This window comes from Populus alba, chromosome 8 (assembly GCF_005239225.2).
Source record: "Populus alba chromosome 8, ASM523922v2, whole genome shotgun sequence".
Classification (NCBI taxonomy): Eukaryota; Viridiplantae; Streptophyta; class Magnoliopsida; order Malpighiales; family Salicaceae; genus Populus; species Populus alba.
The window spans coordinates 9,564,945-9,621,029 of record NC_133291.1 but is presented as its reverse complement, the minus strand read 5'-3'; the positions used below and the strand labels follow the sequence as shown (position 1 = coordinate 9,621,029).

The window sequence follows — 56,085 nt, the reverse complement described above, 5'->3', positions numbered from 1 at the left end:
ATAGTTGCAGCTTTTAATAAGATTGTGGTTATACTAGTGTTTGGCGCTGTTAACATCAAGTCTTAAGAATTTTGTTTTACAGCATCTAATTCTTGAATCCTAAATAACTTTTTGGATGGATCTTCAAAGTTTTGCCCAGCAGGTTTTACGGAGAGAGAGAGAAAAAAAAGAAGCCCTGGGTAATTATCAAATAGGCTCCAAGTTTACAGGACATGTATGTATCTGGATTCCGGCAGATAAAAGAATTCTTATAAAATATATGCAAATGAATCTGATTACTCTCTGCAGCGGAAGTTTCCAAATAACCTTCCAGTTGGAGCCCATTGAAGGTGGGCATGGGAGCTTGGTGATCAAACCACTCGTAACCAGACTCGGCGGAGCAGCCTCCCATTAGAATGGTCCTGCAGGAAGGAGAAGATTCAACTCCCTGGATGATAATCAAAAAGTGATTGACCAGAAAAAATAATTGTTTCAAGAAACCAAAAGAAACAACTCCATTGCGTATTGAATCCATAAAAATTAAGATAAAAACACAGTAATATAAATATAAATATACTGCGAGATCTTTCCATTGATTTAGACCTCCAAAATTCTTGTAGATAAGGAGCACAACAACATAGTTGGAACTATAAAAATACACCAAGAAGAAAAAAAATGATAATAAGAAAGAGATAGGGAGCGAAGTTCTAATGAAAATTAGAAAGCTCATAGCCATTGGCATATCTGACTGTACAAAGTGAAAAGTGATATGAGTAGTATGTCTAGGAGAAAAATAAGATTCAAAAAAGTAGAAGGAATTCAGAGCTTCAAAGTAAGATCAGGTGCTGATGAATCTGTCCTTGGTGGCGGTGCTCTTGCTTCAAAATTCATATTCGGACTTTGAGCCATCTCTAAACCTGAGTTACCACCAACTGCCTCACCAACCTGCCTAAAACTCCCAGGCCAGTATGGACCCACATCATCATCTTCCATGAACACGGGCATTCCATAATAGCCTTGCTCAAACCTAGCTCCACCTCTTGTAACAGGAGGGGTTTGTGATTGTATGATACTCTGGTGCATTGCAGCATGAGCTTTGATCCCAAGAGACCGAAATGCGGAGCCATTAAGTGGCAGAGAAGCCAAGTTAGTATACCTATCTGAAAACATTCCCATTCTCATGGCTCGCTTTGCCATCGTTCGCTCCCTCTTATGAGCATTTTGGTGGCCACCAAGTGCCTGTGAACTGTAGAACTTTCGCCGGCAGTAGTTGCAAGAGAAAACTCTTGGGATGGTTGTGGCTGGACTATGGGCAGCTACCTCAACGCTAGTCTCACCTGTTCCTTTCAACTCAATTTCACTGGAGTTGAAGTGGAGTGATAAGTCAAGGGAAACTGGCACAGGATTCTCTTGATGCTTAACGAGATCCGTGAGATGGGAAGAAGGGGTGGTGCTATCCTTGGAGGGATCAGGGGATAGTTCGTGCACAGATATGTTGGATGCTACTTGGCTACTAACTTCTAAATCGTTTTCAAAATCCAATTTGGATTTTGGAGATATCATGACTGGGTGAAACAGTAAAGCACTTTGGTCTATATGTACTACCAATGGAAAACTGCTTAGAACCGGCTAGTGCTTCCCCTGCATTTACAAGAATTCAATTAATAGCCTTGATGTGAGCAAGAAAATAACGGGAAAGTATTGGAAGAAGTATGTATACAGTCAGCTCTATCCAGTATCCACAAACCAAGCATGCAAACATATAGTACCTGTTTGCATTACCTTGAAAGCAAAACAAATCAGTGGAAGCACATCACAAGACAATGATTCTAACTCGTCCAAATTACCTGGCATGTCTAAAGCACACCCCAGATTCCAGAACAATGAGGAACAAACAACAATCATGACAATTTACAATCCACACCAGTTGAGGTGACCCATGAACAAATCAACTGACCAATATATTGTTTCTTCATTCCTAATGATTGTAATAATACCATGGAAAGGCTATTTATTCTCTTTCATCATTTTCTCAAGGCTATCTCATCATCGAAAATGTTCTCGTTCCAAGACAGTAGCATAACTTCGGAACCATTCAAGCCAATATCTCATCACTTCAAAACTTTGGGCAAAGTTTCTCCAACTGGGAGAGGAAACTAAAGGGATTTTGGACACCTGACTTACTCTGAATCAGCAAGTAAATAAGATGCTTTGAAGCATTTAAATATATTCAACTCACTTGATACCAAATCATGCAAGGAATTACATCTTCCTGCTTTCATGGCCGAACTCGTATCTTCCATGAGATGTTTAGCAAGTAATTATATACTTTCTCTCATAACATTGTCACATCCTTTTTCATGACTTAAACCAAATTGACTTTCAGATCGATGACTTCATTCCCTGGCTCTTCTACTTGAATGCTATCACTCTTCCTCACTGACATCCAGTAACCTACAGTACACATGATCAACCATTGTATAAGAGCTTCCCTCAACTTTTCTAAATCAGTGCCTCAATTTCTAAGGGAATTTCCTGAGCTAATCAGGACTTACAATAAAAATGGTGTATTTCTGCGACCTTCATGCTGTGTCCATGTGGACAGCATCTAAACCATTTGTAGTCTCATTTATAGTAAGTTCTCCAGCCAACCTGTTAACGTCTTCACTCCTGCGCTTGAAACTACTTAGCATTTCAATTGTTCAAATCAAGATGCTATTCCATCCAAGTTTTTAGGAACTTATACTAAACAACAAATTGGTCAAATCCCGCCCTGTCTGATGATTAACATCCAACAACTTTTGCTATCGCCTGGCTCGAACTAATTAATCAGTCTAAACCTGTACGAGTCAGACTCGATTAGTAGTACTAACCTCATAATATCAGTTGCAAGCAGAAGTAAGACCTCTACTGTCGAACTCAAGATTAATCTTCAATCTCTTTAACATCTTGAGTAAGAAAATGGATCTAAAAATGCACACCATAAGAAAGTTCATGAAATGCACTGCACCAAGATAAATCAATCTTGATAGAAGAAAATTTTCACAGCCGCACAGTCCACAGGCAGCATAGTTCTCATTTCTCGTTTCTCGTTTTTCTTCAATTGTCTCAGCTTTTAGAGAGGAATAGGAAGTCTGTTTGAGAAGAAATAGCAACTGAAAGTTCTTCCTTCTCTCCACATCTTTCCTCATTTATATACGGAATGGGATGGAATTTATATTTATTTTTTCTCACCTCGCTTCTTTTCTCACACTCCAACTACATGTACAAAGGATAATTAGAAGCATTGAATATGCAAGCTGTAATGTGATAAATATTTCTCTCCTTAAGTAAACATCATAAAGTATCACTATAATAGCAGCACATCAGTTATTTTGAGCGTCTGTTTTCCTCACACGATTCCTATGAATGATTAACCATATCACTGGACCGACCGCTAGATGCTTCCTATTTCACACTTTAATTGGGTTGTTATTCCTAATTCCTAGTGTCTGTGATATGTATATCTCTGTAAACAAGTTCAAATACATGTATGTATATATGCATCTATACTAACTACTTCGTAATACTTTTGCAAAGAATTAGCAGTGTGTTGGAGCTTTTAGATGTTTTTTTCCCCACCCAAATTGCAGCGGTTAAGGTCAAAAAACCATTTCCTCAAATTACTTTTCCATCTAGCCCCTTAAAGTGATGGAAAGTAAAAACCATGCACCTCTGAACCGATGCAGAACATCTCACAACTATTCAAATTTGATCTCACATGGTAAAGCAGCAGATCTCCCAAACTCCAGCACAATTCATGAATTTTCACGGTCTACATGCATAATTCTTTGAAGAACGTAGGCATTATTCATTTAATGTTTTTCCATAACCAGACTAGATCATTTTTGACATAACATCTGCAGTTTTTTAAACTATGCTCTCAAGAAAATTACTTAATGAAATGACATTTGTGATCAAATGGCACTGAATTTGATTGGCAACTTGTGAATAATGATACTCAACTAGATAAAACCGTCTGACTTCGATTATATCAATCCTTGCGATACCTAAAACTAATAGAACTGCAACACCACCCCATATCAAAATGTATAATGACTAGGTTACATTGAAGGACACATCATTCAGGTTAGAAACCAAGCAATCCTACATTTAGGAAAAGCATTTTAAGAAATTAAGAATGCACCTATAACTAATGATTTAAGTGATGCAAAGACAATTATTAGTTGAATGGTTTGATGCATTTTCAATCTGAACAGAAGCTCTATGCTTGTGCAAGCAGCAGAGATTGCCTCAGACTCAGTCATTCAAAACAAAGGGCATTACAGATTAGCCGCTCCGATTCTGTGTGCAAGAACATGGTAAAGACAAGGGAGTAAAAGCAAAAACCCCACATTATCAACAACTATATATATATATAAAAAAAAAAGGCACATAATTGAGCTCAACCTCAGGCCATCAACAGAACCCCACATCAGCAACAACACAATACATATTAAAAACATTTCAAGAACCTGAACAAACACTAGATGATAGGGGGGATTAGAAATTTGTAGATATGTTATACCCTCAAAGAAAGAAAAGATTAATTATAACACAAAAGAAGTTGTCCAAATAAAAAGAACAAGGAACACAAAGAAAGTAACAGAGCTTCAGAAACCAGAAAAAGAAGCGGATAATAAAAGGGTGATGAGATGGGCGGCAGAAGTTCCTTACATGGTATCTTGAGATTTCTGAGTGTGCTTCAGGGACATGGTACTGCTTTGGGAAGAGAGGGGGGAGAGAGAGTCCGTTTGAGTATCAGAAAAAAAGAGAAAAGATTTGAGTGAACAAAGTGGGTATTTTACCACTTATGGAGGGGGTGAAAGTAGAGAAAAAAAAAAAGAATAACTGGGGAGAGATGCGAACAATTATGGGAAAGCAGAAGTTGAAGAAAAGGAGAAGATGGTGCAAAGGTCAGATAAGTCAGAGAATGAAATAAATGAAGAAAAAGAAGGAAAAGAAAAGAAAAGCAGATAATGCAGCAAACCACTCAGAACGTTGAATTTTGGGCTCTTTCCTAGTCTTTCAATCGACAACAGCTACATGAGAGAGAATTGATGTGTGACGGTGAAAAAGCAAACCCAAAGACAGAGAAAGCAAGGAAACAAAGATGGGAAGCCCCACAGAAATACACTCAAATGTTTGCGACTTCTTCATTTCTAAAACTTCTCTCTCATCCAACTTTAACACAGAGAGAGAGAGAGAGAGAGAGAGAGAGTACCCCAGAAGACCGAGTCGAATGGTACGTGGGTCAGATTCTTTACATTGTTTTTTCACCCTCTGTTTCCTTTTCATTTTATTGTAAAGATGGACTCCCATAACACCTCCATCTCTGACGCTTGCTTTGTGCAGTTTACATTCACATGAACCTTGACATAGCCCATGCTTTTTTGTCTTTTTACTATATCACAAGTCACCTTCACCACTCTGCAGGATAATTTGGCCTATTGATGTCACTCGGGATTGAGACAGGGCCATAGACCAGGCTTCTCGCCTGCGATGTGTACCCATTTCTTCTTTCAATTCACAGACCACCTTGGAGCCCAGCCATTTTTGTTGGTTGTTTCTTGAATAGAAAACTCAAAACTCTTTAGCGTTAGTGCGTGTAGCATAGCGTACTCCACACGTTTAAGAAGCAATTCAATCTTGTAATGGTCATAAGAGAATGTTGAGAAATATTATTGGATCTGAAAATCACACAAACGCACATGTATACAAGTTTTACTTTTTGAGAGGATTTTTACAGTATGAAATTATTAGATTCGCGTCAATCATAACCAACCAACGATGTTAAGAAAATAATAATAAATTAACTTTTTAGACTAATATAGTACAGGCATCTTAAATTTCATTTTCGCTCAGTGTGATTACTGATTAGGCAAAGCTAGTGGTGCCTACAGGCTACATCAATCCAGTCAAATGACGAGTGCCGTGATGTAGTCCTACCGTGTTTCAATTTGTGAATATTTAAGAATGGTTTGTTTTTATATTTTAAATTTATTTATTTTTATTTTTTTTAAATTAATATTTTTTATATTTTAAAATTATTTTAATACATTAATTTCAAATATAATTTTTTTAAAATTAAAAAATATTATTTTAATAAATTTCTAAATTAAAAAACACTTTAAAAAATAACTGTAATTATATTTTTAAACAAATCACTACTATACTGTGTTATATTATATTATTCTTTGAGCATTTTGAGGTCTTTTAAAAAAAATTATTTTTTTATTTTTGAATTATTTAATATTAAAAATATTTTTTTATAAAATTATATTATTTTATATTTTAAATAAAAAAAACTTTAACGAATCAATAACTCCAACCCTCTCACCCACTATCTTTCGCCTACAGTGAATTTCATTGTTTCCTTGTACTTCAGGCTGCAAAGTACACTTTCATTATTATTTTTGTTTTTTTTCGTTCATGTGATTTTATGTTTTTTTTTTTTTTTTTTACTTCGGTCTTCAAATTTTAAAAAATGGAAGATAAAGTTACCTGAAAAGTGGTAGATGAAAGAAAGACTTTGGTTATCTATATTTTAACAAAAAAAAATATATATTCTTCATGTTAATGGTTTCATTTTGAAAAATAAATTTCAATGATTATAATTTTATCCTTTAAACAAGTTAGAAAAATAGATTGTAATAGTAAGTTTTTTCATTTGATTTAGTTTTTAGAATGATGAAAAAATATTTTACAATTAAAAATGAAATTATTGAGATCTTTAAAATGTTTTAAAGTGTGTTTTCAAATAAAAATAAATTAAAAATTAAAATTTGAACTCTATGCTATATCGTCCTCCTCCTTATCCATTTTATTTAAGAAAATAGAACACTTACATCAATTTTGATATACGATGTATATATCATCCATCTTACTTAAACAAAATAGCGATAAAAAAAGTACTTGAGGTCTTGGTCCAGCGGTTGAAAAAACTTGTTTTTTTCCTCTGCATCCTGAGTTCAAATCTCACCGTGCATGTCTGTCACCCTCACGGTATCTTATATGCTCATTGGGTTTGCAGGATGTTCAGTGAGCCGTGGAATTAGTCGTGGTGCGTACAAGCTGACCCAAACAACAACGTAAATCAAAAAAATAACGACAGAAGAAGATCTCATGTGATCTGAAATATTTGGATGTCTCGTCACTCGTCATTTGGCCGCCACCGGCAGCCTTCAGGTCATGACCGGTAAGTTCCTTTGACTTCACAGTCTCGGCATTCAAATCCTTGGACTTTTGAAAATTCCCACTCTATATCATTCTTCATCTTCGCTATGCTCTTCTCCTTTGTATGTTCATCTAAATCTTCAGAACTGGAAGCCCCTGACTTTTGAACTTCTGCCTGTAGTGCTTGCATCTTCTCTTTGATCCTTGACCTTTACTCTTGAAGTGAAGAAGGGTGAGTTTCTTATTATATCCAGTTCCAGTTCCTCGTCCTTGCTTTTCTTCTCCAGGGTGCGAAAACTCCTTCAGCATGCATGTCAAGTTTACACTTCAGGCTCGCATGATTAATTAGGAGGCGTTGGCAGATCCTTGTTGAAATCATAGCTAAGTTTTTCAATTTTAGAACTGGATGCTTGAGATGGTCTCGTGAGTTTGCTTTCACGCATTGATGATCTTCCCGTAAATTCAAAATGCTGTCCTTTAACCCTGTCGCTTCAACGTCAATTTTTATAGCTGTCCTTTTTGTTTATGGATATCGCTATTGTTCTGTTGAATCAGTGCCATGACAAAAGTTTGCGGTTTTTAAGTTTCTCCGGCAAGCCACCGTCTTAGTTAATGGCTTTGCATGTTGTATATTAATTTTAGAATTAATATTCTCAATTATCATAAAGATAAAAACAATTGGAATCTAGTTGCCTAGTTGAGGGCAATTCTCTAGTTGAATAGGAAAAACAAAGGGGTAAATTTTGGAGCCGTAATAATGGTATCCTCTTTTAATATTTATTTTTAATTAATTAATATTAATTAGTATTCATCTTTATTAAATATTTATCAGTATTAAAATTGTATTTTACATAATTTAAAAATCATCAAATTTAAATAACGTTAAATATAAAAAAATTATTATAAAAATAGACTATAATCTATAATAACAGTAATCCAATAACAAAAACAACTTAATACTAGTAAAATATATTTTAATTAAAATGAGGATTTATAAACATGCCATTACGTAAAAAAAATTGTGATACATATATGCCATTTAAAAAAAAAATATGCCATTATTAATGTTAATCTTTTATTTTTTAAATTATCTTTATTTAATTAATTTTTATTTGATAAAAGTTGGGTTATTTTTACATTATCAAGTTACATCTCAATATATCATGATACATGTAAAAAAATAAAAATTCAAGGCACATTCTATGATCTAATTGTATGACCGAGTCTGGACTTTTTGATAAAATAAGAAAATAACTAAAACAGAAGAAGAAGTTGAGGATAGTAACATAATTTACTATTTAATTTATAATTTTAAAATGTCAGAAGCTGTTGTCGTGTCCATCACAAGCACCCGCGAGTGGGAAGGTGAAGGACTGTGCGTGAATTAGAGTCTGTTTGGTATTGCGGTGGCCGTTATGGTTGTGTTTGAAAAAAAGTTATTTTATAAAAAGTACTTTTAGTTGAGGTTGGTTTGAAAAAATAGATGTTTGGTTAAAACTGTGGTTGAAATTGAGGTTGAAGAAAAAATAGTTTAATGTGTTTAGTTAATAATGCTTTTGAAATTGAGGTTATAAAATAATTTTAAAAAATATATATTAATATTGATGGTTTTAAATTTAAATATGGTAGAATTAACTACTCCTATTACATTATGAAATAAATAATACTTTATATAAAATATTTTTTATTATTCCATTAAATTATTTATAATTCCAATATATACAAAATTCAGCCAATAAGAACTACAGTTTTTATAATTTTATGAGCATGTAATAAAATTAGATAAAACATTATCAGGTATAAAATTGAATGAATTTAATTTATTTTATACTAGTTTTTCAGGAAAAAAAAATATTGCTCACATCACAATGTAAGTAAATTTAATTCACTCTAAACTAGTTTTTTTTAAAAAAAAAATTATTAAAAAAAATATTAAAAAAATTAAAACACTAAAAAAAAAAAGAAGAAGAAGAAGTCACATGAACAGTGCAATTCACTAGTGAACATTGTTGAAACTTGTAAAAAAGCAGTATCTTGCTGCTTTTAAAAAATCATGTTCCAGCCGCATGTAAATGGTGGGACCCAAGTGTTTTAATTGTTTGATGATTTGTAACGAAATAGTATTGTCATGCGTTTTTGAAGAAACACGAACGCAAATACGTAGCCAAGGCTTAATATTTTCAAAGTTTAGTAAGTCTATGGTTACAAGAAATGATGAGTTGAGTAAAGTGAAAGAATTGGAAAAAGGAAAAATGAAGGAGTTCTTATCTATCTAATTGTCGGATACAAAAACATAAAATGATGAAAGTGAAAATTCATTCAAATTAAAATAGTTGAAAATCATATAAAATTAAAAACATAGAAGCCAATCTCTTTTTAAATTGAAGAGATTAATGGCCTATTTAAAAGTATGATTATGGTTACTTTTTAAAATGTTTTTTATTTGAAAACACATCTAAATATTATTTTTTTATTTTTTAAAAATTATTTTTGACATCAACATATCAAAATAATTTAAAAACATAAAAAAATATTAATTTGAAACAAATAAAAAATTTAATTTTTTTTTAAAAAAAATTAAAACACAAAAACAAATAGAGTCTGAAAAGAAAATTAAAGAAAGGATATTATTTTTGTCAAATGAAATAATACATTCAAATTTTTTTAAACCCTTCCACTCTTGTTCATTTTTTTAAAATCTTCTTGATAATTAGATTGGTGAAAGGTTTAATCATGATAATCAAGAAATATTCTTTTCGTTTTCTTGTCTCAATGTAAGATCATTTTGGCCTTGGGAACGTCATTTTTATACAGGTGCTTGTTTTAATAATCAATTTTCCATTTGATCGGAAATATTTGTGTCGTACAGATATATCGGAATGGGCCAAGCCCATCCTTATCTCTACACAGAGAATGCTGCGGGCTGATTAGTCAGTCGGGTTTTTTTCAATATATAGTTTTCTTTTTATATTATTGTTCGCCTTCAAAAAAAGACATGTCTTTGATTGATTGCAATACATATATATATATATATGATATATATATATATATATAAATCATGTTTCTGTAGATTGGGGGGTGAGGGGGTTTTTAAATGGACAGACTTTGCGATTGCAGTGGAAGATAATATTTTAACCCCGTCCCCGTCCTTTTATTAAAAAAAAAAATGCCCCTTCCCTGAGATGGAGGGAAATAATTTCATGGCTCTCAACCTCAAACTTTAAGTTACATCCTCGCGAACTATTTAGAAAAAATTGCTCCAGTGATGCAGATGTGTTGTATAATAAATACCTCTCATTTTTTATTTTATTTTTATTAATATGAATATCTAAGTTAGATTATATACACCTCAATTAATCATACAAGTTTTGAAATTAACGACCAATGTAAGAGTCCAATAACTCTAAGGTGATTCGAACTCATGATCATTGGGGAACAAATTTAAAACCTGACCAGTTGAGTTACCACTCGAAGTTAAATACCTCTTATTTTCAAACTAAGAGTATTTGGAAGTGTGAGTGTAATAATATTTTTGTATTTCTTATTAAAAATCATTAGATAATATGGTCTTTTTATAAAATTCATTGGTCATTATTAGATTGATAGGAAATAATTTTATATTTTATATTTTTTTAAGTACAATAAAATGATGAAATTACCATTAAAAGCAAAAAAAAAAAATCTTTAAGCCCGATGAATTTTTTGTATTTTTTTTTTTATTATAATTAAATTAGGTAAGAGGCAATTTAATATTTTAATAAATATAGAATATAATTAAAACAAAAAAAAAAAACAAAAAATGGCTGCCTCTTTAGATGACATAAGCATCATTTTTGAAAAACAAAAATATCATTCCATCATTTTATTGGAATCATCGTAGTGTGTTATTTCTTCTGGTTTGACACTTTCTTTCTTCTTTTTTTTTTTTCCTTATTCTCTCTATTCCTTTGAAATTTTATATAGCACATAAAAATTCAGAATCATCCTCTTATTTATTGAGATTTTAACTTGATTTTTATTCTCTTGATTTATAATATTTTGTTTTTTGTTTTTTTAATAAAAAAATCAATATGTTTTAAATTTCACTATTCAATTTGTTTATCATTCTTTTCATTTTTGTTTGTCCTTTTGTTAAATTGCCTTTTGTTTTCAATTTCACCATTCAATCAACAAATTTAGTTGTTCTTTAATTTTATTTTTTTATTTTAACGTTGAGCCTCGTTCTTTTAATTGTAATTTTTTTTTTATTTTAGATCTTTTCTTTGGTTTTTTTATTCTCAATTTCATCTTTTAATAGTTGATTTGTTGAGAATTGAGCCTTGTGGATTTTTTCAAATAGGGTGCTTCTAGTTTAGTGATCCAGGTCACAAGATTGAAAAATTAATACTAGTTGACATTATTTTTCTATTTTATTTTATTTTATTGATTTCATCATTCGAAATTGTTTTTTTTTATAAAAAAAAAATGTTTGTGATTTTTTTGTTTTTTTACGATGAGTTATTCCAATCTCACAATTGAGCCGATGATTTAATAGGTTAACTCGTGTTGACTTTGTGTGACCGTATTTTAAAATAAATTTTAATATTTTTTCAAATATTTTTTTTTTTTAAATCACTCTAGCAATACAGCGCAGGTCTACATCTAGTCTAAATCTAAATAGGAAGAAATTATTTCATTTCCTTTTCCCTGGTAATGTTGCATTAAAAAAATAAAAAAACTACGAATCCCATAAATAGAACTTTAAAATAACAAGACAAAAGGTTGGAATCAATTACAGTCATTCCGCTTTCTCTGTTCATGTCACGTTCGCGGTCTAAATTGGTTACAAAAGGTATTTCGCGGTTCCTCACCCTCAGCTCCTCTCCTTCCACAACTTCCAGTTCCCTCTTCCTTAAAATTCCCACACGAGTAGAAGTATCGGTCCTCTTACGACATGGAGCTATGTTTTCATAGACTTTTAAAGCAAGATTTAAATATGGAGTTCATGGATGACGAATAATGCTGAGAAAATTGGTTAAGCGAGGAGTAATGGAAAAGGAAGGATTAGCATATGAATTTTACACCAAACGGGAAAAAAAAAAAAAAAGCTTTTTTTTTTTAGGTTGCCAGCCTAAAGTATTCGGATTGCCCCGACTAATCTGGTGGTCGCCCCGGGTCGCATACCTAGCAGTGTCAAGTGAGACTATCATTGAGTATTGCTGCGAACATGGGGACTCGAAACCGAGACCTTGCTTAAACAGAACAAGCTACTTACCACTTGAACCAATAACCAGTTAACTACCTCATTTCAGGGTATATTTTCGGATCCTGATCCTTGTAAATGTCTTGTTTTGACTAATTGGATATGTATCAGCATCGCTTCAAAAAGAAACGAAAAGAAAAACGAAATGTACCGGCATATCTTGTATCAACGTTATAGCGCTTTATCGAAAGAATTTTGAAAATATGGTGCTTTTATTTTATTTTGAGCAAATCAAAAGGGTTTGTATGCAACCAATCACATCACAGACAAGGGGACCTCAAGTGGACAGATAGCAAATTATGAGAGAGCCCAGTGCAGGCTTGATAGCCTGTGGCTTTAAAGAATTATGCACGCAATCTTCAATCTATCAACTCGTCAGATTATTTTGGAACTTATTCTAAGTACATTGAAATTCAATTTATAAACATTTTCAACTAAAAAGATAATATTCGGATGAAGGGTTGCGAGGGAGACGTGCTATGATCAGATATATCGCCTCTTTTGCATATATATGTCTTTTATTTTTATTTTAAGCCTGACATATATGTTACGCAGTGAGCAATATTTGTAAATATACTTCACAAGATATGATGTCGTGTCTTTTACAATATTGTTTTGCAAGTGGCCCTTCAGACGATCATTTAATTATGAACGCACAACTCAGTTGACATTTATTCCCTTGTTTCTTTAAAAATTCTTAAATTATCGAGCATTTCTTTTATATATAAAATAAAATAAAATCGTTTGATGCAGTCATAAACCATCAGATTAGAATACGGTTCACATTAGGAATAAGAGAAGTTTTTTTTTTTTTTTTTCTAAAGGAGGGCTGTCTTCTTTGTGTAGCCCAGTGAATTAAAAATGATTTATTTATTGATTGATAAATAATAGTTTAATAATTCATTACCTGTAGAGAGGAGAAAATGTGTGTATTTTGAAAGAATTAAAACCTAAGATTAAGAAGAAACAACAACAAAAGTAAATTCTACTACATCATTTCCATCGACTTGTTAAATTACATTCCCGTGATTAGCTGTGTAATTATAGAATGATAATAAAATAAACAATTACAATTATAATGACTTGTCAAGTTAAAGCATTGCATTGAAAAATTATACGATGAAAAATTATATAATCAAGAGTGATCATATAGAGATCTAATTGCAATTTTTTCTCATCTTATGACTAGACTACAATTTTTGTAAAACAAAGGGACCAGAAAACTCAAAGAAGGATCAATTTATAAATAAATATTTATAGGGACTAAAATGAAAATTTACCAACATCTCCACTTCATTACTGGGCACCCAAAGAAAGGAATGCAATGAATCATTTCATTATATCACATTACAATTTTCATTATATTGTATATTTTACTACATATTATCATACCAAACATGACGTTACAACACTGATTAAAATGGTTAATTTTGAGGCAATATTGCTTGAGTATTTTATCTAGGAATCAGAGTGAGAACATCATAGCACTTGCAGGACTTATTTGTTGTTCTCAAAACAACTGTTCAAGAAAATCGGACAAACAAAGGCTCGTTCACCTTAATTCTACAGAAAGGCTTAGTGGGGTTGGGGAAATTTTGCTTGTGCGGAACACACATTAATAACAATAACAATTAAAAAAAAAAAAAAAAAACCCTACACCATGCATTCCTCTGAAAACAAAATCACCAAAAAAACAAAAATAAAAGTCTTTAACACATAGTTTTAAAACCCGGCCCGGCCCGGCGGGTCGACCCGGGACCCGGCCGACCCGGGCATGGGACCGGTCCGGGTGAAGGCCAAAACCCGTTTGGGAATTGGCCCGGCCAAACCCGGTCGACCCGGGACCCGGTTGACCCGGCAAGACCCGGTCAACATCTAGCCCCAAACCGTTGACTTTTATTTTATTTTATTTTTTTTTTTGCTAAAACGACGTCGTTTTGATTTTTAAAAAAAAAATTAAAATTTTTTTTTGACCTAGCCGACCCGGCCGAGACCCGGTGACCCGGTCAAAACCCGGAACCCGGGCCTTGAACCGGGTCGACCACCGGGCCGGGTCTTAAAACTATGCTTCAACATCACTAGAAATGACACATAGTTTTGAAACCTGGCCCGGTCCGGCTAGTAGGTCAACTCGGGACTGGAACCAGACCAAGTTGAAAAAAAAATTAGGAAAGGAAAAATCCGACATTATGACCCGGTTAAGACCATGCTACAAACCTGTTGATTTTTTATTTTTATTTTTTACTAAAATAACATTATTTTAATTTTAAAAAAATAAATTGATCCGGCTAATTTGATAACTCGATCAAAACCTAGAATCCAGATCAACCACCAAACCGATTCTTAAAATTATGGGTTAAACTACCTTTGACCGAAAACCAAACAAGCAAAAGCCAGTCAAGGTTTCGAGAATTATAACTAGCCTCTATAGTTTTACATGTCTACCTAATTCGAGAACATTTAGGGGCTCGAAGCCGCAATTTTATGGTATTTAGTGGTTATGTTGCCCACTGATGAGTCAAGTAAAGGGTAAATAATAATAATTTGTTGCCGTACTCAAGTAATTAATAAAACCCAAGTAAACATTTAGCCGCATGTGTTTTTGTTGATATTTTTGGAAATGGTTCGGAAAAGCTATAATTAGTTAATGGTCTCTCTCGAATTAACGAAACCCAAGGATTCATTCATTTTGAAGCCCACTTTAGCATCAGTAGGACCAGTGAAGAATAAAACAAGAGTCTTACTATATATAATCGATAATTATGGTCGTACTGTCGTGCTGATTTTAGCTGTTCTGTTGTACATTAATGGAGGGTTTGGCGCAGGGTTGAGCTATTATTTTTTGAATTTTTTTATATTTTTAAATGATTTTAATGTTTTAATATAAAAAATACTACTTTAATATATTTTTAAATAAAAAATAAATTATAACACTTGTGAAAATGAAAGGAAAAGTTCTAAGAATACTTTCCGATAAAGATGTATCGTATTAGTATTTGTGGAAATGATTGGGAAAAGCAATAAAATAAGGGAGAAAGCAGAGCAGCTAGGAAGCAGTACTGTCCTTTAAATGGATAAAAAAGGTGCTGTGTCTCTGCTCCACCGAGCTTGAGAGGGTTTGCCCCCCTGACAGCTAAATGTTTTTTTAACTTCGAACCAGTACTGTCCTTTAACTTAGAGCAGATAGGTACCAGTACTGTCCTTTTAAATTAAAATAATATTTTTATTTATTTAAAAACACTTTTAAAATGAAAAAAAAAACTTGTTCTGAATAAAATAAAAACCACTGGAAGTTCTCAGTTTTAACCTGCTGATTTTCTACTAGGAAGACAAAGTTGGCTTTGGAATGCTATTTACTCATATTTATTGTATAGTATTACAAGTTGTTGCAATTAATAACGATGATTTTCCATACAATATTGTGATTAATTTTAACAATCATTTTAAGGTAACCTTCAAAACTGCCATGAAGTGGTGGGACATGAACCTAAAAAGAAGTGAGTTATGCCAGTGTACAGAAAATTTTGTCAGAAGTAGGGCAAACCATGCCATGATTCCTGGACATAAACAGGACATGCTAATTGGGTTTCACCTGTGACTGTTTTTTTTTAGAGTTTCTGCCTTTTGTTTTTAAAATCAAGAACCTCAGCTCCCCGAAACTCGATCAATCGATGATATTTTCACCAATCGGTTAAAATGAAAATCAAATGGGATTGTTTGCAAAGCATTTAGCGTTGGATGGTACTGCTTTTGCGATTGCCCCTTCTTTTTTCACCTGATACCGTTCCCCTCTCTCATTTTATTTTACTTTAAAACAGAATGCTAATTATAAAAATTTGAAATGCCATAAATGATGAGAAGCGGTACGTTACCGCTAGCTAAATGCTTTTAAAACCCGAACAAAATCAACCTTTTCGCATATATATTACTATGTTTGAAAAAAATGAGGTGAGAATAGGTATTGCAGCATGAAAAGGAAATGAGTAAAAAACCATAAATGTACAAGAAAGTGATGAATACCGTCACAAATAGTGTGATAAATGTAAGAAACCGTTGATGAATAGTGCCTAAAATAGCAAGTTGCTGCGCGCAAGCAATGCCATTTGACAGTCGATTTAACGAAGCTGTCAAAAAAGTTCCTTTGATTGGTCGGATTTTGGAAATAGACAGCAAAAATCATCAATGGAGGTCCTAAATCAACAGCTGTCTCATCTAGCAAACTTAAAACACATTTTGAGCTTTAAGTTTTAAATTATATGATGAGTACTTGGCTTGGTTAAACGGTATCATGATGATCCTCAGCACCTCAAGTCCTATGTTTAATTCCTAATTTACTAATGAATTCCTTCCATGCTTTAGTTCCTCGCTGACTTAAGCAAATCGTTTGCAAATATAAGCTTTTGTTGTGATGGAAAACTTGCGGTTGCCACCCACAAAGAATTATCAGGATTGTCTGTAGTTTGGTTATTTTGAAGAAACGTTAAAGTACAGATGATGTGTTTGTTTTAAGATAAAGCTTGAACCACGTGAATATTTACATTATTTAATATATATATATATATATATATAAACAAACTATAATGAAGTTTTGGTTAGCGTTAATAACACCTTTAGTTCGGCTAATATCTTTAAATATGGTTTACAATACTCACAAAATACTTACAAATTTGTGTTAGTCAGATCACTAGTATTTTTTTTTATGATTCAGCATCATCTTTTTTTAGAAGGATTAAATATTATCTTATAAATAAGCTTATTGGTTATTACTGCATAATCTCATGTCGTTGCACGTTTGCTTCCTGTTATGATGATATCAAATGTAGTGGTTATGATCCGCTCTCTCCTTCTCCCTTCCGACTTCGAGATCATATATGTGCCTTCTATTGCACTAAAAAGAAAGAAAGAAATTTAGTCATTAGAAATGAAATTCATTTTAAAAATGGTTCCATTTTTCAAATAAATCATGTGGTGCTAGTAAATAAAAATATTAAAAAATTGTCTACGTTTTTAAGCCATTAATGAATGTTTCTTCACAGATCAAAAAGTTTTTGAACAGCATATTAAGATAAATATTATATTATATTATAACCAGGAAAATTGGAATTATAATCACAATTTACTAGGACTTGAACTTTGTTTCATTAAAATATACTTTCAAGCACACACAAGGGCGGGGTTGGGATTCAAAGACGAGGAGAGCGAAGAGAAATCTTTCAAAAAAAATTGAGTTTTCTTTCCACGTTAGCATATTTTTGGAAAAACATTTCTTAATCTAGCACAAAAAAAAAAAAAAAAACCACGCAACAAGCCACTCGTGCATGTAGCATATACACAACAAAAAAACCTGCATGCACTGCCTGCGCGACGAACAAGATTTGTTATTCTCACAACATTCTATTGTTTGAAGCTTGAAAAGATAATTAATTCCTAATCTTGTTGGTTGTGCATGTAACCTACTAATTAAAATGAATATTTTGAAAACTTTAAGGGAGGCAATTGCCCCCTTCTCCTTCACGTAAATCCGCCGCCCATTACGACCAAACCTGTGCTTGCATAGAATTATTAAAACGAAAAGGAAAAAGAAATGACACTTGTAGAAAATGAAAGAGGGAAAAAATAAAGATCGGTTAGCTTGTCGGTAACGAATTTGCACGCACTGATGGTTTGGTCATAAAACGAAGCATTGTGAAGATGGGTTTTGAGTGAAAAGAACACAGAGCATCACGTGGGTGAATGAAGATCTAAACAGGGGACCGCAACAGAGCCATGGCAGGGCATGTAAAGAGCAAAACCAGGGGCCCAATCCAAACCGGGATCTTTGCTGAGGGAAGCAAGCACCTGCCTGCGTACTGTTTTTTTGAGAGAGGGAAAGGGAGGGGGGGCCGGAAAAGGAGTGGTGACGCTAAAGAGAAAGAGGACGACATGATCATCATCATTTGTTGAACATGTATAGAAACATAGACCTTTCGTTTTGTGGAAAGGGATGTGTGTGTGGGGACTGGATAGCAGCCCCCATGGCCGACATCTACACAACACACACTTTGAGTGGCTACAAAAGCTTTTACCGGAGAAACAGAGGGTCTTCTTAATACAACCCATTGCTAGCAGACAAGCCCAAGCCCCCCCCTCCCTCCCTCTCTCCGTCCCGCAGTCGGGGTGGAGATATTAGGTTTGGAGGATTGAAATAGAAAAAAACTTACAGGGAGGGCTAAAAGTTAAAACTTACTAATTTTAGAGTTAAAATTTAAAACTATTAAAGGGCGAGGCGAGGGGGGGAGGGGGTATTTTGCAGGGGCGGGGGCCCCTGCCTGCCACCCCCTGGCTCCGCCCCTGGGCCGCAGTGGCTTGCCTATGTTGTGTTAAAAACATTGGCCCCCATGAAATCTCCCGCTTATTCCATCACAAGATATCCTTTTTCAAAAAACACCCTGCATCTACTACTATTTAAATCTACTTTCAAAGATCTGCCCATTATTTTAATCAAACCAACTAGCATATCCAATGTAGAAGCGTTCTGTTTTACACACAAAAAACACACATCCTCTTAACTTCTCTGTTTTCCTTTTTCCTACGGCAATTCTGACAATTGAGCAAAATTTTCGCAGGAAGTCTTGCATCTGCGAGTCTTCCCCCAAAGATGCCAGTTCGTTACCAAGCATCCTATTGGTCCCTAGCGTATTTCTTTTTAGATGACTAGACAACTTGTTTGTGGTCGATCGCAAGAATAAATAAATACGGATAATGTATAGAACAGTAAGATATTTTATTCTTTAACCATATAATGTAAGAATTGTTTTTTTTTTTTTTTAAAAAAAAAAAATATATATATATATATATGCCATAATGGAAGGTGGGGATCCAAGGTGTGTGTTGCTAAAGGAACCGAAAAAAATATTCAGCTTCAAATCTTAGGTGCCTCTGACTTTTTGTTTAAATGTCATATTTAAACACAATTAATTCCACTAACAAAAGTTTCGGAGTCTCAATCATAACGTAAATAGAATGATTTTTTTTTTCATGTATATATATGTATAATTATGAAAAAGATAATATTTTATACGAGACATGTATTTAAATACTTATACATACCTACTATGAAATAAATAATAAAATGCTGAATTGTAGGAAACATATGACACCTTTTTACGCAAAAAAAATATATATATATTAAGATTCATGAAAAGGACAAATTGTAAAATGCTTAAACATCAATTCCACTAGAGATTTATCATGTGAATTTAATAATTCAAAACTTCTCTGTGTACACAATACAATTTATGAACGGAGCCGTCCTCTAGCACATGGGGATTGAAGTGGTCGGATATGAAGCAGGCACTCAGCCTAGCTTAATACAATAAATACCTGCTATACAGGGGCGGAGCCGGGGGAGTCGAGCAAGAGCCGGGCTGCAAAACATTTTAATTTTTTTATTTAGTATTGAAGTATAAAATAATATGATATTTTTATTTTAAATAAATAAATTTTTTAATAATATCTCTTATTATATTAATTTTGATTTTTCTTATCAAATGTTAACGATTCGCCCAGATTATACCTGCTGGGAGTTGGGTTTCGTATAAGATGGAAATAATGTGCATACTCGATAGTAAACACTCCATAAGCAGCTGGTTGTGCGTAGGCTGAGCGCCTCGACCTATAAACTATTCGTTCTCGAAGAGAGAAACTCCATATTTACGGCATGCGGGTGACAGGAATTCGAACAGGGGTATTTTTGGGTTCTCAAAAAGTAGAAAAGGATTTGAAGGAATCGCATGCACACTCGACATTGTAAAGTTCGAGTAATTACTTTCGTCATGTAAAATATAGGTTTTATGCATAGCAAATCCACACTCCGCTGCATCGACTAAAGCCACCCATTTTGTTACCGGCGCCGCTTGAAACTTTCGTGTTCGAGCTCGAGATGAAGGGACGACATCAAAGCCGGTAGTTAATTAAGATTTTAAAATTGGTAAAAGGGGCACGCATGGAATATAAAGTTCCTAAAAAAAGGTTCAATTTGCAGTAGCAATTGTTGGATAGAGTAACGGCATGATATGTATCGATCTTGGATAGGTTTTCGTTGCATATACCAAACTTCTGGACTTAACTTTTGTATTCGCAAGACGGTACGTAACTACGTATTAAGAAATTCCCCCTTCTTTTAATAAAAATGGAATCCCTTTTATGAAAGAAGACGTACGTACGGCTGAGCAAACAAAATAATTGGCGACAACTTCCAATATTTCTTCACATAAAAATATACGTTTTCTATTACACAAGGAGGAGGAGGAGCACGAGACCATGAGAGCGTTTCCAGAGCATTATGAGCTTAAAACTCGTTTTTGTTACCTGTCAGAGTTCATTTCCTTTATTAGCCATAGCCAGGGATCTATTAAGTAATATTCTAAAATATGTGGGGACAGTAGCTGTCCATATAATTTTTTTTTATATATTTTATTTTTTTAAATTGTTTTTTTTTCACATTTTTTTTAAATTATCTTTGTTGATTTTTTTAATATTAAACTGGTTGAGAATTTAATTTTGTAATTTTTTTAAAATATTATGAATTGCTACAATGTTTTCTTATATAGTTATTTTTCTTATATTTTATGTTTTTTTTAAATGGTCTTTATCGTTTTTTTTTTATATTGAGCTGATTGAGAATTTTGTTTCGTAGTTTTTTTTAAAAAAATATTATGGATTACTACAATATTTCCTCACATGATTTTTGTTTTGCTATTGTGATTACCCACATTTGTTTTTTCAAAATTATCTTTGTTGATTTTTTTTTAATATTGAGTTAGTTGAGAATTTAGCTTTAACTTTTCTTATATGTTTTTTTTTTCATTTTTCCCCCAAAATTGTCTTCTTTTTCTTCTTCTTTTTTTTTTTCATTTTTTGTTTTTTTTTCAAAATTGTTTTTGTTGATTTTTTTTAATATTGAGTTTGTTGAAAATTTAGTTTTTTTTTTCCAGAATTTAGCTTTGTAGTTTTTTTTTTTAAAACACCATGGATTGCTATAGTGTTTTTCTATATGAGTTTTTTTTTGTATGATTTTTTTTTTCAGAATTGTCCTTGTCGATTTTTTTTTCATGTTGAGGTAATAGAGAATTTAACTTCGTAGTTTTTTTTTTTAAAAAAAATATTAAACTAGTTAAGAATTACAACTATAGATTTTCTCATGAAATACTATAGATTGCTATAGTATTTCCTTGCATGATTGTTTTTCTTTTTTATTTTTTTGTTATGATTTTTTTTAAAATTATTTTTATTAATTTTATTTTTTTAATATTAAGCTGATTAAGAATTTAGTTTTATAAATTTTTTTAAAAAAATATTATGAATTGCAATAATATTTTTTTATATAAATTTTTTTATAAATCCATAAAAACACATAGACATAATAAGCTCGTGGTATAGTACAGGCATGATATCCAGTTAACACAAAAGAGGAAACTGTGTTGAACATGACATTTTCCAAAACAATGCAACTTCCAGAAGTACCCACGGCTTATGTGTTTGGACTTGCTAAAACTTTACACTTTTTTTACAAGTCTCCTGAAGCTTTCCCATTTTACTTGCACCAAACTTTTCGATCACCAAAAATAAGATAACATGTGTTGTACGTTTGTCCAGGCGTTGCTTATTTTATTGATAAAAGTGCTAGCCTGTTAGGCATGCATGGACTTTTGTTTTTGAGCCAGCATCCTCTCAAATCCAGTTTCTGGCTCTTTTAATTCATTTTAAAAATTATTTTGTTTTTAATTTTGAACAAAAAAACTGTAGATAAAATAATTAAAGTGATATTTTAAATATTATCTAATTTCTTCATGTTTTAAAATAAGATTATACTTTTTAAAGACAATATTAACAATTACCATGTAAATTATTTTATATAAACCTAATATATAAATCTATGAAAAAACATGGTCATGAATATTAAATGAGAATGAATCCTTTTTATTATTATTGTAAATCTTTTACATAATTTTTCTAGATTAATTTTTTTATTTTTTACTCCTATCATGTACAAATTATCCAGTCATGGTTCTTTTTCTTTTTTAATTGAAACTTTTTTTTTAGATAATAATAAGTTTCTTAAAAAAAAACAATGATTCTAGTAAAAAATTTTTAAGAAAATAATAAAATAACTAGAACATAAAGTTTTGATTGAAGATGTAAATTTTTTTCCTCTTAATTTAAATTGCTGAAATTTTTCTGTGTATGTGTTTTAATTGTTTTAGTTTTTTTATTAAAAAACATGCTATTAATAAAAAGATAGGTTTTTGTGAGAAAAAAATATATTAATAAGAAAATGAAAATTTTCCTAATAAAAAAATTATAGTTTTTAACATTTTAAATTATTTTATTTTTAACTCAACATATCATAATTTCAATTTATTTTATCAAATTAATAATAGAAATTTGAATTTTAGTTCTGTATTTTTAGATAATGTTTGAAATTATAGTAACAGTTGTGTTTTTAAATATTTTTATATGAAAATATATTAAAAAAATATATTTTTTAAAAAATATTTTTAATTTTGACACATGAAAACAATACAAAATTATAAAAAATAATTTTAAATAAAAATATTAAAAATACTTTTTTAGATACAAAAACAAACACAATTAATATACGAATGTCATCAGTCAACTCAACAACCAAAAAAAATCTTCTTCACGCTGTGAATTATTTGAGAAATGGATTTTGGATATTCTATTCTACCACTATTTTTTCTATCGTTCACCAAAAAACAAAATGGTGAAAATATATAACAGGAGACTGGACATGATATCTAGGAAATTGTAGAAGACGGAGATAAGAAGAAAATTAGGTGGGAATAAGATCCGTTGCCTTGTCGCGGTGTCATTTTCTCAAAGATACGTGATAGTGATATTTAGACCCCCATCCCTTTTTTATTTTGCAAATTTCAATTTTTTCCTCCTATCATGATCATCTTGTAGACATGGAATTTCAATCATGATTTTAGTCATTGTCACTGATCGTGTGTGTGTATATATATATATATTTTAAATTAATATAAATATTTAAATTAACCTGTATATATACTTGACTAATCCTAATAATTTTAAAATTTAAAAAACTTGAATTGATGATTTTTAAAAAAACAAATTTAAAATTTAATCAGTTAAATTATATCTTTTAAAATTAACATATATATATTTAATCAGTTCAGTTAACTCCCTTATTCTTCCTGATTCTTCATCATATTTCATGAATTTCTCAGTCATCCATATGTGGTTTCCGCTTGTTCAATAATTCTTCTAGGATTAGAATAATTCATTTCCCTGCTTTAATATTTTATTTTAACCCATTTTATATCTAGTTTCTGCCTCCATACGTGGAATTTGTACCAGGAACGAGTTAGTGCTGTTTGGAATTGTGTTTTAAATAGTATTTCATGAAAATAGAAAAAAAAAAAAGAAAAAAGGAAAGGAAATTATTGAAACCACGACCAGACAAGATGTCGAGCTACTGGGAAATTGCCTGATTCCAGCCTTTTATTTCTTGATCCGTACCATGGTTTCGTTCAATTTCAAGGCTGCTGCTATCATTGTCATGGATAGGTTTAGACGGCATTTGACATGGAAGTGAAGCTCGATGAACACTTTTATTTGAGTTATAAGCGAAATTAATGAACACATGGCTTGATTCTTCTTAGATTTGTATAAATACATACATCTACTTGAAATTCTTATATTATTAACAATCTGGAGACATGTTTTTTAAGCTGAAATAACCAGTAAAAGGTCTCAGATTAAAAATTAAATGGTTAAACTAACAGGCAACAGCGCTAGATCCTGTCATTGGACGGCATGCATGTGAGATCCCAGTACAAGAAAAAACCCAAAACTTGGATATAACGTACTTGCTCTAGCAGATATCACTCTTGTCTCCCTCACAATTTCTCCTAGCCTTCTTCAATATTGCCATTCCTGGCCGCCAGAAAAATTCACGTTCTAATGTTACCTTATACGATGTTTGAATTCTAATATCCATCAAAGAGAATAAATATCTATTAAGGGGTTTTTGAAAATGTTGTAGTGGATTATGGTGTATAGTGTTTTTTTTTTTAAATATAAATATATATTTTAAAAATTATTTTTAATATAAGTAAATAAAAATAATATAAAATATATAAAAATTATTTTAAATAAAAATTAATTTTTAAATTTTTTTATAAAACACGTTAAAAACTACCTAAATAATTGTCAGACCAACCTCATTATACTCCATGTCAACTTAGTTATGAATTGATAGAGTTAATTAATGTTGAGTTGAAACTTGTTACTTTAGAGATTATGGATGCAATGACAGAGAATATAGTATATTTGGGGTATGATTGTAATTATTTTTTAAAAATATATTTTTTATTTGAAAATATATTAAATAATATATTTTTATTTTTTTAAAATTATTTTTGATATCAACGCATTAAAAATGATCTGGAAATACTAAAAAAATTATTAATTTAAAAAAATAAAAAAAATTAATTTTTTTTTAAAACATTTTCAAATCACCATAACAAATGAATTTTTTAAAAAAAATTTGGAAAACAAGAAAGGCATCCCAGTAAAATTAATCCAACCACAGAAAAGAAAAACGTTAAAAATGCTCCTTCTAGCAGTTGTTCTAGTCCAAAAAAATACAGACAACGAAAACGTACCAACGTCAGAGTGAACTGCAAACTATAACAGAGAGGGGGGGACACAGTATGGTGTGTGAGATGCAGTAAGAAAATATACAAGAAAGACAGAGAGGAGAGAGAGAGTGAATACTTTTTTTTATCTTTTTATTAACATGATTTTCAGACTAGCTAGTATATATTTCAATTAATTTTATTATTTTAAAGCTAATAATTATATTAATTTTTAATGATTTAAAATTTATAAAATTTAAATTAATAATTTATAAAAAATAAATTTAATATCTGATGACTCAGATAAGTTGAACTACATCTCTTGAAATCAAAGAAAGTGAAGACTTTAATGGAAGGGTTAAGGAGAGAGAGCGCGAGAGTTATGACTAACAGGGTATAGTTTAATAGATTGTGTAAGAAGGGAGAGAGTTAGCGTATCTACAAAAATCCTAAAAATTCTCTTCAGTTTGCTTTAAAAAGCCAAGTACAGATAAAGGTGTTTATATACAGACAACATTATATTATAAATAAATACATAAAATAAAAACAAAACCTAAGATCAAGACGGTCCAAATTAAGTTTAAAAAGAAGAAAAAGAAAATAAACTCTTGTAAACATGGCCATTATTCAAAGTACCTCCACCTCCCTCTCTCTCTCTCTCTCTCTCTCTCTTCTACTACAGAAAACTCCACCATTGTTGATTGACTTTGTTCCTTCTTTCAACAACCCTATCTCTCTCCAATCTCCGAAAAAGCATTTTGCTTGCTTGTGCTTCGCTGTTTGTGTTCTTTGGTCAATCTGTGTTTAGAGTTGTAGATTAGTGCTGCTAATTTTATAATATTAAAACAAACAACAGTGAACGTGCTTCCTCTTTGTCTTGTTACCTCTCACTTACACCAGTGTCTCTCTCTCCCTCTCTATCACATAGGAGTAGTAAAAAATAAGTGAGAATAAAAATTAAAATACTAAAAATCTTCACGCTTGGATATGAAAATGATTAGTGTTTTTTTCTTTATTATACAAAACAGTCTGTTTTGAGAAGTAAATGAAAGAGACAGTCTTTGGAATATGGGCTGCTTTCCACCTTTTGAGAATCCTCATGACTGTGTCTCAACAATTGAGAACCCTTTTCTTTGCAATTCTGGTTCTCTTTCTTTCAATTCTTAACATGGGTTTTTTTAGAGATTGAGAGAGATATTTGTTTACTTGTCTAAATTTTGCTTTTTTTCCTTTTCTTTTTTATTTTGCTCAAATCACGCAACAAAATGCTGTAAATGATAATTTACTCGCTGTTAAGCACCGGCAGTGTGCATTTTCTTTGTACATCATAAGGAAAAAAAGTAGCTGCAACATTGCCACCTCTTTAAAGAATCCTGCCTCAGACATACATGGCTGTGTTGTGTCCCTGTGCTATTGGGGTCTTTCTTGGTTTGATATGAACTGGGGATCAGAGAAACAAGGAGAAAATCAAAAAAGAAACAGAGAAATTCTAGTTCTTGTTGTGTTTTTGAATTCATCCATGGCGTTAAAGATGCAGCAAAGCTACCACCACTCAGTGGCTGTTAAGGTGAATGATCAACAAATGGGGACCAAAAGAGGGTATACATTTATACAAGCCAAAAGGACTTGGCTCCCTAAAGTTCTGTTGCTTTGGGTCATGGCTATGGCACTTTTTAGTTTGATGATATACAATGGCATGGATGCGGATAACAGAGTGAGGAGGAAGGAAGTGTTGGGTAGCATGTGTGATCAAAGGGCAAGGATGTTGCAAGATCAATTCAGTGTTAGTGTTAACCATGTTCATGCCCTAGCCATTCTTGTCTCCACATTTCATTACTACAAGAACCCATCTGCAATTGACCAGGTTCTTGCTCCTTTCTCTCGAAACTTTGATTTCTGTTTTTGCTGGTTGGATTTTAAAGGTTCTAAATGTTTGCTGGGGAAAAGACAAAAATTGAAAAAGGGAAGATGATTTTTGAATGTTAGTTTTTTTGCTGTCATGTTCCCAAACAACAAAAAGGAAAATTCACTTCGATTTAGCCACAAGTCATGCAAGGCTTAGTTAATTGTGATTTCTGAAGAGATGTTTTATTTTTCTTTCTGTTTGTGGCTTTGAAGTTGTTTAGGCTGTTTTGTTCTTCAACGAATTAAGGTGAATCCATTGGAAATTAATTTTGGAAATTTAAATTTCCCTGCGATTTGGCTTGCAAGATGTAAAAGGAAAAATGCAAGATGACTTTGTCAAATGTTTGTGTAGGACCAAAATATTTTATCCTTCTAATCCTTGTTCTCTGATTGTGCACGCTGAGAATTAATTTTGACAAAATGCAGGAAACCTTTGCTGAGTACACTGCCAGAACTGCATTTGAGAGGCCGCTGTTGAGTGGCGTAGCCTATGCACGAAGAGTAATTGATTCAGAGAGGCAGGAATTCGAGAGGCAACATGGGTGGACAATAAAGACAATGGAGAGAGAACCCTCACCCATTCGAGATGAGTACGCTCCTGTAATATTTTCTCAAGAGACGGTCTCCTACATCGAGTCTCTTGACATGATGTCAGGGGAGGTAATTTTCAGAGTTTGTGACTTGAATTTGGTTATCTTGTTTACATCATTTACGTTTCAGCATCTAGTTTTCAATAATGTTTTCTTCCGCATGATGCAGGAGGACAGAGAAAACATACTGAGGGCTAGGGCTTCAGGGAAAGCTGTTTTGACGAGCCCCTTTAGGTTGCTAGGTTCTCATCACCTCGGTGTTGTGTTGACATTCCCTGTTTACAAGTCTAAGCTTCCTCCAAGCCCAACAGTGGTGCAGCGCATAGAAGCAACTGCTGGGTGAGTGCGTGCACTTATCTTTCTAATTAGAGCACCAAATTTAGAAAAGTTTTTTGGTGATTGGTTTGGGTATGGGTTTATATTATCATTTTGAAATAAATTCTGCTTGGAAATGAAATTTATAGGGTGACTAGAAGATTGAAAAAAAAAAATGGTTCAGTGATGCTACTCAATAATTTTTGCTCTTTAGCACTGCTGCGGTTTTACTTTAGATACTAATTTTGAGCTTAAAACTTTAGCCTTTTTGTAGGTGGTTAGTGTTAGTAATGATGAGATTATTAATCTGGAGATATTAATTTAATCTGTTGGTACATAATTGATAAAACATATGTGATTTTGTTTCAGCTTTCCTTTCCTTGTTTTCCTATCTTCCTGCTGCAATGGTGCAATCTGAAAATATTGTATAATTAATAAAAGGAGAGATCATTTCATTCTATTTCACAGACAGTTTCGTTGCTTCAAGATAATTCAACTTTTTTTTTTTTTTTAAATAGCATAAAACATTTGGCAAGGTAAAGTTTTTGTTACTTCACATGCTTGTAATTGACCTAATTTTTTTTATTTATGGAAATTGTTATTGTACCAGGTGCATTTAGACTGAGGTGTTATTTCTTTTCATATGGACATCATGGATTTTATTTCTGCTTATGCTGAGTTTGAATTTCAGAAATAGTTTTGTTGTGTTTGTATGCAAGTTGGCTCCCACCGTGACCACTGTTCTAAACAGCCATGAACCACTACTGAGCTGTGTAGAGTTGGCAATTTAAAACTTTTGGAGCATTTCACTATTAGCATTTAGCAATCAAACAGTAGGCTCATGGCAGTGTTTCATCATATGGCTGGAATTTCACCCATGTCACCTTTCTTTCCGGTCTAATTGGGCTTCCAAGTTGCAATGCTTCACCCCTTACAGTTTGGTAGATTTCATATTTTGTATAAAATTTGGTTTCATTTATTAACAGAGATTTGAATTGAAAGCAGATACCTTGGTGGGGCCTTTGACATTGAGTCCCTTGTGGAGAATTTACTTGGACAGCTTGCTGGGAATCAGGCAATTTTGGTGAATGTTTATGACATAACTAACTCTTCTGACCTTTTAATCATGTACGGTCACCAAAATGTAGATGGTGACATGTCTCTTTTGCATGAAAGCAAGCTTGATTTTGGAGATCCATTCAGAAAGCACCTGATGACATGCAGGTAAGTGTGTCTAATCGCTGATCATAATTTCATAAGATGAATGGAAGATTAAGTTTTCCGCATATAGATGCTTACAATTTGAAATCTGAGCAGGTACCATGAGAAGGCACCCACTTCATGGACAGCACTCTCCACAGCTTTCTTATTCTTTGTTATCGGTTTATTAGTTGGTTACATCTTATATGGTGCAGCAATTCATATTGTAAAAGTTGAGGATGATTTCCATGAAATGCAGGAGTTGAAAGTCCGGGCAGAAGCTGCTGATGTGGCTAAATCCCAGGTATTCTTCTGAACGTTGTTGTAAAGAATAACTGACCCCCACTTGTTTTCTAGGTGCAGCATCTTCTGACCTGAGTATCATTGTGTTCTTGATGCCAGTTTCTAGCTACTGTATCTCATGAAATCAGAACACCTATGAATGGCGTCCTTGGTATGCAAGATCTTCTTTTCTTTTCTGGAATATGAAAAATGTTCTAGGTTCTTGTACTTTCATAATCATTTGTGTGGTCCTTGTTCAATTGCAGGCATGCTTGCTTTGCTGCTAGATACGGATTTAAGTTCAACCCAGAGGGATTATGCTCAAACTGCTCAAATCTGTGGAAAGGCACTGATAGCTTTGATAAATGAGGTGCTTGACCGGGCAAAAATTGAAGCTGGAAAGTTAGAGCTGGAAGCTGTCCCATTCGATATTCGATCCATACTAGATGATGTCCTTTCTATATTTTCTGAGAAATCTAGAAACAAAGGTATCGAGGTAAGTCCTACAGAAACACAAAAAAGGCAAGTCAGCATTTTCATATCTTGTTGGCTGACATGAATTCTCTTAAAGGGCCAAATACCCTTTCATTCTCATGGTTCTTGCTTTTTTTAAAAGACAAACTGCCAGATACTCTATTATGTTGAAACTGACCTTTTGTCTTTTTCTATTTTTTCTGTTTTCCTTGGACTTTTGACGTCAATGGTTGGTGGCATTCTTGATGTGATATGTCATTGTACTAAATATCTGAAACACGGTTGCATAATCAATTGTGGAAGGACAGCTGGCTGTCTATGTTTCTGATAAAGTTCCAGAAATTGTTGTCGGGGATCCTGGGAGATTCAGACAGGTTATCACAAATCTGGTGGGCAACTCTGTTAAGGTAAGTCTATTGATTGAACTTTGTTATGCAGTTCATCCTACCTGAATGTATCTGTATTATTTCTTATTAGTTCATTTATCAATTAGTGAGTAAAGGTTTGTCTCAGCACAAATTTTATGATTTACTAGGGAGTTTATGATTGAACAAATGATTTTTTTTCACTATTAGCTTTATTGCCTTCTTTAGAGTTCAACCTTCTGATATAGTTGACTATATATTCTCTGGCAGTTCACTGAAAGAGGACATATATTTGTTAAAGTTCATCTATATGAAAATGCCAAGGCCATGACAGATACAAAAGTGGACACTTGTTTAAATGGAGGATCCAATGAAAGCGTGCTTACATCAGGTTCCCAAAAGTTCAAAACCTTGAGTGGTTGTGAAGCAGCAGATGATCAGAACAGTTGGGATGTGTTTAAGCATTTTTCTGATGAAGATTTCCGATTTGATGCTTCAATAAATGTAATGACCAACAATGAAGCTTCTGAGGATGTTGGGTTGATGGTATGTGTGGAGGATACAGGAATTGGCATCCCTTTAAAAGCCCAGGGTCGTGTTTTCATGCCTTTTGTGCAGGCAGACAGTTCAACGTCCAGACAATACGGAGGAACTGGAATTGGGTTGAGTATAAGTAAGTGTCTGGTTGAGCTCATGGGTGGTCAAATAAACTTTATTAGCCGGCCTGAGGTTGGAAGCACATTTTCATTCACTGCTGTTTTCGGTACATGCAAGAAAAATACATTCAACAATATGGAAAAACGCAATGCTGAAGAATTGCCTTCTGGCTTTAGCGGATTGAAAGCATTAGTTGTTGATGGAAACCCAGTTAGGGCTACTGTAACCAGATACCATCTGAAGAGGCTTGGTATCCTAGCTGAAGTTGTAAGTAGCCTCAAGCTGGCTGCCATTGGCTGTGGGAAAAATGGTTCTCTGACATCAGGGTAAGTTCATTTGGCTGGCTGTCCCTGTCCCTGACCATTTTATCTTAATTAAGAAATTGAAAGGTTTCAATGAAAGAACAAGAAATAAGTGTGAGTTTTTGGCCCATCGCTGATGACTATGGTTTGTCTTTTGGCACGAACTCAATGAAAAACTATGGTAATCATTTCACTTTTCATGCTACTCTGTTTTCACGAGGGTAAGCCTGTTTACTGGACAGTGGCACCCTTGTATCTTAGTAAAAATGACTGATTTTATCGTCATTTTCTGCTGTGATGCACATCATATGCCCAAAATTCTGGTTGCATGGTGTGTTTATCATTTAGAATTCATACCATGAACATTATTGGGAGTGCTCATTTTTCATTGAGTTTATGTCGTGCTAAGATTTCTACTAAAGTGTTATGGCATTGGGAGTGTTTCTTAGGATGGTTGATGGATTTTTGCTCCTTTTCTTTTTTGACTTAACTGTCAAGAGTAAGTTCCAATGTTTGCAAAATAATTTCATGGTAAGTTTAGCAGCGGGTCTACATTTAATATATACTTCAAGAGCAGGTTTTTACGTGAAAGGGCATGTTAAAACTGTAAAAAGCCTATCTTTTTCCTTCACTTAATAGTTTAAACTTTTGGGTTATGCAATTAAAGAAAATCATGCTTTTTTGGGGTGTCTCCTGAATTCTTGCAAGTGCACATCTATTATGCTGAGCACTTGTTATTTTTACTGACATAATCATAAAAGAACTGACCTGAATAGAAAACCCAGTGAATAATAGTTTCAATAAAAGATGACTCGTGAAGTAGCCAGTATAAATAGATCATTGACAGAGCTCCTACATTTACATTTTGCTGAAATTCTGAAATTGCATGGTACTTTGTGATCGGTGTAACCTCTCTTTTTTAACAGCAGAGGTAAAATCCAGCCAGATATAATTCTAGTGGAGAAGGATTCATGGATTTCTGGGGAGGATGGTGTTTCAAGTGTTTGGCAACTGGATTCGATACAGAATGGACATTCATTCAAGCTTCCTAAGATGATCCTTCTTGCTACCAACATTACCAATTCTGAATTTGATAGAGCGAAGGGAGCAGGTTTTGCTGATACTGTGATCTTGAAACCTTTGAGATCTAGTATGGTGGCTGCATGTCTTCTGCAGGTGCTGGGCATGGGGAAGAAAAGGTCCCAAGGGAAAGGCATGCCCAATGGGTCTTCTTTCCTTCAGAGCCTTCTCTGTGGAAAGAGAATTCTGGTGGTTGATGACAATATGGTAAACCGCAGAGTTGCTGCAGGTGCCTTAAAGAAGTTTGGAGCTGACGCTGAGTGTGCTGAAAGTGGTAAAGAAGCATTGAAACTGCTTCAACCACCGCACACTTATGATGCATGCTTCATGGATATCCAGATGCCAGAAATGGATGGGTATGTCTTCAAAATCTTGTTTTATGATTTTAGATTGCAACTGTTCTGTTATTTATTGGCTCTTCTTCGTTGATTGATAATAAAATGTAGATATTATTTTTGTTTATACTCCTTTCACCTAATACCAATCTTTGATTACCTAATACCTATCACCTTTTTCTTTCCATTTTTTTATTTATTGAACCTTTTTGGCATCATGTAACAATATCACATTAGAAATCTTATTTCATAAATGATGAAATTACTAGGTCAGGTATGTTTTTAGTTGCTCAAGTTTGTTGTTTTCGCGAAGCATTTGGCTGAAGGTAACCATGCCTAGATACACCGGTGTGTGACCTGAGCATGGGATCAGAGCAGTAGTGGCAAGGGCATTTGGTCCTTGTGTCCGGAGATCTAGATTGTCTGGTTCCTGAATTTGTTAGCCTGATTGAAAAGTAATCAGGCGTCATTATTGGTAAAATAAGTTTAAAGAGAAAAGTTCATACTCAGATTGGTAATCTAGGTGCTCAGGACTATACTCTCTACCACTGATGTATACTTAACAGATTTGATTGCAATGCATCAGGAACATGAAAAGCAAGTACTTTTGGTATGCTTTGCATGACATTTACATTCCAAGTACCATTCACATGGGTATTCTCCTCCAGGTTTGAGGCAACTCGTCGAATCCGGCAGATGGAGAGCCAGGCAAACGAGCAGATGAATGGTGAATCCATGGTAGAAGAAGGAACAGCTAGAAAAGTCCAGTGGCATATTCCAATTTTAGCCATGACAGCTGATGTGATACATGCTACACATGATGAATGCTTGAAGAGTGGGATGGATGGATATGTCTCAAAGCCTTTCGAGGAAGAAAATCTCTATCAGGCAGTTGCCAGATTCTTTGATACCAAATCCACTTTGAAGTCATAATAGGATCCACTTTACCTCCGGTGAACTGAGCAAAACTAAATTGGAGAGTTCTTTGGTTGAACTGAACCAGCAATTTTGAATCGCCTGCCGGTGCACTTGGTATTAAGTGGATAATGGACACTGGTTTCCTTGAATTCTTTATGATTCTTCATCGGAAATGATTACAGGTTCGGCCAATGATTTCTAACCATCTTCAGTTTGACTTTACTGGAAGCTGAGTGCATGTATACTACTACCCCCCACCCACCCACTTGTATGTATAGATCCTTTGAACGGGGAGGGAGAAGGGGTTGTAAATCAATATTTTTTTTGTTACTGCTGAAGGAGGCTCCACCCCTTGATTTGTATTGTTACCTTCACGGGGTGTTTAAGAGTGTGGTAGCGGTTGCTTTTCAAAGTATTTTTCACTCGGAAATGTATGAGAATAATGTTTTTTTATTTATGTATTTTTGATATTAATATATCAAACTGTTTCTTCTATATCCCCTCCTCCATAGGTGGTTTGATATTCTCTTTGTAACTGCTCGAAAACTTTGGAATATAGACATTTTTCTAACGTGCCATTGAGGAGTTTCCACTTATTTTAACTGTGCTGCTGATCGAACTGTTTGGTGGCGACATGAGCTAGAGCTCGCCGCATCGCTTTTCTCATAATGATAGTGAAAGGAAACCGGAGACCTTGATTCTTGATAGGTTGGGCTATAAATGCCTGCAAAGAATTTGGGTTAATGATCCTACGTTTTGTACTTTTTTTTCTTCTTTTCTTCTTCTTCTTCTTCTTTTTTTTTTTTTTTTTTTTTTTGGTGTTTAAAGGGTTTATGTTTTTATTCATATCATTTCAACATGTGCTGCTGTCCTCGTTAGGTCTTTCTGTCAATTATGTTGATATACATTTTGGTCTCTATATTTTATTTTTCTTATATATAAATCCTTGAGTTTTTTTTTTTTATGATATTATTTAACTATTATAATAAAAATGACCTATTTCTTAATATTTAAATGATATTGTAGAAAATAAATTTTTTATTGAAAAATACTTTATTATTGTTAGGTTAACTGAAGTATTTTTATTTTGATTTTGATTTTTTTTCCCCATTATCATAAATATATTGCTGATGGACAAGATGAGAATTAGGTAAATTTAAATAGATACATCGATTAAAAAATAATTTTTTTATAAAAAATATTATATATCCATTATCACAAGTGGCCAATTTAAGATTTGACTTGTAGATGTTTGATTGAAAACAAAAATCTTTTAGGGACTGGATTGCATTTATCATATAACATGAGGATAAAAACCATACCAAGACTTATTTGTAATAAAAACAAAATACATGGACTAAAATAAAATAAAAAATTAGAGATAAAATGTACATTGTCAAAATATTACATGGTTTAAGGAACTAGCACATGTCATTATTTAACGACATTATTAATAATGTCAAATGATGAGAGGATCTAGCGATAGTATTATCAAGATCGACTTGGAGCTTCAACTGGTGAAGGTTTTAGTTCATTAGCTCAACTAGCGATTCACTACTTCAACCATGTCTTGTTTAATACCTAGAAAAAAAGGCATTTTCTTTCATATTTTTAGCATGTAACAAGTGTTAAGTTGACATTGAAACGATTCAATTTGATTCTTGACATATCTAAACTGATTTTTAAGGTTGATTCAAGCTAGTTCTTATCGGCTTGATTGCATAAACAATTCATATTCTTGAACGGACCGGTTCAACAATTGAACCGGTAGGTCTAATTTTGATAATTATCTCTAACAATGACAATCATACAATGTACAAAAATATGTGAACATAAAAAAATAGTGCGAAAAACTTAGCCCAAAAAGAATAGGAGTATATATAGGAATGTATAAAAACATTTATCATATAAACTGTGTGAAAATTAATGATATTGGAGCACCCTATACAGATGACCTCACAAGCTAATATGTGGAGATATTTGGATAACAAGTAAAAAAGAGGTAACTCTTATCTTTAATCGAGAATTTATAAATAAATCTCAATGAGATTATTATTGAGAATATACTAGGAATTTATTTTTGACATACTCAGTATCATTACAAAAATCTCAATAAAACGATTATAACGACATCTTAAAAGACCACTAAATAAGATCGTGATTAACTCCAAATAAAACTCTTAATAAATTAGAATCATGTTTGATGGTTTTTGAAGGTTTGATTAGAATTGTCTTGTCGAGATCTTTCTAATAATATTGAATGTATTCTTAATAATCTATTTTTTTTTAATTATTAGATATTAAATTTTATTTTTTGGCTATTAAATTTTCATGGAAATTTGAATTGAATTGATGTTAATTAATTTGGTTCATATGACTTTTGGAACAAGTATTCAATTTTTTTTAACATGTTTTATTAAACTTTGTTAGAATTTCAAAAGACGCGAATTAGAAGGCCTTACATTATATTAATTATTAAAGGAGACTTCTTGATTCGTCAGAGGAGACGATCGACCTGTGTTCTCGGGTTTCTCGAAGCCAGAAGTTAGCAGATCCAAGGCCCATCAAGATAAGTTCCAGGGAACAATAATTGCATAATAAATGTTCTTCAAGAGAATTACAAAAAGGTTCACCGAGCAGAGTACAAAATAAGTTATATGCTATTTTTATTTTAATTTACTAGTAATTAAGTTCATTTTTCAAATTAGTTTTTATACTTCCTAAACTAACCTCTACAAATCAGATCACCGATTTCTTCGATATTTAACAGAATAGTGATGCATAACATGCAATAAAACGAAATATATAACGAAACATTCACGACAAAAAACAGTGAACTTATTTGTAATATTTATTAAGATTTATTTTTTATATTAATAACTTAAAATATTTTTTTAAAATTTTAAAAAATACAATGCAATAATAAAAAGAAAACACAGCCAGTGGAAGCTCTTTAAGGAATTAACCATCAGTTTATTTTTAAAATTTAAACAACATGGGCTTTGGGCTGCAAAACCTTTTTTTTTTTCACTCAAGCGTTTAAAAAAAATATATAAAATAACACAATTTAAAAAAAATTAAAAAAAATTAATACAATTTAGAAAATTATAAATAATATTTCTTTACAAACAGTTAAAATATCATCTGCAATAACTATGTACAACGGTATAAAACTGTATTATTTTTTAAAATATTTTAGAAAATTATAAATAATATTTCTTTACAAACAGTTAAAATATCATCTGCAATAACTATGTACAACGGTATAAACTGTATTATTTTTTAAAATATTTTAGAAAATTATAAATAATATTTCTTTACAAACAGTTAAAATATCATCTGCAATAACTGTGTACAACGGTATTAACTGTATTATTTTTTAAAATATTTTTATATTGTGTTATTTGTTTTTTATGATAAAGCACAAAAATACTCCGCAAAAACCTATGTAAGGTCCACCACGCATGCGCCAACTCTGTCCCTCACTTGTCGAATCAGCAACACAATACTCATAACTTCCTTAAGAGTTACCAGTCCAAAATAAACCTTTCATGGCAGCAACTTTTACTGTCTCACTCACACCCTCCCTCCCTCCCCTCCATCTCCACCGTTTTCTCTGCCAAAACTCTCTCTCTCTCCGAAGAAAAAGAAGAAAAAACCCATCCTTTGCTCCATTAAACCCTAGCACAGAAGCAGTAACCCACTCTATTTTCAAGAAACAAATCTCTCTCTCTCTCTGAAACACCACAACACATGATATGGGTGTTTGGCTTTTCATCCATACCTCACTCCTTCTTTCCTTGCTACGCATTGCCCATTCTCAGCAAAACGACGACGCAGCAGTCATGCTGAAACTGAGAGACAGCCTTGTCAAATCGTCTACTCTCGGGTGGTCTGCCTCTGACCCATGTCAATGGACCCACGTGGGATGCACAAATAATCGGGTCGATCGTATCCAAATAGGCTACCAGAATTTACAAGGTACACTCCCCCCAGAACTCAGAAACCTGACTCAGTTAACTAGGTTCGAGGTCATGTCCAACAATTTAACGGGATCATTACCGAGTTTGTCAGGGTTAAGCTCTCTCCAAGTCCTCCTTTTACACACCAACAATTTCTCTTCAATCCCTCCTGATTTTTTCACCGGAATGACGTCGTTAACCTCCGTCAGTTTGGATACAAATCCCTTTGAATCATGGGAAATACCGGAGAGTCTAAAAGATGCGACTTCTTTGAAGGAATTCTCGGCGAATGATGCTAATGTAGCTGGCAAAATCCCTGAATTTTTCAACAACGATGTGTTTCCTGGATTGGAAAGTTTGCATTTAGCTTTCAATTATTTAGAGGGTGAATTGCCTCTGAATTTTTCGGGGTCTACTATACGGTCTTTGTGGCTTAATGGCCAGAAGAGTAATTCCAGGCTAAATGGCACTGTTTCTATCTTGCAAAACATGACTTCATTGACTGAAATTTGGCTCCATGGAAATTCTCTCACGGGCCCTTTGCCTGATCTTTCTGGGATGATTTCATTGGAAGATTTGAGTTTAAGGGATAATAGCTTGACGGGTGTTGTCCCTCCATCATTGGTGAACATTTCTACACTTCGTGCTGTCAATTTCACTAATAATAAGCTCCAGGGACCGACGCCCAAGTTTGCTGATAGAGTTTCTGTGGATATGAATCCTGGGACTAATAATTTTTGTTTGGATAAACCTGGTGTTGCTTGTGATGCTACTGTCGATGTTTTGTTGTCAGTTGCGAAAAATTTTGGATACCCTGCTAGTCTTGCTGACTTTTGGAAAGGAAATAATCCCTGCAGTTCCAATACCTGGAAAGGGATTGCTTGTGTTGGAAAGGATATTTTGGTTATTAACTTGAAGAAAGCAGGACTCACTGGTACCATTTCTTCAGATTTTTTTTTTATTTCGACATTGCAGGAATTGTTTCTTTCTGATAACATGCTCACTGGTACGATACCAGATGAGCTTACAAACTTGTCTGATCTTACTATTTTAGATGTTTCGAATAATAGACTCTACGGTAACATCCCTAAGTTTAGAAATAATGTGCAAGTGGAATATGCTGGAAATCCTGATATTGGGAAGAATGGCAGTGTCTATTCTCCCCCCGGGACTCCCGGAACTGCACCTGGCTCACCTTCTGGTACAGTTGGCGATTCTGATGGTAGTGGGAACAAGAATTTGGCTACTGGAAAGATTGCGGGTTCTGTGATTGGTGTTGTTTGTGGTTTATGTATGGTTGGGCTAGGTGTATTCCTTTATAATAGGAAACAAAAGCGATCCAGTAAGGTGCAGAGTCCAAATATGATGATTATTCACCCCCGGCATTCAGGAGATCAGGATGCGGTGAAAATCACTGTTGCTGGATCAAGTGCAAATATTGGAATTGAGAGCTTCACTGATAGTGTTGGACCCAGTGACATTCATCTGGTCAGGACTGAAAATATGGTGATCTCGATTCAAGTTTTAAGAAATGTTACGAATAATTTTAGTGAAGAAAATATATTGGGAAGAGGTGGATTTGGGACTGTATACAAGGGGGAATTGCATGATGGGACAAAAATTGCAGTGAAGAGGATGGAGTCAGGGGTGGTTAGTGAGAAAGGTCTTGCAGAGTTCATGTCTGAGATTGCGGTGCTTACTAAGGTTCGACATCGCCATCTAGTCGCCCTTATAGGATATTGCTTGGATGGAAATGAGAGACTTCTTGTTTATGAATATATGCCTCAGGGGACACTTAGCAGGCATCTTTTTTGTTGGAAGGAGGAGGGTGTCAAATCACTAGATTGGACTAGAAGATTAACTATTGGCTTGGATGTTGCTAGAGGCGTTGAATACCTACATGGGCTAGCACATCAATGTTTTATTCATAGGGATCTCAAACCTTCCAATATTCTTCTAGGAGATGATATGCGAGCCAAAGTGGCTGATTTTGGTTTGGTTCGTCCTGCTCCGGAAGGAAATACTTCGATTGAAACCAGACTAGCTGGAACTTTTGGATATCTTGCCCCTGAGTATGCGGGTAACTAAATTTTCAACTCCCATACTTTGCAAGCCTAGATTTACCATTTGTCTTTTATTGTAGAGTAACCAATAAAAGAAATAGACAAGCATATTAGGTGGTGAGAAAAGCATAACTGAGTGAACAAAAAGCATGAGCAGGGCAGGGGAGGATACCAGAAAGAATTGCATTTAGTACTTTTCTATTTTTCATCTATTTAAAAATTCCTTTTCATGTAGATTTTAATAGCTGAAACATTGGGGAACCAACACTAGAGTTTTGTCTCCGTCAATGGTCAACTATCTGCCATGTTGTTACTTCAAATATTTTGAAAAAATGGACAAACGAAATCTATTGATGATTGATAAAACATCTTTCATAACAATACAAGAAACAAAGCTGGTGTAGTCAAAAAGATGATCCACGGTATTTGGCTGCTTCTCCCGTGTTCCTTACTTTAGCAGATGAGCTTTCATGTGTCGTGTTTCACAACCCTGATCCATGGTGCTGTTATGACTTGTGCAACATTTGGAAGTATTGGAGCACAAAATTTCATACAATTATATAAGAGCCTCCCGCACAGCGTTTGGTCCTTGTTTCAACACATAAATTTTGGTTATTGTGATCTTAGAATTCGATGCATACTTGTAGCATAACTGCATTAGCTGAGATGAGTGATTCACTTTGCTTTATTGTATTTGTTGGGCACACTGAACTAGAACATATCTGTTCTCATATACTGTCATTTACCTATTTCGCTCTATATTTGTTTTCCTTGGTTTGCAGCTCCAGTGGGTCACTGGCAACCAAATAAATCTCTTGCTTTTCAAATGATGAATATTCCAGTCTTCTTTTGTCTAGACTTGTCAGAATTTTAAAGAAATTCTTTTTTTCTTTTGTTGGATAAAAATCAGTCCTCTGGGAGGTGAACCTAAAATTTTCTGAATGTCTTGGCAGTGACTGGTCGAGTGACTACCAAGGTTGATGTGTTTAGCTTTGGAGTCATATTAATGGAGATGATCACAGGAAGAAAAGCACTTGACGAGACCCAACCTGAGGACAGCTTGCATCTTGTTACTTGGTTCCGTAGGATGCACATCAACAAAGACACATTCCGTAAGGCCATTGACCCAACTATTAACCTTGACGAGGAAACCCTCGGCAGCATTAGCACCGTTGCAGAGTTAGCAGGCCATTGCACTGCAAGGGAGCCCTACCAAAGGCCAGACATGGGTCATGTGGTTAATGTTCTGTCATCTCTTACTGAGATTTGGAAAGCAGCAGAACCAGATTCTGATGATATGTATGGGATTGATTTTGAGACGCCGTTGCCTGAAGTACTCCTGAAGTGGCAGGCATTTGATGGAAGCAGCTCTTCATTTCTTCCCAGTGGGGATAATACCCAGACTAGTATACCTACTCGGCCATCTGGCTTTGCAGAGTCATTCACTTCGGAAGATGGACGGTAGCAAAATAAGGCAAAATAAGTCGTGTGTGTGGTGATATCGGTGTGTAAACAGTGGTTGTGGCAGGGTTGGTAGTTTATATCCTTCAGGTGCCTCTGAGTTTGGGATATGCAGATAGATATTTCAAGAGTGAATTAGCTTGTATTAGGCCATCCTTTTTTTTCCCTCTCTTTGTTTCACTTGGGTCTGACACATGTTCATCGATCCCTCTTGTTCGATGTGTTTCCAAGCATCAAATTTTGGGATTGGAACCAACAGATCTCATTTTGTAAAGAAAATGACGGAAATCCCATTTGTTGGGATATCATCATCCCTCGTATTATGAATTGCTGCTTCATTTCACCGAGACCCTTTTTCCATGTCCGGATCCAAATCCATTTCTGGATATTGATAGGTGGTAAGAATGTCGTTTCTGGAACACAATGTTTATTTAGTTAATTAATTTGTAATTGCTCGTGAGTTTATCTAGCAATTCTTACATGAAGAAATGTTTTTAAACAGGCTGACTGCTCGTGAGTTCATGGAGCAATCTCACTAATCGAGCAGGGTACTATCAACCACCGTGTATGATGTGGATTGAAGCTATGCCAACCATATCCTCCCGGTGATCTCAAAATCTATGAGATTCTGTGGAAGGCATGGCAGTCAGATGTAAAATAAAAAAACTTTTCCTTTTCTTTTAATAACAAAAGCTGAGGTTGTGGGTGATGTGATGGATGGATACACGATGTACCTTAAGATATTCTAAGGTGTCCACGAATGTCTGATAAAACATGACAGTTGACTGCTACGAACACCTGCTCTCTTTGATCTGCTTGCTTGCCAGCTGTTTCTTTCGATGCTTCCTAATCCCAATAGAACATTCTGCCACTCTGACAGTGTGATCTAAGGGCTTCAACTCTGCCTTGTAATCATTATTCTATAAACAGTCGACTTGTCTGTTGTCAGTCATTTTTTTTATCCGGCTGATGAAGGTTCCATATGCCTGCGGGGGCCACCTATTTCATTTGTTTTTATACTCTCTTTTTTCTTCCTCTTTATTTTTTCTTCATGCTTCTTTTTTTCTCTTGATATTGCAAAAAAATTAATTTTTAAAAACAAAATAATTGTGAGTTTAAGCCGAAAACTCATACTTCAGATCTTTTTCATCTAAAAATTTGGATGTTTTTTTGGGTATAATTTTAATTTTTAACTTTCCACTTTATAAACATCAAGATATGCTCAATCTTATAAAATTACCCAGCAAATATTCTAAAGTCAAATTTGAATATAACTTGGTTTGTATCAAAAATTTAATAAATTCATAAAATCAGACCGAGTTTACCAATTCTGCACTATTTAAATATGATTTTATTATTTTTTAGTTTTAGTCTAATTTTGCATATTAGATATATATTAACTCATAAAATCGTATGATTTTATAAGTTAAATAATGATTTTAACCATAATATTTAGGACTCCTAGTGTGTTTGCTGGTGAAGATTCATGTTTCCTTTTTATTAATTTACATATAAAAAATCAGTATAATTTTTTTTAATTAAAACTAAAAAATATCTTCGTAAATAAGTCTTTCAGCTGTTGCTGCCACGCCTGGATGGCTAGAATTTCTACTTCTTAAGTTGCGTTTCCGTAGGCGTTTATAAAGGAGTATTTCTGTGTTAATATTTTCAAATCCAGGATAGTCCCTAGGAGAAAAGGTTGCGCATATACATAGGCCCATCCTTGACGACGGGCTTCATCCATTTCACTAGTGTTTTGAGATTCAAAAGAATAGATCCTATGATCCACAAGTTTGTTATTTTTAATGAAAATTAATGTACAACTTTGTCATCCATTATATTATCATGAAAAAAACTCTGGAAATGGTCTCCTTGCGCTTGTTAAGTGACATCGCAACACCATCCTCCACTTTTATTTTATTTTCCATCTTCGGTGAGGAGGCCGGCCACCTTTCCTCCGTTTCATTTGAGACGGGGGAGACAGATCGGGGCCGGAGCCTGATAGCCATTTTTGGCCACTTATGAGAAACCAAGCAGGCCGCCAATCTGTACAGGGAGGCTTGGGCCTATGTTACTTTTCAATTTCCGAGCACGGATTTGGAAGAAACAAATAAGTCCAATCCACTACCAGTCAAGGAGTTTCTTGATGAACACGAGAGAGAATTATAGAGCCGTTGAAAACTTTAGTTTTTTCAGAAACCGCTGTTCAACAATTTGTCTTAAAATACTCCCATTTGTTTTTTAAAAAAAGAAAAATCGTTGTTGGGTATCATCGGTTTCTTGAAGAAACCGATGTTCTTAAAAACTATCAGTCTTCTTTGGAATTGTGGCTTAAATAAATGTTGATTAAAATTTAATATTTAATATTTTTAAATTATTTTAATGTATTGATATTAAAAACAAATTTTAAAAAATAAAAAATATATTATTTTAATATATTTTTAAATAAAAAAATATTTTAAAAAACAATCTTACACTATTCTCATTCACTCAAAAGTTGCAATGCTATCGTATACTCAAAAGTTAAATAACTAAATATAAGACAATTATAATCTCTTGTCAGTGATTTGTTTTTTAAATAGATTTTTTAAAAAAGGTTAAATAAAAATTTATTTTTAGACCAGTTCATTCTTTTCTATAATTAATAAAACATGACTAAGTTTTTTTATTTTAGAAAAAAACATTTTAAGAAAAGTCACTGTTGAAATAGTGGTTGCTGAAAAAGCTTTGTTCCCAACAGTACTTTTTTGAGAAACCAACGACGATTTTTTTTAACTGTGCTAATTTTATTTTTTTTTGCACTCTACGTTTCAAATTTTTTTAAGAAAAAGGTTTTTTTTTTTTTTTTTTTTCCCTTAAAAAAACTCAACACATTCCTTTATTTCTTTTTCTACGACTTTACAAGCTCTTGTTTTCTTTGCTTCCGAAGGACCTCTCTCTCTCAGTAAAAATTGCTCCCGCGTGTCATCCATTTTTTCTTACTAAGACCCTGTTTGTTTATTAAAAAATATTTTTTTTAAAAAAATAAATTCTAGGAAAAATAAATTTCAGGAAAGTGAATTTCGAGAAAGTATTTTTTTTAATATTTGATAGTGTAATGAAAAATAAATTGAAAAACATTTTCTAGTGTTTGGTTATGTCATGGAAAATGAGCTAGAAAATAACTTATTATTATTTTATTTTTCTCAATTTTATTAAAATAATGAGAAACAAATCTTACAAATTAAAAAGTTGAATGAGAATGAAATTGAAAAAAATATATATATTAATTTCATAAATTATCTCAAATAAAATAAATAATAATCAAAATAATAGAGATCAAATCTAAAAAATTAAAAAAAAAAGATGGAAAAATTAAAATAATAATAATAATCAACATTTCATAAATTATTTCAAATAAAATAAGTAATAATAAAAAGAATGATGACCAAATTTGATAGATAAAATTTTTCAATAAAAAAATGATAAGAAAAAAGCAATAGCAATTATAAAAATAAGGACCAAAGTTAATATAAAAATAAAATTTTAAGAGATGAAATTGAAAAATAAATATTCAAAACAAAATATATATAGTAATCAAAAGTTTGAGGATCAAATTTGATATAATCAGCAAATAATGACATTTCTAAATTTTTCACAACTTTTAGAAAGTGTTTTGCCTTCAAATTTTTCAGTAAAACACTTTCTTGAAAACCAAGCCAAAATTTTCTTTTACTAGAAAGTCTTTTCCATTAACCAACTTTTCTAATGGCAAACAAACACAAGAAAGTTTGGAAAATGATTTCCCGGAAACTATTTTTTGAAAAACAAACACAGCTAAGGGGAAAACACTTTCTTAAAAACCAAGCCAAATTTTTCTTTGATTGAAATTGACTGGGAAGTGTTTTTTGTTAACCAAAAAGTGTTTTTCGTTGACCAACTTTTCTAATAACAAACAAACACAGGAAAGTTTGGAAAATGGTTTCCCGAAAACTACTTTCCGAGAAACAAATATGGCCTAAATTTGTGTTCAGATATGATCGCGTGAAGAAATGGTTAAAATGTCACTCTTATCCATTGATCCACCAATAGGCTATACCCAAACCGACTTTTTTTTCTCTAAAAAAAATCAAATTAAAGTTAATTTTATCAGGTCTATTTATCAGACCTGGTTAAAATTTACTTTGATTTCTTTTTTAAAAAATATATGGAACAATATTATTTTATTTTTTTAAAATAATAATTTTTTTAATACTAAAATGAAATTATTTTGAATTAATTGAAATTAACACAACCAACCCCCGATTTTATGCTCCAAGTAATGGTTATAATGATGCTTGAGAAATTTGACCGTAAATTGGTAATTTATAAATGAAACCGGACAAGTGCATGCATGGTGTTTTACGTGTGGGCAAAAAAGATGGTTATATATATAAAAAAGTGTCTGCATCAATTTATATTTATTTTAATTAATTTTTGAAAATTAATAATTAAATAAATTTCTAATAACTTTAAAATTTATAACATAATTTTTAAAAAACAAATACAAAACCTGGATGGCGGTGAGGTGAGGGTTTCTTCCCCTGACACAAACATAACGAGACTCGGTCGGTCAAATGTTTTACCATTGCCATCAAACCATATAGAAAGGAAGCGCGTTGTCAGAACGCGTACCCATCCATGTGAAAAGGACGACGCAAAGGCAAAAGCAAATTAAGAAGCCGAGCCCGACCCGTTCCAAATTCTAACAACAATTGCCATGAATTGGAGGAGGGTGGGTCAGTCAGCCCCCACCGACCCTTGCGTTGACGACCCTTTTATTTTGTGCGTGTCAAAGTGGTGATTCTTCTTTTTTATTAAATTTTCTAAAACCACCACCCAACCTCCCCCCCTCCCTCCCCCCCTTGACGGTTCGTATCTTGATTCTTGATCATTTCAAACTTTCAACGGTCAAATATTCAAAATCCGCAGCAAAGCAAACACCTCCCCCATGACTCGTAATTTATTTCAGTCAACATTAAAATAATTCTTAAGTTTTCGAAGTTGAACGACCGTGTCAATCTAACACATAATTAACACGCACAAATCTGTATAAAATTCCCATCCGGTTACCATTAATTCAATTCCTTAGCACAAAATTAACAACACGTTCATTCTTCCAGCCAAAAAAAGGTACCGCTCGCTACGTACCATTCCTTCTTTCTTAAGTTAGTTGTTTCAATTAAACATCAGGTACATGATGATCTCTACATGGAGAAAGCGAAGAGCAGCACGGCTAGCTGGCAAGCAGCGGCTAGAGAGCGAAACGGGAGACATTGAGGTGACAGTACCGAACCATTTTCGATGCCCGGTATCGCTAGACTTGATGAACGATCCGGTCACCATGTCAAGTGGGATTACTTATGATCGTGAGAGCATTGAGAAGTGGATAGAGGCTGGCAATGTGACCTGCCCCATAACAAACAAGGTCTTGAGGAGCCTTGATCCGATACCAAATCACACAATTCGTAAAATGATTCAGGACTGGTGCGTTGCGAATAGTTCTTATGGGATTGAAAGAATTCCAACGCCTAGAATTCCTGTGAGTTCTGAGGAGGCTTTGGAGATTCATTCCAAAATTAAAACAGCCTGCAGACAAGGAGATCAAGCTGGGTGCCAAAATTTGGTTGCCAAGGTAAAGGCACTAGCAAGGGAGAGCGAACGTAACAGGAGGTGCCTTGTGGCTACTGGAACGGCTGGTGTTTTGTCATCTGCTTTCGAAGATTTTTCAAAAGCTTCTTTCGATGATAACGTTGCCGTCTTGGAGGAAATACTGTCAGGTTTGGCCGTGCTTTTGCCTCATGACAAGGCCACGACTTACCTTGCCTCAGATGCATCTATGGATTGCGTTGTGTGGTTCTTGAAAAGTGAGGATTTGTCTACGAGAAGAAATGCAGTCCTGGTGCTAAAAGAGCTCGTTCCATTGGATAATAGAAATGTAGACATGTTATTAGAAATTGAAGGAGCCATGGAAGCTCTGTTTAAGCTAATCAAGGCACCCATTTGCCCGTCTGCAACAAAAGCTTCATTACTGATCATTTATCATATGGTCATGTCGTCGTCATCGTCTCCAACAAAAGCGAAGATCGTAGCTAAGTTTGTTGATTTGGGTTTGGTTTCATTGCTGCTAGAAATGCTTGTAGACGCGGAAAGAAGTATATGTGAGAAGGCGTTGGGGGTTCTTGATGGAATTTGTGACTGGGATCAAGGGAGAGAGAAGGCATACAATCATGCTCTCACAATACCAGTTCTTGTCAGGAAAATACACCGAGTCTCGGACTTAGCAATGAAGTTCTCCGTCTCTATTTTATTTAAGCTTTGCATGAATGAGAAGAGAGAAAACGGCGGTGTTCTTGTGGAAGCTATTCAAAGGAATGCTTTTGAAAAGCTTTTGGTTCTCTTACAGGTTGGCTGTGATGAGAGAACAAGGGAGAAGGCAACTCAGCTGTTGAAGTTGTTGAATGTTTATAGAGGCAGAGTGGATTGTATTGATTCTGTGGATTTCAAGAACCTCAAAAGGTCCTTCTAATTCAAGGCAACAGCCAGAATAGCAGTTTTGTAGACGAGGGTGTTAGGATCTGCACTTGATCATGATATACAGCTTCATGTACAAAATACAAAAATCTTACTGTAAGTAATTAATTATAGCATTCTAGATCTTGGCCCAAACTTTTTGTACTCCGATCAGATATGCATAACGTTTAGTGTTCCAAGTTGGAGCAATCCAAATTGAACATATTATAATTGAATCTGATGTTAAAAATTAAATTGTTTGGTAATACTAATTTGTTGTGTGGCTAAACTCATTTTACATCATGAGATTTCATCAATTCCACAAAGAAAACTTTTCTATTATCAATATTTTTTTTATTTTGATGAATTGGATATGATTTTTTTTTTAAATTGAGTTACTGGATAAAAAAGAGTAAAATGATTGGTGATATTAATAGAAATGAAAACAAATTAAGTTAATAATAATAAATCATGTACTCGAAAAGATTACTTAATTGACTGGGATAAATTTTTAATTATAAAAAATTATACTTAATTGACTAAAATAGAAAATACATAAATTGATAACATATAGTTTTTCCTAACAAATTAGTGAAAACAAGGGATGTAAATAATGGGTTTAGCCAAAAATTTCATAGGGAATTTTAAACAAGTTTCGTATTTTACTCATAAAAGCTTAAAGTATCTACTTTGAAAATACAACGTTTTTTTTTTTTTAATGATTATACCCATGATCACATGCATATTATATTGACAAATTAATTTAATGATATGGCATCGATTTCATAGTAAAATAGGTTAATATATATTCTTTTATCATTTTATAATATTTTTATCCCATAGTTTAATTGGTTAGTACGTGGCTCTAATGAGCTGAAGATAACGGTTTTTGGAATTAATATTTTTATCCCATAGTTTTATTGTAATAATGACGGACTTGGTCTTGTGTTTTAAAGTTGTAGTTCCAAATGAACAACGGCAATTATTATTATTTATTTTTTGCAGCAATAACATTACCAATAGGTTATTCTCTCTCTCTCTTTTTATTAACTTAGTGTTAGAATCGGCTTGTATGATATAGTTCTAAAATTAATAATTATATAAATTTTTAATAATTTTAAAATTTATTTAAAAAATAAATCTAAAACTTATAAATCTAAATTACGTTCAGACTTTTTCCTGAGCTCATACTAGCACAATCGCTCTGCTATTTTATTTTTCTTTTCATTGATCTGTACTCCCCAGGAAACAGAATCAAGGAATCGTGAAACCCAGCAGTTGACTGATAGATATCTTTAAAGCTAATAGAAGGCTAGTTTTACTTGTAGCATTGGATCATCTTCAATATGTATAATTAAGTCCAGGAGCACTGATTTAAGAGTACGATCTCTGGAATCTGCTTGTATATACTGAACAGATTAGCTAGTCAAAGTGCGTATTCAACCTGGAAATCTTTTTCTGAAGAAAGATAGGGCGGTTGCCTTTTCTTTTTTCTTTTTTTGAGGAAAATGATTGCAATAAATTGTTGGTTCAGTTGCAGTGACCATGAAAAGAAATAACTGGGTTTAAATGACGGGAACTCTTGAATAATCTTCCCTCCTCTGAAACCTGACCTGAGTTATATATGGAATATAAGATTGATCAGAGGCATCCGGTTTGACTGTTGCCATCAATTTATTGAATTAAGGTCGATTGTGACTGATGTGAGCATTGATTTTAAGAAAAGACAATTCAATGATGCTTTTCCAGAAAAAAAAGGGAGAAATTAATACTCTTGAAGAGCTTTTAGTTTTTCTGGGAGCCAAATGAGACCAGAATCAATCTATTTCGAGAAGTTTAATATTGCACTTGAAATGTCTTTGAATATATTTTAAAAGTGTGTTTAATTTTAAAAAATATAAAATAATATTTTTTAGTGTTTTTTTAATAATTTTAATGTATTAATATTAAAATTAAAAAAATTATTTTAATATTTTTTTAAATAAAAAATATATTTTTAGAAAAACACAATACAAATCCCAACCTTCACCGGAAACCCTTCGCGAAGGGAAAAAATTTGAGAGGGCTTCTTGGGTTGATTAAGGCCCAAATTAACTTCAAGATTGTGGCCCATGATGAGACACTTTTACTTTTGGGTCTGCGTTAATTAGTTTTTTTTTCTTTTCTTTTCTTTGATTGTCTGGGCCGCATCTACGTATCCCGAATTATGTTCAGTCTATTTCCGAGCGGCCCACTCTTAATGGAGGAAAGAAAAAGGAAAAGGATGTAATTGACATAATGAAATTTAAGTTCTTACGAACTGACCTAAACATGCTCTAAACTTTGGATTAAATTAAATTTAGTCTCTAAAATTTATTTTTTAATTTAAATACCTCAAAATATATCTTTTATAAAAAAAACAATATCAATATATTAATTACTAAATGAAACGAAATTCTTGCTACTTTCAGCTAGTTTAATACCTGTTTTGTGAATTAATATTTTTCCAAATATAATATAAAGTAATTTTATGAAAATAAATATTTCAAGACTTAGCAAAATGACGCCGAAGTAAGTAAACAATGGAGCTAAATTGTTCAGACATCTCCAAAACTATTTGACCATCTTGATTGGAACCCTCAAAGTTATTTTTTTATTTTATTTTGACATTAAACTTCAAGGTATTCTGATAGACAGATATTCTGCTACACTCCATCCATTTCTTAAGATCACCAAAGAAATCATAAAATTACCAGGTCTTAATGATTATCAAATTATAAATTATGTTTTATTAGTCATATATAGTTTCATCGAGGACGGATTTTCTAATATGCTTTTGACCCTTTTTTATATTTTATAAAAAAAGAAATATGCAACTCATATGTTATTTAACGGGAACAATCGATGGAATGTAAAGAAAGCAGTGTCATAGTAATTCAGGGTTTGAAATAATAATAATAATATAAAAACATATAAGCATGAGACGTCAATCGAGAGGCTTGTAGTTCACGAAGCATCTCCATAGATTAGCTTAATCAATGGCGACAATGTGTTCCGATGAGGATTTTCTCAACACGGAATTTAGAGAAAACATAGAATGCCACCAAGTTTAATAATATATAAATTTACGGTTATTTTCGTTCCCCCTCTAATTCGTGATTCTTGCCTTTCTTGTATCAGCTTATAATTTTCGTCATAAAAAATATTGACAATAGCGTCAACAACATAATTAGCTAGCATTAAAATCCCCATGGAAATGCCGGATCACCTGCTGACGACGATCCATTGCTATGGGGAAAGTAATTACGAGGTTGATGAAAAGGATTTGGATTGTATACTTGCATTTGCCATTGATCTTGCTTCTCTCCTTTCGTGCCTTTCAAACAAATAAGCTGATTCTCATAGCCGTGTTCATCTCCATGGCCATTGCTGAGGATCTCAGGGGAAATCAGCAAGTGCTTTCGAGGATCATTTGAAAAAGGATTAAGTGAAGCTTCTAGCAAGGCCTCCCAGTTATGATCTTCTCCATCTTCGAGCTGAATTAGATTTTCCATCTCTTCATTTCCCATCTCATTTTTTTTTGCAAAACCATTCTCAACAGATTTCTCCAATTGAGAACTAATCTTAAGTAGATTATTTCTCTGAACAACTAGATCATCATCTGTTGAAGTTGATTTAGACTCAACCCATGAGGATGGTGATGTATAGTAGATGTTGATGACTGATCAGTTAGCTGCCACATCCCATTGAGAAAAGTCTCGAGAGCCTGAATATGTATCCGTGGAATTTGTCAATAAAAGGGTATTCATATGAACCACAAAACCCTTTAGCCTTACACCAATCATAAAACTCGCAAAGCTGACTCGCTTGCGTAGCAGATTTCTTGTAAATCCCGAGCATTTCAAGCAAATTATCCAAAACCAAAACAATTTCTCTTGGAAAAGTTGTGTAACAAATGACACTATCACGAATGATAAGTTTCATTGCCAACTGGACAATCAAGCTCCTAGCAGCAACCCCAGTTGGTGTCCAGTCCATTACTCGGTCTATTAGGCTTTGAAGTTGTGGCAAAAGTTCAAGCTTTCTACTCACCTGCTTTATTTTATGCTGTGAGCTCTCCTGCATTACTTCTTCTGTTCCCTTGTTTTCCATGGAAAAGCAACCAAGAGATTGGTCGAGTAATTGTGCGTAGGACCTAATAAACATGGTGTGATCTTCAGGATTTGAAGATGAATCGTCTTGGAAATGACATGGATAGAGAGAGAGAGAGCAAACGATTGGATCTCGTCCATAATAGTTCTGCTCGAAAAGGGCTATGTTCAGGCAAGGACCTGAGCACACGGTGGAAAATGCCTCCTTCGAGCAGAACGATGAGGGTGAGATGGAAAATACCTTCAAGAGCTCGTGTACGTATTTTTCAGGCAATGATAGGTCATCAGGAGCAGTTGCTTTGACAATTATGAGATCAACATCACAAAACCCTCCAACTGTGGCTATTTTGGCGTAACTTACAGAGCTGTGCTCCTTTAGAGCAAAAAAAACTTGCCTGAATCGCTTGTGCATGTCTACAAGAGGGAGAGAGTTGAGTTTTGAACGGCAAGGGGTGTTTTTGTTAGGGATCAGAAGCCTAAAAAGTAAAGGCATGAACATAGGTTATTAGATGTATGGTATAAAATGCCATGACATATTGTTTAGCACGAAGATAAAACCAAACCTAATATTATTGGATTTGGCTGCTAAGCCAATGGAGATTTGAAAAGGATAAAAAACATAAAAAGTTTTCAAATTCTTAGCTTATCAAGTCTCATAGGTGTCATTTCTTTTTTTTTAACCTTAACATATTTGCTAAATGTTCATGCTTTATTGATCGGGTGCTTGAAAATACATGGTAATGAATATTATCACCGTAACCTTATAAAGATTATTATCATGTATCTCTAAGTGTTTAAAATAAACAAAAAAAAATCTCCACTTGAGGTTTTACATACAAAGATGAGTTTGCTAAGGTTCAAGGCTAAACGCGAATCAGTATGAGAATCTTGTGCTGAATGCTCGAGTTTTTAAATGAAAATACTTAAATTAAGGCTTGAAACTTGGGGTTAAATTAGGTTAGAAGTTGTTGTTTTGTCTCCGTTCACATACGGCCTGGTCTTGATTTTTAATTGTTTTACCTCTTCTGTTTTGATAATCGGTGGAGATAAGAGTTTTCTTTTTATTTTCTGCACATTTTGTTTGAATGTCCAACGTCTGTAGCAAACAAAAGAAGAAACTATCGAACATAAACAATACTAAGTTCAAGTCTATAATACAAACAGATAATTTGGAATAAAGAGAAAACAGACTTAACCCCCAACCTCCCAACTCACACGCACGCACCAACTGTTAACAACAAGGCAGTGCACTTTATGATTTAAAGATCAAGTGCAAGAACTTTAACTGCTTCTTAAACCCAGCCAATACTCCGTGATATTTTATAACGAACTAAGAATTTAGTTCTTATCTGCACTATTTCGCATTCTAGCACTTCCCATAGGGCTATTGTTTTGATTTAATTAGTAGTGCAAGGACCAAAGTTTAATCCAGCAAAAATCTTAGCTTTAATCCTGACTAAGAAAATCTGTCAGGTCCATATTTTGGATTTCTCCATAAGAAGAATTTGTATCTTAAGCAACTTTAATCCTAATTTTCAATCTTCCTAGCTTTTGACATGCTAATCTCATCCAAACTACAGGAGCCTTTCTTTTCCCATGATCTTCGGATGCCTTTCCGTACTCATCCCTTGTATTCTCATCCAATATTTCCCTGACCTGTTTCCTCTAGTTTTAGGAGTTATGATGATCAGCATTAACCTGAAAATCCGCATCTGAATCCATATCTCCTTAACAAAACCTAACACCATTATCCTTCGAGATCTCTCCATGGCTATCCATTTGGATTTTACTAGAAACCAGCACACAGCTATGAATATCAGAGGGATTTTAGTAAAACCCAGAGTGGCAAAGAAACTAAGAGGGAGATGGACGACAAATGGGGAAAGCATGGTGATAATGGTTCTTGGGAAATTTTGCCTTCCCCGTTTAGATACCTCACAGGATTGTTTGTGTATTAATTTTCACAAACCATGAACTCCTCACATACTATTCAATCATCTCGACAATAATGTAGATGACCTAGTCAGAACAGATAATTACCAAAACTAATGAAATGCTTTATGTTATCAATTAAAATTTCACAGAAGAGAACCATGAGCGCATTCTGCAGAGTTCATAAAAGATATAATAAGCACAGCAAATAAGCCTGGAAGAAACCTGTTACAAAATTGTTCCCTTTAAAGCATGGAACGCAGAGAGTCTTTTCCGGTTTACTTGCATAAAGAAAACTCTCAAACCAAGGACCCAGCCTCCCGTCTATTTTGAGCTAAAACAAATAAGAGGAATGCTGCGATGTGGAATCTCTCTACGGAATCTGGTGGTTAGCAATTGCACGACAATATTTACATGAGACAACAAGACCTACAGAAATGAACAGAACGACAAAAACTCAATATCATATGCAAAGGTTGGATCTTGGATTTAAATGCATGTCTCCAAACAGCTTGTACATGGACATATCAGCTTTTACCGTGCTATGAACGTAGGCATAATCAAAGATGAATGAACTAGAAAATGGGGCTAAATTAAGTGTGGTGGTGTGCCAATTAAGTAAACAAAGTTAATATCATATTGATATAAGATTTTGATGTCTCTACGACGATAGCCTCTTCCATTCCTAAAGAGGTCCAGAAAACTCCCTCTTGGACATCGTCTACAGACAATACTGCCAGGTCAAATATCAAGCCAATATAACGTAATCATCACATAAAGTATAGCAGCTAAAATTGACAACAAACAGTATTTGAACTAGTGCATGATGATGGACAGTTTCATTCACCGTTAAAAAGTACTGTAAAATACAATTAGGAGAACTCACCAGAGCACACCAAACTACAAATGTTGTCTTTACTGAGACGTTTGAAGACGTTGCTTTTTATCTCAGCAAAGTTATTGGATACCAGCAAAGCATTATTGTGAGCAACTATACAAGTTGACGAAGTAATTGCCTGAGCTAATAAAATGAAAGAATGAAGAAGAGTAAAAAATAGGCAAGGAGAACAAAGAGAAAGCTGGCTTATTTGTTCTCTTCTATTTTGTGGATACTATGTCCTGCGACTGTTAAAAAACATAAAAATTACAGAAAAACGATACCCAGAGCAAGCATGCTTGAAAAGCCGTAGCTGAAGCTTGATCAGAGATAAATCTCAAAATCCAGAATCTCATATTTTCTGGTGAAAGACTTGCAAGCCCTTCTGAAGAACTGAATAGAGCCTGCGGTGCATCCCCACCAAAGCTCTGACACAGTTTGTAAAATATCTGTATTGAGGATAAGCAATAAGTAGCCAAATGATTAAAATCAATTAAGCACGTATTACAATCTCTCAGGGTCATTTTAGAGCAATTCTCATCAATCATCAAATAATGGTCAATAGAAACACAATCTCAATAGTTCTTGACACGGTGATATCAGTAATCTGGACAGTGGAAAGATTGTTTCGGATAGAAAGCCTATAAAACCATCCTCAGCCAAAACTTATCCATGGCTGAAACCTGAATAACAAAGAAAACAAGAAACAATGGAAAAGTTCAGGAGTTGTTTACAAAGCCATTCCCGTTTCATCTTAATTCTGCTACGACTCAGAGATGGATAGCAGGGTGCTTCAAATATCAAATAGGGTTTAGTTTTTGTTAATGTAAAATACGGTGGTAATGTTTTGTAATTGTGGTAGGGATTGTTTCCATCTGTTATCACCGTTCATCCGGGAGAAGGAAAGAAAGCCACACATATCTTCCTTGACAAGACATATGGACGCAAAAGGATTTCATGTTGACCTTTTTTTTTTATTATTATTATTATTATAAAAATCGATGTAACATTGAAGTTACTGTATAATTACCTAAATGGCCACGTAAAAAAAGAAGTTTAAGAGAATATAAATCAAATCAAATTCGATAAGAAATAACAGGAAAATTAAAAGAAAAATAATTTAAGATGTCAGTTACTCTGAAATAAAATGTTCTATGGACCCTGAATAAATCTAAACTTGTATAGAAAAATTTAGTATTGAAGTTTCTCAACCATTTACTTTGTTAAAATTAAAATCTAATTACTCTAAGTTTTAAGTTTTAATTGGTAATGTGACTTAATTATGTTTTTGAAAATTTTGATTTTTTAACTTTAAATAATTATTTTTTGTGTTTTTGAATCGTTTTGATGTGTTAATGTCAAAAATAAATTTTAAAAAATTATTTTAATGTATTTCAAAATAAAAAACACTTTGAAAAATAATATATACCACTCTCACAAACATACCTTCAAATTCAAAGGATTGAAAAACAATTTATCATTCTTTAAATATAATTAGATAACTAGATCAAAGCGTATTCAAGCATATTTGATATTGTAGTATCGGTTATTTTTTTTATATAAAAATATATAAAAATAATAATTTTTTATTTTTTAAAATTTATT

At 33.4% G+C, this 56,085-nt stretch overlaps 4 protein-coding genes, 1 long non-coding RNA gene and 1 pseudogene across 7 annotated transcripts; 3 read left to right on the top strand and 3 right to left on the bottom strand.

Moving 5' to 3' along the window:
* Window positions 1-541: 541 nt before the first annotated feature.
* Window positions 542-5,175, bottom strand: LOC118054501 (zinc finger protein 4). 2 transcript variants are annotated; one of them, XM_073411146.1, is made up of 3 exons: window positions 2,535-4,667; window positions 2,219-2,433; window positions 542-1,620 (listed from the first exon to the last, which is right to left on the bottom strand). In XM_073411146.1, the coding sequence occupies exon 3, from the start codon at window positions 1,540-1,542 to the stop codon at window positions 799-801; it is 744 nt and encodes a 247-aa protein (XP_073267247.1). In that variant the 5' UTR covers window positions 1,543-1,620; window positions 2,219-2,433; window positions 2,535-4,667; the 3' UTR covers window positions 542-798. The 2 variants fall into 2 exon arrangements, with proteins under 2 accessions (XP_073267247.1, XP_034922015.1); XM_035066124.2 differs by lacking the exons at window positions 2,219-2,433; window positions 2,535-4,667 and adding an exon at window positions 4,696-5,175.
* Window positions 5,176-25,725: 20,550 nt separating this feature from the next.
* LOC118054489 (histidine kinase 4) lies at window positions 25,726-34,019 on the top strand. 2 transcript variants are annotated; one of them, XM_035066113.2, is made up of 11 exons: window positions 25,726-26,965; window positions 27,433-27,666; window positions 27,766-27,935; window positions 28,917-29,135; window positions 29,229-29,415; window positions 29,514-29,565; window positions 29,660-29,889; window positions 30,176-30,274; window positions 30,503-31,215; window positions 32,121-32,627; window positions 33,275-34,019. In XM_035066113.2, the coding sequence occupies exons 1-11, from the start codon at window positions 26,537-26,539 to the stop codon at window positions 33,537-33,539; spliced, it is 3,105 nt and encodes a 1,034-aa protein (XP_034922004.1). In that variant the 5' UTR covers window positions 25,726-26,536; the 3' UTR covers window positions 33,540-34,019. The 2 variants fall into 2 exon arrangements, with proteins under 2 accessions (XP_034922004.1, XP_034921996.1); XM_035066105.2 differs by having other exon boundaries at window positions 32,118-32,627.
* Window positions 34,020-37,037: 3,018 nt separating this feature from the next.
* Window positions 37,038-41,824, top strand: LOC118054484 (receptor protein kinase TMK1). The gene is made up of 3 exons (XM_035066091.2): window positions 37,038-39,566; window positions 40,503-41,408; window positions 41,513-41,824. Exons 1-2 carry the CDS (start codon window positions 37,283-37,285, stop codon window positions 41,012-41,014), a joined length of 2,796 nt encoding a protein of 931 aa, XP_034921982.1. The 5' UTR covers window positions 37,038-37,282; the 3' UTR covers window positions 41,015-41,408; window positions 41,513-41,824.
* Window positions 41,825-46,100: 4,276 nt separating this feature from the next.
* On the top strand, window positions 46,101-47,809 carry LOC118054477 (U-box domain-containing protein 21). Its single transcript, XM_035066078.2, has one exon. The coding sequence runs from the start codon at window positions 46,226-46,228 to the stop codon at window positions 47,555-47,557; it is 1,332 nt and encodes a 443-aa protein (XP_034921969.1). The 5' UTR covers window positions 46,101-46,225; the 3' UTR covers window positions 47,558-47,809.
* A 2,816-nt stretch (window positions 47,810-50,625) lies between these two features.
* LOC118054468 (putative clathrin assembly protein At1g33340) lies at window positions 50,626-52,242 on the bottom strand (annotated as a pseudogene).
* Window positions 52,243-53,724: 1,482 nt separating this feature from the next.
* Window positions 53,725-55,410, bottom strand: LOC118054460 (uncharacterized). The gene is made up of 2 exons (XR_004688522.2): window positions 54,490-55,410; window positions 53,725-54,032 (listed from the first exon to the last, which is right to left on the bottom strand). It is a non-coding gene; the product is annotated as an uncharacterized lncRNA (long non-coding RNA).
* Window positions 55,411-56,085: the final 675 nt, after the last annotated feature.

Excerpts from the sequence above, each read along its gene's own strand:
- LOC118054477 (XM_035066078.2), top strand. The coding sequence starts at position 46,226 with ATGATGATCTCTACATGGAGAAAGCGAAGAGCAGCACGGCTAGCTGGC.
- LOC118054489 (XM_035066105.2), top strand. The coding sequence starts at position 26,537 with ATGAACTGGGGATCAGAGAAACAAGGAGAAAATCAAAAAAGAAACAGA. Across the intron at positions 26,966-27,432 it reads ACCCATCTGCAATTGACCAG|GAAACCTTTGCTGAGTACAC; the intron begins GTTCTTGCTCCT and ends GACAAAATGCAG. Across the intron at positions 30,275-30,502 it reads TGGTGGGCAACTCTGTTAAG|TTCACTGAAAGAGGACATAT; the intron begins GTAAGTCTATTG and ends ATTCTCTGGCAG.
- LOC118054484 (XM_035066091.2), top strand. The coding sequence starts at position 37,283 with ATGGGTGTTTGGCTTTTCATCCATACCTCACTCCTTCTTTCCTTGCTA. Across the intron at positions 39,567-40,502 it reads TCTTGCCCCTGAGTATGCGG|TGACTGGTCGAGTGACTACC; the intron begins GTAACTAAATTT and ends ATGTCTTGGCAG.
- LOC118054501 (XM_035066124.2), bottom strand. The coding sequence starts at position 1,542 with ATGATATCTCCAAAATCCAAATTGGATTTTGAAAACGATTTAGAAGTT.